The sequence below is a fragment of the Panthera pardus genome, unplaced genomic scaffold, assembly GCF_024362965.1.
Source record: "Panthera pardus isolate Hobbes unplaced genomic scaffold, ASM2436296v1 HiC_scaffold_12, whole genome shotgun sequence".
Classification (NCBI taxonomy): Eukaryota; Metazoa; Chordata; class Mammalia; order Carnivora; family Felidae; genus Panthera; species Panthera pardus.
The window spans coordinates 113,680,124-113,741,229 of NW_026526677.1; the positions used below are offsets into that span (position 1 = coordinate 113,680,124).

The window sequence follows — 61,106 nt, forward strand, 5'->3', positions numbered from 1 at the left end:
CATGTTTGGTCCCCACGTCTGTTTCCTTTAGGACCTCCCCCTACGTCATCCCCTGATGGCCCCGTGGTGCCCACAGAATCTGTGCCTCCAGAACCTGGGACACCAGCCACGTGCGATCCTGCTTTGTCCTTCGATGCCGTCAGCTCTCTGAGGGGAGAAATCCTGTTCTTTAAAGACAGGTCAGACCAGAAGATTCTATTTCCCTATCTATTCTTTTAATGTACAATGCTTCGAAAGGAAAGCAGAAACTTGACAGAAATATTTAAATAAGATATTTCCTCTACACTTTACAATCATTCAGATCTGGTTCTTATTGCATTTTATCATCTCCTTAAAGTAGCCTGGATCATTTTTTTTTACAGACGTACGAAGGATGATTCTGGGTCACTAGAATGTAAGCCAGGTGAAGGCACGGGGTTCTCTCTGTGTTGTTCACTCTTTGATCCTGGGGGCCTATAACGGGCCCAGGACATGCAGTGTGTAAGGCGAACAACTGAATGATTGGTGTATTGGTGTATTTAACTATCATAAACCAGGTAACTTCTACTTCTGGAAGTCGAGCCGTACCTTGACCTGTGCTAACAAATACTACTATTTAAATTGATTAATTTGAGAAAAAGTGATATATGTCTCTGGCACAATATTAACATAGCACCAAAAAACACAGAAGGAAAAGCAAAATCTCTCTCCCGTCTCTGACCTAGGTAGTCCCTATTCTCCCCGTAGGTTCAACCACTGCTAACAACTTCCTTCGGCTCTTTACAAAGCTATTCTATTCACATACAAACATAAATGGGTATGTTTTTTCTTACTTTTTAAAAAAATACTAATGAGGGCATAATATACATACCATTTTATGGACTTCTAGAGTGGTGTAGCTTATCGATTAAATAAAAATTACTTAAGAGACAGCCTGTGCAGGAAATAAATCTCCAGGGGAAAAGTGCCGTCTCTGTACCAAGCGGTAAAGACACATCTTCATCCCCAGAGATGGGACGTTTAGAGCCAAGAAGGCTGGGTAAACAACCCTTGCTACTTTTTACTATGTGCTCCCCCAGCCCAAAGTCCGTTGAGGATTCCTCACTAATTAAAGATCCCACAGTTCAGTTCTCCTTGCTCTGTCAATGCCTCACAGATTTATGGTTTCTTTGTCTCGAAACTATGACAATTCCCTACGTCACTCACTTCTCTGGGTCCCAATTTCATTATTGGGCCTCCACATGCACGTAATACAACTTCGGTTTTTTTTCTCTGGTTAATCTGCCTCACATAAATTTAATTCTACCCGAAGGTAGAGCAGAATTCTCCTTCCCTTCAATGGGCACTGAGCTAAGTAGTTATATTACCATGGATTTCATCACCTTGGATCATAGGAAAGAAGATGGCCTAGTACAGACTTCTGAGTTGTCATTGATGGAAAGAGAGAGAATATGTTCTTTTATATATACACTGAAAGGAGAAAAACAATTGTAATTAATTTTTATGTTTTCCAGATATTTTTGGCGTAGATCTCGCTGGAACCTTGAACCTGAATTTCATTTGATTTCTACATTTTGGCCCTCTCTCCCATCAGGCTTGGATGCTGCCTATGAAGTTAATAACAAGGATACCGTCTTTGTGTTTAAAGGCAAATAAGATATAAGAATTTTAAGTTGTTGGAAAAGTTCTCTTGCCAAAATTTCACTGACGTGAATTTTCTCCATTATGTTAAATTTTATATGATTTATTACTGCAAAGACCTAGTGCCAATACTTAGACAAGATGTGTATAAGAACATTCTAAGTTTTACTTTCCATTATTCAATGACACTGGGGCACCTGGCTGAGTGTCCAAATTCTTGATCTCAGGTCAAGTCTTTTTGTTAAAACAATTTCTTTTTAATTTTTTTAATGTTTATTTATTTTTGAGAGAGACAGACAGACAGAGTGTGAGTGGGGGAGGGTCAGAGAGAGAGAGGGAGACACAGAATCTGAAGTAGGCTCCAGGCTCCAAGCTGTCAGCACAGAGCCCGACGTGGGGCTCAAACTCACAAATTGTGAGATCATAACCTGAACCAAAGTCAGATGCTTAACTTTGGCTGAGCCACCCAGGCTCCCCCAAATTTTTTTTAATGTGTACTTATTTTTGAGAAAGAGAGACAGAGCACAAGCAGGGGAAGGGCAGAGAGAGGGAGACACAGAATTAGAAGCAGGCTGCAGGCTCTGAACTGTCAGCACAGAGCCCAACACAGGGCTTGAACCCACGAACAGTGAGATCATCACCTGAGCCAAAGTCTGATGCTTAACTGAGCCACCCAGGTGCCCCTCAGCTCAGGTCTCGATCTCAGGGTCATGAGTTCAAGCCCCACGTTGGGCTCTATGCACTGGGCATGAAGCCTGCTTAAAAAAAAAAAATTCAATGATACCTAAATAATAGAAGCTACCCCACGTTCATGAACAGGGAAATAGTAATAATGTAATGTAGGAAACATAGAGACAGTGTAGTAAAAATATCAATTTATCTATAAATACAAGATATTTTCCATTCAAATGCCAAAATAGTTTTCATGGAACTTGACAAATCGGTTCCCTAACTTGCGTGGGAAAGCAAAGGCCGAGAATAGCCAGGGTACAGCTGGAGGAGAATGAGCCAGGGAGGACAAGCCAGGGAGGACGAGCCAGGGAGGACGAGCCAGGGAGGACGAGCCGGGGACGATGGCCACATGCTGGAACTGGAGTAGAGAACACCGTGTCAGCGTGTTGACACTAACAGGCGGCCAGGACTCTCTGGCCCTTTCTCAGATTTTACACCTGCTGGTTCAGTCTCTTCCACTGTGAATATGCTCTTTGAGTTCTTTAACTTCTGGAGTCAGCGCTGCTAACGTATCTTCCTAGGAATGTGTCCATTCTGTCCATTTTCAAATCGACTGGGATAAAGCTTTCTGAGTATTATTTTGTTATTTCACTTATCGCTGAAGTTCTGTTGCCTTTCTCCTTCCTGCTCTTGGGTCTTTGTGCCTCTCTCTTCGCCCATCTCATCGGATAACAGGATACTTAACAATTTCATTCGGCATCTCAGAGGACTCTCAGCTGTGTCATCCCCTCTCTGCATTTTGATTTTCTGTCCACGTCACTATTGCCCACGTTTTTGCTGTTTTTGAATGTATTCTGTTACTGTTTTTTATAACTTCAGTTTGGTACTCCCAGCCCTTTCTTCTTTCCTGGTATAAACATTTATGCCTAAAAATATCCCTGTCTTCTCAACTTTTGTTCCATTCCTACCAGTTTTGATGTGTAGTAGTTTCATTGTGTTCATTTTTAAGTTTTTAGAAATTTTTTTCCATTTTTAATTTTTCCCCTTGCTTCAGAGTTATTTGGGAGTGTTTGTAAACATCAAACTCTGTGGGGATTTTTAAAAGTCAGGTATTTCTGACAATCTCACTTTTATGAGGAAAAAATGAAATCACCTGAAGTTGCATTGGCTACTGTAAATGTTCTCTAACTCTGAGGCGTTGCTTTCACCCGGTAATTTATGTGACACTTATTTATCCTTGCAATGTGCCAGGCAGGGTACTTCTTAGTGTAGTTCAAACCCGAAAGAGGCTCCTATTCTGGAGAGGGCAGCAGGGCTGAAATCGAACGCGTTAGGAATGATAAGAGCTGGGATTGAGAGGAGCTCGCAGGTGCCATGGGGGACAGCGCTGGCCCTGCATCCAGGGCTCAGCAAAGACCCTGGGACGGGATGATGGTCAGGATGAGTGCTGACGGAGAACTTTGTTGTGTGGAAAAGTACCGAGTGTGTAGAGTGGAAAGGCCTTCAAGGAGGAGGGACAGTCTACACAAAGGCAAGAGTGCATCTGGAGCTGCCCAGACAGGTGCAGGTCATTCGGGTGAGGCAAGACAGACACACGACAGACTGTGTTTTAGGTCAGTTACCCTGGCAATAACGTTAGGGAGGGATTCGGGGCATGGCAGGGGTTGTGATGAAGTAAAAGCAGAGAGACTGATGAGCATTCAGTGTCCCGATTCACTCACATTTGGGTGGCCTCCTAGGCTATTCATAAGAAGCACAGTCTGGACTAGTGACCATGTGGGACCCAAGAAAAGTATCCAATAAGTACCTGACTTTGTGATGTGCAGTTACAAGAGGGTTCCTAGGTAGAAACTCAGACCAAGGAGTCACCAGCAATTTTAAGAGATGACCAGGACGAGTCACTGTAATTACAAACTGCAATCAACTGTATTATTTATAGATAATAAATATAAGACCCAGAAAGGACAGAGACCAGAGTTAACTACTCATTCACTCATTCAGGGAATGTTTGCTAAATACTGTCACCTGGGCGTTGGGTTAGTGGTTGGAACTAAAACCAGAATTTCCTGTTTCCCACAACAATGTGCTAATAGCTTCTCTAAAACCACAAGGTTTCACTAAAATTTCTTGGCTTCCTTTTTTCAAAGGAAATCACTTCTGGGCCATCAGAGGAACTGAGGTACAAACAGGTTATCCAAAAGACATCCACACCCTGGGTTTTCCTCCAGCCTTGGGAAAAATAGATGCCGCTGTTTCTGATGAGGAAAAGAAGAAAACGTACTTCTTTGTAGAGGACAAATACTGGCGGTAAGACGCGGTTGGAATGACTCTGTAAGGAGCCTGGTTAGGGACGTTAGGTTCTTTCTTTACGGATATCCTCCCTCCAGTCCCACCCTCTAACTTGGTCTAACCTCCAACTTCCTGATTATGAAGAAGACGGCTTAGAGTTACCCCACTTCTCAGATATAATATAGGGCTCTCAGAATGGCTGGTCCCCGGGTCATATATCCAGACAGCAGAAGACATCACGAGAGGCCACCTGAGGTCCAGACAGCAAGCCACCATAGGAAGCCCAGGTGTATCAGGCTGTAGAGACATGATCTACAGGGCAAGTGTGATAAATAACCAGAGTTTGTTTTTAGCCAAATGATTAATTCACTTCTCATCTTATATGTATGCAGTCCTCATGCATTTGTGGCAGAAAGGCACTTGGGCTCTGTGTTGAGGCTCAGAAACTTGACCTCAGACATACAAATGGAGCCCCGATGGAATAGCATGATATCCTTGCCTCTGGAGTAAACGTTGGTTTGTGTGCTAAGCTTACGGTCTAGGAAAGTTGCACATTTTTGTAGTCCTGAAAATGCTTACCACTTCTTTACCCTACCTGAGAATTATCTGGGATTCCACACTGGAGCAGTAACATTATTTCCTACTGTTGTATGCAATGGGGCCTCTGCTTGATGTTGATATCATACTGTCGTATGTAATGGGGCCTCTGAACAATGTTGGGCTGTATTTCTTTCACTTGGTACAGATTTGATGAAAATAGCCAGTCCATGGAGCAAGGCTTCCCCAGACTAATAGCTGACGACTTTCCAGGAGTTGGGCCGAAGGTTGATGCTGTATTTCAGGAATTTGGTAAGAAGGCACCCACTTCATCGCCAGTGGGGACACTATGGGGCATTTTACGGAATCAAAATGATGTGGAGAGTCAATCTTCAAATCATTCAGTCTTATACCCTTTATTCTCTAAACTTTTGAAAATTTTAACTTTTAGCTTACATTTATTTTTCCTGGATACTTTCCAAGTCTCTGTTTCATACCTGCACATAAAATGAAAGGGTGCTTCCTCACACCGTAGTCAGTATTCATCAGGTCACTATTTGGTAAAAAAAACACAAGCAAGTATGAGCCAGGTTACTGATGGCAGACTGCCATTCTCCTCTCTCCCGTCCCATCCCAGGGGGCCTTGTGTGGCCTTGTGTTGAAGTCTGTAGTTGCCTACATTGAGTAATTCATTTGTAAATAAATAGTAGTCTTCCCTTATGCTCAAAATACACAAAATTCAATTCCTGGTCTTGGCTAGGTGGGATGGTGACATGTGTGCTTGTTCTGAAGGCATTTTGGAGGGAGATGCTGGGGCTCGACAGTCATGAGGCGTGTGATCTTATTGCTAAGGTATCTTGACCTTTGTGCATAGAGTAGGAAATGACCTCCAGTGCTTTGTGTTGTTGACCTGATTCTCCTGGGTCCAGTTACCTCCCAACCTGCACTTTAGGACCTAGAGGGGGAAGTGGGGTATTTAAAATACCATAGAATATTGTCAATATGGAGGCAGTACAATCCAATGTTTTAGAGCCCTGGCTTTGAAGTCAGAAGAGATGGAGTTCTCTCTCCGCCTTTCATTAGAGATGTTACCTTGCAGAAATTGCAAAACCTCCCTAGTTCTCATTTTTACCCCCATTCGTGACATCTCACACTTTTTTAGTTAAGAGAGAAGACATAAAGCGTGTAAGCACTCAGCACAGTGGCTGGCGCAGAGTAACAACTGAATAAATGCCGTTCGTTATTAGTTCCCTCTCATTCTGAGCTTTGCATGTTACAAAATTGATTTATTTGAAGAATGTCTCATCATTTTCCTCATCTATACTTACAGGATTTTTCCATTTCTTCAGAGGACCGTTACAGTTTGAGTTTGACCCGAATGCCAAGATGGTGACACGTGTATTGAAGAGTAACAACTGGTTATATTGTTAAGTGAGAAGTGAAAGAGATAGATTCATTTTAAATGAATCTAATAATTATTCACCTATTTTATTTTAAGTCAGAGGGATGAATTTTTCCTGTGTGTGCAGTGGCCAAAGAAGAGGAGCCTTGCAGGCACTTTCACGTGTCATGGAGCATTTATCTGGGCCACTTCACTTGCTGTTGAATTACATTGACTAGAAGTTGGATACATCCATGTGCACTAGTCAGAGAACGTATTTCCGTGGGTGTTTTATTTGCTACTTAATAAAGATTTTTATTTTTGACCTGTTCCTTCTTTGTAGAATAATTCATTTTTAATATAAGGACCACAGGGTGGACTGAGCACTTAACAGCTGTTCTGCTGGTAGGTGTAATGGAAACACACGCTCCAGGGATGTGGCATATGGTGGTCATGTACCCTCTCCCATTCTCTCCACCAACAGGATCTTTATTTTTACCTCCCAGATATCGTAAGCATTCCTTACACATCTAAGGAAGAAAGAGCTTAGCCCGTAGTTGTCCAGTAGGACTGGGTCTGAACAATGTTGGAAAATAGAATTCTAGAATATTGGAGCTTAAGAACCTAGCAAATCATCTACTGCATGTTATCACTCACAGGCATGGAAACAAAACTAGTTTGGAATCCAGCCACCATTTTTTTTCGACTTTTCTCTCCTCAGAGAGTCCCCCTTAAAATTTCTTGAGGGCTTGTTTAGTGGTCACAAACTCCTTTAAGTTTTGTTTGTCTGGGAAATTTTTTATCTCTCCTTCTATTTTGAATGACAGCCTTACTGGATAAGGAATCATTGGCTGCATATTTTTCTGATTCAGCACATTGAATATATCCTGCCACTCCTTTCTTACCTGCCATGTTTGTATGGATAGGTCTGCTGTGAACCTGATCTGTCTTCCCTTGTAGGTTAAGGACTTTTTTCCCTTGCTGCTTTCATGATTCTTTCCTTGACTGAGAATTTGGTGAATTTGACTATGATATGCCTTGTTGATGGTTGGTTTTTGTTGAATCTAATGGGAGTCCTCTGTGCTTCCTGGATTTTGATGTGTGTGTCTTTTCCCAGGTTAGGAAAGTTTTCTGTTATGATTTGCTCACATAACCCTTCTACGTCTTTTTCTCTCTCTTCATCTTCCGGGACCCCTATGATTCTGATGTTGTTCCTTTTTAATGAGTCACTGATTTCTCTAATTCTTAAATCATGCTCTTTTCCTTAGTCTCCCTCTTTTTTTCTGCTTCAGTATTCTCCATAAGTTTGTCCTCTATATCACTGATTCATAGTTCTGCCTCATCTGTCCTTGACACCATGGCATCCATTGGAGATTGCAGCTCAGTTATAGCATTTTCTATTTCATCCTGACTAGCTTTTACTTCTTTTATCTCCACAGAAAGGGATTCTAATTCATTTTCAATGCCAGCTAGTATTCTGATTATTGTGATTCTGATTTCTGGTTCAGACATCTTGCTTGTATCTGTGTTGATTAAGTCCCTGGCTGTCATTTCTTCCTGTTCTTTCTTTTGGGGTGAATTCCTTCATTTTGTCATTTTAAAGTAAGAAAAGGAATTAATAAGGTAAAAAAATTAAAATTAAAAAATTAAAAAAACACACACTCACACACACACACACACACACCAAACAAATGATGCTAGATCCTAGGTGTGTTTTGGTCTAGGTGTTGAAAGGACTTTGATAGATTGGAGAAAAAGAGGGGTAGGGAAGGAAAATGTTTGAAATTTTGAAAAAATGAATACAAGGAAATAGAATAAAATGAAATGATGGAAGTAAAATACAATTTGAAAAATTGACAAAAAAGTAAAAAATATAGTAGAAAAAAATTAAAGAAAATATTTTTAATAAAAATTGGAAATAGAAATAACCTTTTTCTCTTTCTGTATTCAAAAAAAAGAAAAGAAAAAAAGGAGAAAAAAGAAAATTGAATAGATGGAGTAGGGAAAAGACTGAAATACGATCGGAATTACATCTGTTTCCCCTAGAAGTCAGACTATGAAGTGCTTTATAGTCTGTAAACTAAGCAGGCAGGAGAGACTCATGTTCCTGAAGAGAGAGGTTGGCCCAGTCAGGCAGGACTTAGTGTAACGGCTCTGTTATCCACTAGATGGCGCTGCTTAGCTTACAGGGGTGGATTGTTATGATGCCTGTAGGTGCATATGCGCATGTGCTGGAGTGGTGAAAATGGCGTCACCCAGCTACCCAGTCTCTAGTATCGGAACTCTGTTCTCCACGACCAGCAATCGGGCACCCGTCCTGTCTCCGGCTTCCGTTCACTCCTCGCTTTTACACTGTCCGTGACCAAGCCTTCAGGCTGCCAGGCGGCACCTCCCTCCTGAGTTTTATCTCAGATGCAGCTGTGTTTCCCGCCCCCTCGCTTCTGAGGGACTGCGGCTTTGACCAGCTCAGATCCTCTGCCAGAGGGTCTCACTGAGCAGTGGCTGGAGCCAGGCACCCCCAGGAACATTTTCACGATCCTGTTGCAGCAGCGCCTCAGGGATTATGGAAAATCACAACACGCATCTGGCACCAGCCTTCGCCCTTCCCACCAGAGCACCGCCAGGTATCAGCTGTGGAGTTGCAGACTCTACGCTCCCCCTGTTTATAGTCTGAATGGAATTTAAACCCTCTCCTTTCTCCTTTCTCCCTTTTTAGTTCAGTCCCTGTGTCTGTTCCCACTTTTCCACTTTCTCTGTGGCTGCTTTTGAGGGGGGGCGGTGATTTTCCCAAACTCTCCCCCCAACCCCATCTCCGTCCTCTCTCCACAAGCAGAAACAGCTTCCAGCCCTCTGTGGCTTCTCTCTCCCCCAGTTCACCTCTCCGCACCGTGTACATGCAGAGTTCTGTGGTTCAGGTTGTGCAGATTGTTGTGTTAATCCTCAGATCAGTTTTCTGGGTGTGCAGGACAGTTTAGTGTTGGTCTGGCTGTATTTCATGGATGCGAGACACACAAAAACTTCCATGCTGTTCCTCTATCTTGGCTCCTCCAGCTCCAGCCACCATTTTTGAACCCAAGTGTTATTTCAGTGGTGCTCCCTGACTGTCCTGGAGACCAGATATCTCATTTCCTTCTCATTCTTTCATTAAAATATTCTCTCATTACCATTTTGTAGCTGGCAGCTCCTGAGCGATAATAGCTCCCATAGACCTGCCAATTGTATGGTTTTGCTGACGTGGGTTTATCATCACTCAGTTATATGCGTCACACCTTTCCAGGTACCCTACAGAGACTTGGTCATTCTTTTATTGATTCACCTACATGACAGGCACTTTCTTGAGTACAACATGTAGGACAGTGAGGAAAACATTTGACCCAACCTCTTTGAGTTCTGCCTGGTGGGAGTAAGAAATCAAAGAACATGAACACAAATTAATATATAATTATAAATAGTAAAAATATTATTAAAGAAATGACAGAATGATAAGGGAGAGTAATGTTAGGGGTGGGAGGGAGCTACCAGCTAAAGCCCAGTTGTTCCAAAATGTCCCTCTGGGACAAGAACGAAGAAAAAAATGCATAAATTCCGTTGGCCAGGCCAGTGGGTGGAAGGAGATCCAGCATTCTAGGAAGAGAAAATGCACAATAATGTCAAGGCTCAGAGGTGAAAGAATCTTGCCATGCTCCCGGAATTGAAAGAAGGTGGGCACCTGAGTAGTGTGTTGGAAAGTAGTGTGTTGGAAAGTTGGAAAGTGTGTTGGAAAGTGGAGTAAGAAGGTATCAGGCAGGTAGGAAGGATCCAGTCACGTCTGACGTATTAAAGAGCTGTATTGTATTTTAAGTGCATTATGGATTTGCTGAAGGAGTTTTTAAGCAAAAAACCGACACAAGCCAGTGTGTATGCTGAGTGAGTTCCCTAGCTGGAGAGAATTGGAAGGAAATCATTTTGCAAGTTGGACAACACATTAAAGGAGGTGATGGGGGACTGGGACATGTAATGGGCATGAGCTGCGTCTTAACATCATCTGATTCAGCAACAGGCTATCCCTGAGGGCAAAGGTGTTCACAGCAACCACTGGGTTCCCAGCATGAGTACCGGGAGTAGCAGTGACTCCAGGGTAGTTGAGGGGCACTGGGAGGGGAGCAGTTTTGTGAGAGATAGTTAAGAGTGAGGAAGAACCATCTCACTTTCCAAAGTTAGAAATTCCTGTGAGATAACCAAGTAAAGGCATCAATGGGCCATTTGATGAAGGAGTGTGGAGCCCAACACAGAGCAGATGATGCTGTGGGAGATTGGGGTGTCTGTGAAGTCATGGGAACAGGTGGGCATGCTCGGAGAGCTGCAGGGAGGAGAGGGTGGTAAGGGACCAAAGTCCATGGCATGAGTGTCACCCAGGCTAGACCACGCTATGCTGTGCTCACGAACAGCTCCCAACTTTCTGCGGGTTAAAGCTAAAAGCCCACCATGGTGTCCTGTTGGGATTTCTACTCCAAGTTGCCTCCTTCCAGACCCAGCAGATGGAATGGCCACCCCCTCGAGCTTTGTCTGTTGCTGTGCGGAGGGAAAGGTTGTTGCTGTGTCTCACTGACTCCCAACTCTGTGCGGATATAACAAACATCTTTCTGTCTGCATTTCATTGGCCAAAGGAAGTTCACTTTGCCTCATTGAATGCCATGGATCCACACATAACATCCTGTCATGCGCCTGAGGGGAGTCGGAAATACTTAGTAATTAACCACAAATCATCACCACAGGGGATTGTTTCGTTCAAAAAAATGTAACATTTACATTTTTTCTTCAAGTATTTCACATTAGACTCTGAACTGGAAGTATAATGGACCAAAGTCCAAAGGAAGAAAGCATATTTATTGAGTATAAAGTTTTTCTCCCTCCAGCTTCCCCAGTTGTCTTTCCCAGCACCGCTCCCGTCATCTGTGCATCTGTTCTTACTCCCGTCATCCGTGCATCTGTTCTGTGCCACTTACTCCATGCAGTGTGGCTGCGGTGTCCCGGGATGGTTTGAGTGTAGACGGATTGGCAGGTCTTAGGGCCATCTCCAGTTGTGGTGTAAGAGTTGTGTCCACTACTGTTTGGGCTCCATGCTCAGAATAACAGCTGTATCCTTCAGGCCAGATTCTCTCGTGGGGCCCAAAAGCCACTGGCCTTATCTTTCCTCCATCTGTTATCTCTGTCCATACCATCTGTGAACTGTGCCTCATGGGCCACGCTACGTCCACCACTGTGGGAAGGAGAGAGGACCCCACACCTGGGACTGGCTCAGACTTGCGAAGGTGGGGGTGCTCAGTCCCAAACTCATCGTGCCGCAGCCAGCGAGCAAGTGAGGGCACACTTGATGTAGAGATGACAACATTGACGTTTTCCACTGAGAATGATATGAAGTGAGAAAGTGGAAAGTGGGCACAATCTCGGGGAGGTTTTGGCAAAGAAAAATCTGCTGAAGCTGTTTTCTTTTATGCTTCCAGGCTAATGGATGCCTTTATTTGGTTGAGGGGTAAGGAAAAAGTGGACTTTCAATCTACAGGCCTCATATAAGGTGCTTTATTTGTGCAATCCATTCAGGCTTCATAAAAACAATAGTAAACAGTAATGTCTAACTATTGCAGGAATCAGGTTCTGGGGGATACACTTTCCCGTGATCCACAACTAGTCAACAGTCTCACCGAGATCCTACTCCAGACCTCTGTGGGTCAAATGTCTTGCTCTTCTTGAGGCTAGATCAGAGACCTCAAGTCAACCCACACTAGTTTAGCTTTGTCTCCATCATGTGCTAGTTAACATCTTTGCTTTTAAAGGCACACAAGTTCATCGAGATTGTGGTTCTCTGAGATAGCTGCACTAAATGCACAGGGTGTTCCTGATTGTGTAGACCTCAGCAGATCAAAACAGGGGAGGACAGTTAGCCCTGAGACAAAACAAGATTCTGACTCACCCTCAGAACTGGCAGACAAGTGTTGGGCTCATGGCCCTTTGTGCCATGTGTGGAACCCTTTAGATTCTTGGAGACAGGAGAGACTTGACTCCTATGGTTCTGCTGTTCCCTTAACACATGTGGCCTTCCCAGGCTTGTTCTTTCTTCTGCCTTCCCTGGTTCAGATAACAGCACAAACTTCTTTTTTTTTAACTTTATTTATTTATTTATTTATTTATTTAGAGAGCATGAGCAAGGGAGGGGCAAGGAGAAAGGGAGAGAGAGAGAATCCCAAGCAGGCTGTCCACTGTCAATGCAGAGCCCGACACGGGGACTGTTCTGGTGAGATCATGACCTGAGCTGAAATCAAGAGTGTCACACTTAACCCACTGAGACACCCAGGCGCCCCACCACCTTCTTCTTACATATTCATCTTGGAATCTTCTCTGGCTCACAGGCCACATTCCCTCAGTTGCCGTGCCGTCTGGATTCTGCATGTGCCATGTGTAGAGAGAGCAAAATAAAGGGTGTCAGCCGGAGAGTGGCAGATGGGATGGGAGGAGGCCACGTGGGAGATGTTGTTCAACCTTCGTAATTTTCTAACTGCATGCTGTGCTCACGCTGCCCTGATTCTCAACCCTCTCCCCATCTCTACTTGCACAACACCGACCATCCCTCATGGCCTGGACCGTCTTCCACCTTGTCCATGCTATCCTCCCACGCAATATTAACTTCTGACGGAGATTCGCGCAGTCTTGAAATCAGTTTAAGCATAACCACTCTCTTAGAGCGAGACACAGCTCCAGCAGGTGCCGATGAGGAGATTCAGTCCAGGGCAAAAAACACACATCCAAAAGGGGTATCAAACCGAGGCGGGTCATAACCTAGTCAAGCGCGTGAGCTTTCAAGTTGTGGTGGAGACACCGGCAGCAGGACGACCGCTGGGCAGCGCAGCTGTAGGCAAGCGGTACCAGGAAAGCCAGGTGGCAATCAATTAGGACCCCCGTCGGCCAGAGTCCAGCACTGATGTTCAGCTGGCAAGGATTCCCAGAGAGAGGCGCATCAGAGGTTACTGACTGACCTCTGGCCAGTTTTGGTCCAGGCGATTGGAAAAAGGATGCCCTCATCTGCAGGAAAGCTTTGAGGAGACCAAGGAATGTTGGGGTTGTGAACAGGCTGGAACTCGTCAAGACATGGCCATAGGATGGGGCAATGAGATGGCAGAGAAAGGAAGTGAATACAACCTGAGTAAGCTTGGGAGTAGATTCTCCCCCATCTCCAGATGAGAATGCAATCCAGCCAATGCCTTGGGATTTTATGAACCCCGCTATGCCACGACCACAGAAACTAAAATAATAAACTAAAATAAATAATGTTCTAATCCATCAAGTTTGTGGTAAGTTTAAAAGCAGCAATACATATCTAACATGGCACATGATTGTAGGTGGGGTTACAGGCACATAGCAATTATCCAGAGAACTCAGGCCAAAATCCAGTTCTGCTAAAGAAGGTCTGGAGGCAGAAATGTCTTACCCCCTTTTGGAGCTCACAATACCCTTGACATAGACAGACGTGACTGTGTCTAAGGGGAGCTTCAAGGCAAATTTTTGAAGTAGGGAAAATTGGTCAATGATGCCCTTGTTTGATTTGGGGTATCTTTCTCTTTCTCTTCCTGCATTTTTTACTTACCCTCTTATCAGGCATCAGGCAGCACTATCACACTGCATTTTCAGTCATTAAGGAAATTATGAATGATGACGAGTTTGATGCATTTGAGTTATAATGTCCCTGTCTTGCTATTGAGAATTATGAGGGTACATGTGTTAAATACACATGTAGAGAGAAATAGTAGAGTCAGAGTAAAACAGAGAGAGAGGGAGGGAGAGAGATTAGAGACAGTGAAACAGACAAGGGAAGACAGCAAGAGAGAGAAAAGAAAAGGTGACATGGTGGAGATCCAGGATGTGCGAACAGTATTTGAAATGCACAAAGGTGATCCGGTCATGAGCAGACCAAAGAAGAAGAAGTCTGAACTGGTGGAGAGAAGGAGAGGCACCGTGAGTGGAGAAGGAAAGGGTTGGGATGACATCGTGTAGAACCACGTGAGGAAGTTACACTGGGGCCAGGCCACCTACAAAGTAACCTGGGGGTTGGAGAGGGGAGAGCAGCCTGGGGAGCAGTGTCACCCCAGCCCTGAGGTGAGACAGAAAACCTGGCACGAGCTCTTTATGCCTCACGTACCAGGAACAGAGAGAGTGGAGCTGGTCCACCTACGAAGCCGGCCTTGATTGCTCTCCAAGTGGGTGCCACACCAGGGACACAGGGCACAGAGCACTGCAGACAAGGCTCTATGTTGTGGATGGAGAAGCGAGCGGTCTGGCTGATCTGGTACCAAGCACCCCAGCCATGATGGGGGAAGCCCATGGAGCTGTGGAATCACCTAGAAGGGGCTCCATCCCAATATCCAATACTGAAGGGTCACTGCAGGTCACCGAGAGGAAGAAACATCCACATGGAAAACCAAAGAGCAAGGATTTAGGAGCCAAGGGGAAGGGTGGTGGCCCAGGTAGGGAGCAAGGAGAGTCTGGGGAGGCGTTAGGACCTCACACTCTGAGGTCCTAACAATACCTGCAGTAAAGGACCAGTTTCTTAAACTTTCAACAAATTACACACCAATATTTTTGTTAAAATGCATTGAAAAGGAATTACTAGGAAAGTGAAATGTCAAAGATTTTAAGAGGGCTCAGTTTTTAAACTACTCGATTCAATAGACACAACTCACTGTCGAACCGCGAGAACTTCCAGACACTCGTTCTCCTTTCCTGTGTTTAACGACAGGAGGGTGACCAACAGTTCACGGGCACAAAGAACACTTGGAGCAGCCCTGACCTACGGTTTGCAAGTGAAGAGATGTATCACGGACAGGGGGACCTCGGACTCTCCTGCCGAAAGCACTTCCCGGGTGTAGCCGGTGTTCAGACTCTTGAAAACCAGGTCTGGAAACTACCCATGCACCTGACTGAATCGTCACAGTTGAATCTTCCAGACCCCCACTTGCTAACACCAGGGCAAATATTCTGAGAGAGAGAGAGTGGGGCCCTGGCAACTGGAATGGGGAGAGTTGGGGAACGAGCTGGAAGAAGTGATGGGGAACGAGCTGGAAGAAGTGATGGGGAACGAGCTGGAAGAAGTGATGGGGAACTCACTCTCCCTTTCTACCCCTTCTTCTAAGTGCTTATCACTGGGTGCCATGCAAGTCTTCTACTGACTGACTATAAACCCTCTTTTGTGCAATGTGACGGACTTGATTAAAAACATAAACAACATAAACTTGATTAAAAACAAAGCAAACAGAAGCTCAAACAAACCACAAAGGCTGTCCCCACGCCTCTCTCCCTTGTTCTCCACGGCTCAGCTCTGTTCTCCCACGTGTGTTACACACATCGCGCCCAGGGGCTCCTAAAATACTTCTCATGTTCCACTGTAACTTCTTGCCTCAAATTTATCCCATATCAGGCTGCAACCTTCTTGAATTATTTACTACTCTAACCTACTCAAGGGCACAAGGATTGACATGAAGCAGGTGGTCAATACCAGATTGTTGAGTGAATGCAGAAATGGGTCCAAAGGAAATAATGCTGCAGCTTACAGTAGAGACTGGGAGTTGTCAGGCCACAGATCTGAGGGGGAAGGGCATTCCAAGGGCAGGGAACAGTATGAGGAATGGCATAGAGGTGTGAGAGGACATGCCACGCTTGGGGACTCGGAAGATGTTTGGTTAGAGTCCAGAAAACAGTAGGCCCTTTTGATGCACATTGTGGAGATCAATGTTTGAAGCATTCAACTTGTCAACTTATAATTAAGAGCCTGAGATTTTATTCAATATATGAAACAATTGAGTTAAAAGTCTCCACAGAGTTCATGTCTGGCTTTACCTTTTGTTTTCTAGGATTCATTCATTTACCATTCATTTGTTCATTCAATAATCATTTAATCACAGCATCAAACCCATTTTTTTTTAAACAAGCAAAACTTAAGCTGAAAAAGAAGGTGCTCGGCTAGGACACACAGCCTATTCCATTTTTTCAATCCCCCAGGGCACCCACACTATTTTGGTAAGTGTGCGGGGGAAGGAATGGCCTGTCCTCTGAAAGACGTGATCAAGGGAGATCATCTGGTTATTTGTTGTTGTATACAAATAAACACACTCTAGCCTGGGTGGCTCAGTCAGTTGGGCAGCCGACTTCGGCTCAGGTCATGATCTCACAGCTCGAAGGCTCGTGGGTTTGAGCCCCGCGTCGGGCTCTGTGCTGACAGCTCAGAGCCTGGAGCCTGCTTCCAATTCTGTGTCTCCCTCTCTCTCTGCCCCTCCCCTGCTCATTCTCTCTCTCTCTTCTCTCCTCTCTCTCTCTCTCTCTCTCTCAAAAATAAATAAACATTAAAAATAATAATAAAAAAATAAACACACTCTAAACCTTAGGAGCTTAAAACGACGATCCCTCATGGTTGTGTGGGTTGACTTGCAGCTCCCTACTGCTTGCTCAGGCTCACACGTGGTTCTACTCAGATGATTACTCGAGCTGGGGTCATTGCACGCGTCTTCCATCGCTTGTCCGGTGCCTGCCTGGAAGGGCGGAAGTTACCAGATCCCGTGCCTGCAGCCTCTCCGGCTGGGCTGGGCTCCCTCAGGGCATGTGACCTCAGCAAAGTCACATCTTGTACAAGGACGCTCAGGGCTCCAAAAGCAAGTGTTCTCAGACAAAAACCAAAGGCTACCAATCTCTTACGGCACTGCACCATTTCTGTGTTATTCTGATGGCCAGAGCCACCACGGAATTCATCCGGATTCAAGATCAAGGACACAGACCCGATCTCTCAAAGGCTGGGGTGGAGGAGAGCTGGAATGCTAAAAACTGAAGGCCATTGTTTATCTGCCACACAGATACTTAAGGATTCGTGCAAACTCGATCCCTGAAAAGTCAATAGAGCACACAGCTGTCTGGGGGAGAGTCTTTCCTGGAGCCTGGACTTGATAAGAGATAGATCAGTTGATACCTGAACCTGATTTGTAAATGATTGTATCAGTAAGCTTTCCTGAAAAGATTCGAGGGGCGGCATTGCGCTGTCATTAGCTAAACCACAGGCTTGCTTATGTAAGATACGTGACTCAAGGCACAGTTTATCTCTCTTGGAAGCATGTTATTTTGGAAAGTATTCCTTATTCCTAGTATCGCATTACACTTGTGGTGATGATGGTGATGATGAAGGAACACGTGACCACACGGCTGTTTCTTGGGCGAGGCTCCCAAAGTCATAAAGGAGATGATTCAATGCAGAGTCTGTAATGTGGATACAGCTGAAAGTGTTTTGTCTTTGTTTTGTCTCGCTGCAGAAACAATTTGTTTCAGGGTCACACCTCCTTTAAGGGGCTGAAATCCACCTTGGCCGATCTCACCCATCCCTTGAATCACTTCCAGATCTCAGTTTTCCCTTCTGTCATGTAAGGAGGTTTAACTGGGTTATTTTTTAACAGATGTCTTTCCATTCTAAAAAAAAAAAACATCAGTACTCACTGAGCAATGTATCTCAGTGTGACAGGAACTGATACATACACATTACACACATTAGTGAGCGGGACTCTCCCGAAAACCTTTTAGGGAGATATTATTATTCTTGTCTCTGTTCTCCTGCAAAGGAAGCAGGCTTCACAGGAAAATCCGCCAGCCACGTTCTGCATGCCCAGTAGAGAAGACAGTCAGGGTTCACACTCCTCTCTGCCTCTCACCAAAATCTTAATCCTTCCAGTTTATTTTTATTTGAGTACAGTTGTGCACTACTGATGGGAATGAACACTGGCGCAGCCACCGTGGTAAACAGTATGAAGGCTCCTCAAAAAGTTACAACTACAAACACCCTATGATCCAGGAATTACACTACTGGCTATTTACCCCAAAAGTACAAAAGCAGTAAGTAGGGTTACACGCACCCTACTGTTTACAGCAGCACCGTCAACAACAGCCAAACTGTGGAAACAACCTGAGAGTCCATCGACTGATGAATGGATAAAGAAGATGCGGTGTATACGCAACGGAATATTACTTGGCCATCTTGCCGTCTGCAGCGACGTGGATGTAGCTAGAGAGGATGATGTTAAGTGAAATTAATCCTTTCCCTGTAAAGGGCTGCCTTCCATCCAACATCCCATGAACCCATGATCATGAAATTATTCAGATTTTCAGTGAAGCTACTTAAGGTCTCAATCACTTAAGGGTTGTATCAAACTTGTCCTGTGTTTTCACTACTTTAGTTTGTACTCTCTCTTTTGATGTCAGAGAGATGCTTTGTGAGCAACGCTTCACCTTTGTAATTCCTGATGATAGGGGAAATCTACCAGGGAAATAATAATTATCACAATTTCATCAGTACAACTGAGGGAGGATTCATTAATATAAGTTCGCTTTTAATAACCTGGAGGGAGAAGCATTATAATTTCCTTGTTTATAACTGAGCATCATAGACGTTAAGAAGATGGTCTGTGTGCTCAGTTTACAAGGGATGGAGCTGGGATTCAAACCCCAGCCCGCTGACTCTCAGCTGGGCTTCAGCAAACGTGCTGCTTGGAAGGTATCAAAGTGCCACCTCCACCCTTACCCGTGCGTGACTGTCTTCAGACCCCAGGTTGTCACTCTAGGGAGCAAACCACGAAAACCAGAAGGAACCCTGACTTAGAAATCCATTCATTCTGGTCCTAAATCTCAGGTATGTGTCACCCCAAGGAGGGTCATCTAAGTCCCAATTCCTTGTCACTTGTAGGTGTTTGGGGAGGGATTGTCCTCCCTCATCATTGTACAGATATCCTCTAGGATCTTGGTAAAAAGCAACGCAGCATGAGCTGAAGTAACAGGTGAATTGCTGAGAGCTCTCTGCAGGACTGCGGCGCCCATGTGAGGGAAACCATGTGCCCTGATTTGGGAGACATTTCAACTTTCGAATATTGTGCTTTATGGTCTGCCTTTGCTCCTGCGGGCTTGACATCACGTGCCTCGATTAGGAGTACACTAGATGGATTCCCTCAAAGCGTAGACACTATCTGCCAGCATCATGCGTTGAGCAAATTCTGGGCCAAACACTCAACTTTATGCTGATTTAATGTGCTCCAAAGAGACTTGAACTTTCAGTCATCTGTGTGGGAGAACAAAAGTAAAACCAGTCAGTTCTCACTAGTCATAGAATACAAAGCATACTTCTAGGTCTGTGTCAATAAAATTAAATAATATAACATCATGGTTTGGTTGGAGGCCCTGTGAATCAATATTTAATAATGATCTATCTATCTATCTATCTACTTATCTATCCATCCAACTATCTTTCTATCTGTCTTCTCTCAGTAACTCATTCAAAAGCCAAGATGTCTGCATCATTCGCTGAGATGTACTTAGAGCTTGGTTGCCTGTTTTGTGTTTGAAAGACCTGGGTCGCAGACCCTCCCCAGCCAGGTGGTGGCTTTGCAACCTCAGGCCTGTCCCCTTAATTATTGTGAGGAGCTAGCTTCCTCATCTATCAGGTGGAACTAACGATATCCACCCTAAGTGCTCTATAGAAGTGTGGCGAAGACGAAGTTAAGCTCACGTTGTAAAAGGCACGAAGCTCTGCGGACGTACGTGTGGTACTTTTCATCCAGTGCGCATTTGACCAAGAGTTGACTAATTGACGAAAAGCAATAGATCAAACTAGTTGGCCTCATAGTAAATTAGGACAGAGGCATGAGTAACCTAGACAAATAAAACAACAATGCATCATGTGAAAATTCCTCTGTCCAAATTGAGGCAAATTCAGCAAAACAGAACATAATCTGTTTCATAATCAGAACCTGATTCACAGAAAAGGGATCTGAAGGCAGGAAATCAACACACATTAGGGAAGTCATAGTCTGGATTGCAGCATGACTAAGAGCCCACAGAGATGCCCCGGGCATCCCCATACATCTCAAACCTCCACGCGGGGGCAGACAAGTGAGGTCCTGGCTCGTCCCCGCCGAGGCTCTTCTTCAGAAGAGCCGCACCTGCCAGAGAAGGTCGGCTCGTGTGAGGGCGGCGCCCTCATCAAGGGTGTGCCCTAACTCGGAACACCTTCCGGATTATTTCATAAGGCACACCCGCGAGGAGACGTTTCTGGCCGAACACGAACAAAGCATGGAGACAGCGCGGAAGCAAAGTGACCTTCCCTTGAAACACCCACTCAGCAGCCACTCGCACTCTCACTGGTGTCTCTTAAAAAATTATTCCTCCCAAGGAGAGTAAAACACACTGAATCTCATCATCCAGGGAAGTGTTTTTGCAGATAATTGAACCTGTGAACTTCAGCTCCTTCGTCCAGTCCACACTTGCGGGTCCTCTCCGAAGGGCCCACGGCGGGAGTGACTGCAAACTGTCCTTGCAAAGGAACCAATAAGAGAACTGTGTGGGGGGAAGTGTGTCTCTGTCGATGTCCTGTTCGATCATAATCACAAGATTGTGAAGACAAAAGGAAAGATGAAAGGTTACCCCGCTTGAAGTCACGATTTTTGAAAGTTGAGCCCACCCGTTGCAAATCAAGAGGATGCGGCTCTTCTGGGTAGATGTGCATCAGCTAGCCTTTGTTTTTCTGGGGCTGCAAGGACCCTACAAAAGGGGGAGCCCTAAGGCGAACACCCTGGAGCAGCAGGAGGTGGGGGGCGTCGGAGGTCTTCCGCAGAGAAGGACAACCTAGGTGAGCATGCCCAGGCTTCCCCTGCTGCTGCTGCTCTGGGGCGTGGGGGTTCACGTCTTCACAGCACCTGCTGAAACACGAGAGCGAGATGACACGATGGTCCAGGTGAATGCTGATTCCCACACGCCATCCTCACGTTTTCCAAGGTCAAGGTCTAGAAGCTCAAGCAAGTCTGGGATTCATTCTGGGGTAACTACTTTCTCTGAAACAGATTCCCTCATAACAAAATGAAACATCTCTTTACACATCTGTAGACATTTCTTTGGAAGAGGGAAACAGAGAGAGAGAGTCCTGACTACCTTAACACTGACTTCACAGTGTTATTATTTATTGGTAAGCCTCATAAAGGCTATGAAATCATCACAGATGCAGAAAGGTTTTTTCCCCCCTCTTTGCCCGAAATCTTCAAGACAAAAGAACTTCTCTATCCCCACAGTGAAATCCTGAAGATTTTCAGGAAGTAAATGAGAAGGGTTTCACGTTTCGTGTTTTGATATTTGCCTCCTTATCAGAAATACCTACAAAAGTACGACAACTTGAAGACTGGAACCAACAAATCTGGAAGGCAGAGAAAGCGGTTTAGTGGTTGAGAAGCTGAAGCAAATGCAGAAATTCTTTGGGCTGAAGGTGACTGGGCGGCCAGATGCTGAGACCCTGCACGTGATGCAGCAGGGCTGGTGTGGGGTGCCCGACGTGGCTCCCTATGTCCTCACTGAGGGGAACCCTCGATGGGAACACACACACCTGACCTACAGTTAATGAGAACGGGCACCAGAGCAAGGACTCTATTCCCCATCAGAGCCATGACAGAGGAGATCTGACATGTCTCTGTTTTATTTCACGTGAAGGATTGAAAATTACACACCAGACCTGGCAAGAGCAGAGGTGGACTGTGCCCTTGACAAAGGTTTTCAACTCTGGAGTAATGCCTCCGTCCTGACCTTCACCAAGTTCTCTGAGGGTCAGGCAGACATAATGCTATCCTTTGGGGAGGTAAGCCCTTCTTATCTCCCAAATCCATTCTGGACTTCACCTCCTGATGCTCGCAGGCCTTCTCCACTGGGCTAAGGATGTTCTGGAGGGGTGTTGATTTCATGGGCCAAAGAAAGGAAGCTTCAAAGATCAAGAATAGCTTTGGGGGGCACCTGGGTGGCTCAGTCGGTTGAGCGTCCAACCTCGGCTCAGGTCATGATCTCACTGTCCGTGAGTTCAAGCCCCGCATTGGGCTCTGTGCTGACAGCTTGGAGCCTGGAGCCTGTTTTGGATTCTGTGTCTCCCTCTCTCTCTGCCCCATCCCCACTCATACTCTGTCTCTCTCTGTCTCAAAAATAAATAATTGTTATTATTTTTTTTTAAGAATAGCTTTGGGCTCTTTGTCACCGCCCTCACCTTCCCCAGGGAAGCCAGACATAACGGGGATCCGCCCCTGCTGTCCTGTTCTTCACAGATCATGGTGATAAGTCCGACTTTGGCAGAATCAGAAGCCCGCTTGCTCATGTGTTCCCACCAGGAAGGGGCATGGGAGGAGGTGTTCATTTTGATGAGGAAAAAACATGGACCGATGACTTCAGAAGTGAGTCCACAAATTCTTCCTATTTCCCCCTTTTGTGGGTCAGTGTTTTTCTACAAGAATGCCTTTAGTCAAGTGGGCCAGCTTTGTGATCAGCCTTAAATACTTTAGTAAACATAAGCTTTTATTAAAACTATAATTGCTTAGAAAACCAATGGGAACTCTTTGATCTCATTTATTTTTTTAAAATGTTTTATTTACTTTTAAGACAGAGAGAGACAGAGCATGAGTGGGGATGGGGCAGAGAGAGAAGGAGACACAGAATCTGAAGCAGGCTCTAGGCCCTGAGCTGTGAGCACAGAGCCAACGCAGGGCTCGAACACAGGAACAGTGAGATCATGACCTGAGCCAAAGTTGGACGCTTAACCAGCTGAGCCACCCAGGCACCCCTGGTCTCATTTATTTAAAATAAGGGAATATTATTTCTGCAAGTAATATCATTTTACCCACAAAAGTACGTTACTCTAAAAATGTTGCTAGGATGTTTTAAATCACACTGTCACAGATATTATTACATACCCAAATGGTTATTTTTGGTAAAGTGATTTGGGAGGATTTTTCTTGGTGCTTTCCTACGTTATCTAAATTTTCAGAAGTAGACATAGAAGATAATATAAGATTTAGGAGCAGAAAACAATAATACATTTCAATAGAATCCTATTATTCCTCTAGAATATAACACTTTCTACCTTATTTTATGATAGTTATTAATCAGTGGGATTTTTCTTTGTCAGTTGAGTTTCTTCTGGGAATTATACTAGTCCAATCTCAGAAATTCAGACTTTCCTCAGCCCACCTAAAATTATTAAGACATTCTTCTTTCTTTGACGAAACGTACACACACACGTATACCCCACACAGACATACCACCAGCTACACACCAAATCTGCACAAAGAAAGTCAAAAATAAAGCTTCTGAGGTTTGGATGTTTATATTTCCCTCTTGGGTTCCTCAAAAGTGAATTCCAGTAATTGCAAACATGTTCTGTTGGTCTTTTTAGACTACAACTTGTATTATGTGGCGGCATATGAGTTGGGCCATTCCCTTGGACTACTCCATAGTGATGACATTGGCTCTTTGATGTTCCCCAGATACATCTACTATGGTGATGCCCTGCCGTCTCCAAAGGACATCGATGCCATCCAGGCCATCTATGGTGAGCACAAAGTAAAAATGCTGGACAAACAATTAGGGGTCTAGATGTGGGTTTCAAATAAACAGCTTTCAGCTGCGTCCTTTAACAAAGAGCCTTCGTTCTGTGGGGCAACTGGATGGCTCAGTCAGTTGAGCATCTGACTCTTGATTTTGGCTCAGGTCATGATCTCAGGGTGGTGAGATCAAGCCCTGGGTTGGGCTCTGTGACGAGTGTAGAGCCTGCTTGGGATTCTCTCTCTCTCTCCGCCCCTCCCCTGCTTGCTCTTTCGCTTGCTCGCCCTCTGTCTCTCTAAAATAATAAAAATAGAGGCTTCATTCTAAATGTTTTTGTGTTAACATAATATGCCAACTTGACTTACTTCAGAACTTCTATTTATTTTTTAGGACCTTCCAAAAATCCCATCCAGCCAAAAGAACCACCAATCCCACGAGCCTGTGATAGCAAGTTAACATTTGATGCTGTCACCAAAATTCGTGGAGAATCATTCTTCTTTAAAAACATGTAAAAAAGAAAGAAAAAAAGAGGGGCCCCTGGGTGGCTCAGTCAGTTAAGCATCGGACTTCAGCTCAGGTCATGATCTCACGGCTCATGGGTTTGAGCCCCATGTCGGGCTCTGTGCTGACAGCTCGGAGCCTGGAACCTGCTTCGGATTCTGTGTCTCCCTCTCTCTCTCTCAGCCCCTCTTCCACCCATGCTCGCTCTCTCTCTCTCTCTCTCTTTCTCTCTCAAAAATAAATAAACATTAAAAAATTTAAAAGAGAGAAAGAAAGAAAGAAAGAAAGAAAGAAAGAAAGAATTGAAGAAAGAAAGAAAAAAATCACCATTAATACTGATTTATGCTTTTAAGTTGTTCTGACATTTTTGTTGAATGGTCTCTGTTTCTTTAGCAATATATTTTAATTGGTCATTTTAATGGTAGTGCATTTGCATGAAGTGATTTATTCTTCAAAAATTTTTATCACAGATAAGGGGCACCTAGCTGGCTCAGCCAGAAGAGCATACGACTCTCGACCTCAGGGTTGTGAGTTTAAACCCCACGCTGGGTGTAGAAATTACTTAAACAAAAATAGAAAGAAGAAAAACAAATTTTTATCATAGGTAAGTCATTCAATCACCAGAAAATTCATAAAGTCAAAGGTATTATAAGGCTTCCACTCCACACTGGCCCACAGGCAAACTTGTGGGTTAGGCAGACAGACAGATCACAGGCTTGTCAGTAATGGAGCTGGAACTCGTCTTCCAACTCCTTTCACCAACCCCTGAGCTGTGAAACTCCTTTCACGTTTCTGCTGTCTGGGATGATAAACGTGTTAGTGAGTAGGAACAAATAGGTTCTTCCGAGCAACACTGCTCAAATCAGATGTCTACACCGCGCTGAGGGCAATGTAGTCTAGGGCCTGAAAAGGAAGGTCCAGGGGATGTCAAGAGCTGAGAGGGACTGATGGGGGCCAGTGCCAACACTGCAGGGGGCTTGGTGGTGGGTCCAGGGACTGCGAGCAGCAGCTGGGCCTGCTAGGAGGCTAACGAGGAAGGTTCTTTCCGGGACATGAGCCCTCTGGTCCTTCCCAAGGCTGGTGGCTCACTGTATGCTTCCATTTGGTGTCTATGGTCTTCAGAACACTCCCGTCAGCCCACGTAGGAGCCTGTGCTGAGCTGTCACCCTGGTCCCCAGGACGTGACACAAACGCGGCAAAACTCCCAACCGGAAAACCCTACAATGGAGAAGCTTGGTCGGAGCCTCTCACACCTTCTTTAGCCTCGTCGGTCGGCCTGTGTCATCTGCTGGCATGTAGGATCTCTGTGAGATGAGACATCCGCACGCAGAGGGCCCAGCATGTGGGGGGCAGACTCGTGTCCAGGGAGAAGAGCTGGTCATCAACCCAGGCTGCTGCGCTGACAATCTTTTCCTCTCTTCTGAATCAGGTTCTTCCTACGCACAGGTGTCTTCTACGAAACAGTGGATCCCGATGTCATTTCTGACTTAGGTAACGGAGTAGACGCTGCTTATGAAGTTGCTAGAAGAGATGAAGTTTTATTTTTTAAAGGTAAAGCTTCCGGGGTTTTTTTTGGTTGATGGGCTTATGAGTTACATGTTTCATCAGGTTTTTGTTGGTTGTTGAAAATTAAGGGGGCCATTTCCATAAGTCAAGAATCTTGAAACAGATCTAACGTGTGTGGAGAAAACAGGAGGGTTTATATACACACGAGGTCTCACGCTGCCTTCTTGTGAGGAGGTCGCGTGTTTGTGCTCATACTGCGGCATCATGACTGATGCGCTGATGTGCTGGAGATGCTAAGCGAGCACATACCAAGTCCTTTGCCAGGAGCTGAGAGGGGCCTCCCGGGGAGACGCCATGGCCGCAGGACCCCTGTGCATCTGGGGAAGCCAGCCGCCTGCACCCCGGACAAATGCCTGGCTCGGGGACACCACACTTGGGAATAAAACCCTGTATCCACCTCTCGTGAATGAGTGTCTGCGGGAAAGCCTGACTACTGTCCTCAGAGCCCTGGGCACAGTGTTTTCATGCTTGGTTTTTCTGTTGACAGGTGGTAAATACTGGGCCATCAAGGGGCACCGGGCACTGTATGGCTATCCCAGGGACATCTACAGCTCCTTCGGCTTCCCCCAAAGGGTGAAGAAAATCGATGCTGCCGTTCACGAGGAGGAGACTGGGATGACATACTTCTTTGTTGCCAGCGAGCATTGGCGGCAAAGACAGGCAGATCACTCAGCGGAAGGAGTTGCCTTTTTAAAAATCATTCTCAAACCCTGCAGAACCTCCATCCTCCCTTGGTGAATGGACGCAGCTAGACCAAGAGTCACTCGGAAGCCTCTCTGTTATCGTCACGCCATGTCTGTCCTTGCGAGGCAAGGGACCTGTAGGATGGAGTTGAAAAGGACGATAGAAAGCGGGAACAGAAAGGAACCTTCTTTCCCACGGTAGTTCTCCTTGATAGGGCAGACAATGGAGTCTGAGATAAAGTTTGAATCAGATTTTAGGGTTGATGCTGCTCTAGTCTGTTCCAGTCTCCCATAACCCTATTGAACTGGGACCCTTGCCAGTTGAAACCTATTATTTCCATGCTGGCAATGCACCCACTCACAACTGTCTACAGCGGTGGTTTTCTACAAAATGAAAATGAAGGCAGCCCCCACCTCTCAGATTTATTGTGAAGAGTTAAGGAAGCAGTATACTTAAACCACTCAGAACAGTGACTTGATACTTAATGCTGAGTATTACTTATTGTTATTAATCACACATTCTGAAATTTCTAATATTTTTTTTTTTTTACCGGGTATGATGAAAACACGCAGTCCATGGATGTGGGTTTTCCCAAAGAGATAACTCAAGACTTTCCCGGAATTGGCAAAAAAGTTGATGCTGTCTTCCAAGATGGAGGTAAAGATGTCTCCCTTTCGTGGCCATAGAAATGACAAATGTACTGTTCCTTAGATATGAAAGCAAATTGCCTGTGTGGAAATGGATATTTTTTTTCAAGAGTTCATGTGTAAAATCACCATCTATTTGTCTCATAGGATCGTTACCTTTCATTTTCTTCCTAAGATTTCTATTTCTTTCGTGGAAAAAGGCAGTACAAATTTGATCCTAAAACCAAGCAAATTTTGACTGTCCTGAAAACCAACAGCTGGTTCCACTGCAGAAGTAAATGATGATTGACTATCACAAAGGAGAAAAGAAAAAATACCCCTGATGAGCCCAGGGGAGGTGTTTCCCTGAGGACCCAGATATTTCAGTATTTTATTCTTGTCTCTCGGTGATACTGAGGCACAGGCATATGAGTACAATCTGATTTAACCTCAATCTGGAGATAGTCTGGGTTAACGAGATTGTACTCCTTCACGAACTTCCACACCGTAGCTTGACCTGAGTGCTGAGGGTCTCATGGCTGTAGCTCATCCCTAGGTTTACCTACAGAAAAGCTTTTTGTCAATATTCTATGATATTTTAAGTAATTATGCTCCTCAAGATAACACCTTCTCACATGTTGTGTCTGTAAGGCTAGGCAAGTTCACCATGAAGTTTGTGGGAGGACAGGATGTACAGAGTTTCAAGCACATTCCTTTCTCATGGCGGAGGCATCACCTGAGGGGAAGGGGCTGGTTATTGACCCACCTCTCTGGTTTTGATTATAAACTAAGCCTTAGGTCAAATAATGGAAGGGATTGGGACTGCCTGGCTGGCTCAGTCGGTAGAGCATGTGACTCTTGATCTCGGGGTGGTGAGTTCAAGCCCCACGTTGGGCATAGAACTTACTTAGAAATATATATATAAAGAAAAGAAAGAATAAAAATGAGCAGCTTTTTAATAAATAATCACAGTGGAAGGGATTTACTAACCTTTGGCTGGGGGTCCCGGAGGGAGCCCTGGATTCGGTAGGTTTATGTATATTCCCTCAGCCCTATTGAGGTGACTTCTCTCCAATTTCTCAGTGACAAAGTCCAGAGCCTGAAGCCAGCACATAGCCTCAAATTTACTGCAGAAACATGAGCGGGCTGCTTAGACTTCTCCGCTATCATCCTAGCTATCTTCATCAGGTTAGGAGCTGGTCCCCGAACAGTAGCCTGAGGGCTCTTGTCCTCCAGGGACTGTTCCGTGCAGAGCACTCTGGGTGGGTCACATTATGCAGATACACTTTGCAGAGGCTAGTGATTGCTGCTGAAAAACAATCGAGACCGTGCAAATCCTCTCTTCTGCTCTTACAACTGATTTCTCTTAGGTTTCCTGATGCTGCTCTGTGCTCAAGGTGCCTCGATTTTATAGTGAACTATTTGTATAATGTTTGTGGTTGAATATTTTCTTTTTCTGTTTACCAAGATAATAAATGCATGCTCAGTAATTCTGGGCAAGATGGCAAGCCGCCTGCGGGCTCCTTCCTGTGAATCAAAGGCGCAGAAGTAAGGGGAGGCCGGTGAATCCTAGAATAGACGCAAGCGGGGAGAAAGCCTGAGCGGCATGGGAAGAGGAAACAGCACCCCGATGGGTGAGGGACAGCTGCCTCCTTGCGGGCGCAGGATTGTGGAAGCGGGTTCTACTGCTGCCCCTTCTCTCACGCGTTGCTGTGGACCCCACATAGGCACGGCAGGCCTGGAAGGGGCAGGACGAGCGAGAGACGAGGGGTGAGGTCAGGGCAGTGACCCTATTTCACGCTCAGCGAAGGCTCAGGTCCCTACAAGGCCCTCCAAGCCTGCTCTCTCTGCACCTGGTTGTCTAGCGTTCTCCCTCTTGGTTGCTGCATTCCAGCTGCACTGGCTTCTTTGTTATTTGTGGAGCGTGTGACATGTATTCGGACCTCAGTGCCTTTTCACCACGATTCCCCCAAATACTTGCATAGTTGAGTCCTTCACGTCTCCTGCAACTCTGCTCAAATGTCCTTCTCAGGGGGCCATCGCTGGCTGCCTCTGTCACTAGTACAGTGTGCACCACCCCTCCACAGAGACGCGGAGTCCTGACTGTCCTACACCACTCTACAGTGGTCACCTTCTAGCATATTCTGTAATTCAGTCTCTCCTTACATCTGGTGTTTACTGCCTGTCTGCCCTCTACAAAGCAGGCTCGTGAGGACAGGGGCCATTGTTAGTTTCTGTTTGATGTTTGTCATTGTTATAATTCGGGAGCCAAGGAGGTACACGCAAAAAATTAACAAATTAATACAGAATTGAGGCGGCATGCCAGCGGAGCCGGGACGCCAGTAACAAGGTGTGGGGTCAGCTTGACCAGCTCCTGAAGGACCCGGCTCCCCGTCCCCCCAGCCCGGACACGGCAGCGGCTCCCAGAAATGCTCGGAGCCGGACACAGAATTTCTGAGCGGTTCCTGGTGGGGCGGGACCCACTGATGAGGATGAGAAAAATGAGAACAGTGGAGTGCGGACTGTCTTACCAAACATCTGCCCCAAGCTGCTTCCATTCTATCTTGGTCCAGCTCGCAGAGAACACGCCAGGACCCAGGCCTTAAAACCATCCACAGGGTCCAGGGAGACTGACAGTTTCGTGGAAATATGAGATCACAGGGGAAATGTGTGTTTCTAATACCTACATCTGACCAAGGACTTGGACCCAGTAGAGATAAAAAGTTCCTACAAAGCAATAATAAAATGACAACCCAAGTAAAAATACACAGAAGTCTTTTTTTTTTTAATTTACATCATTATTGCCTATAGTGCAATAATGATTTCAGGAATCGAATCCAGTGATTCATCACTTACATATGACACTGAGTGCTCATCCCGACAAGTGTCCTCCTTAATGCCCTTTGCCCATTTAGCCCATCCCCCACCCACAACCCCTCCAGCAACCCTCAGTTTGTTCTCTGTATTTAAGAGTCTCTTATGTTTTGTCCCCTCCTTGTTTTTATATTATTTTTGCTCCCTTCCCTTATGTTCATGTGTTTTGTATCTTAAATTCCTCATATGAATGAAGTCCTATGATATTCGTCTTTCTCTGACTAATCTCACTTAGCATAATCCCCTCTAGTTCCATCCACGTTGTTGCAAATGGCAAGATTTCATTCTTTTTGATTGCCGAGTAATACTCCATTGTATATATAGACCACATCTTCTTTATCCATTCATCAGTCGATGGACATTTGGGCTCTTTCCATACTTTAGCTATTGTCGATAGTGATGCTATAAACATTGGGGTGCATGTGCCCCTTCAGAACAGCACATGTTTATCCTTTGGATAAATACCTAGTGGTGCAATTGCTGGGTCATAGGGTAGTTCTATTTTTAGTTTTTTGAGGAACTTCCATACTGTTTTCCAGAGTGGCTGCACCAGTTTGCATTCCCACCAGCAGTGCAAAAAAGGTCCTCTTTCTCCGCATCCTCGCCAACATCTGTTGTTGCCTGAGTTGTTAATGTTAGCCACTCACATCTAATGTTAGGTGCGAGGTGGTTTCGATTTGTACTTCCCTGATGATGAGTGATGTTGAGCATCTTTTCATGTGTCTGTTTGCCGTCTGGATGTCTTCTTTGGAAAAGTGTCTATTCATGTCTTTTGCCCATTTCTTCATTGGATTATTTGTTTTTGGGTGTTGAGTTTGATAAGTTCTTTATAGATTTTGGATACTAACCCTTTATCTGATATGTCATTTACAAATACCTTCTCCCATTCCGTTGGTTGCCTTTTAGTTTTGCTGAGTGTTTCCTTCACCATGCAGAAGCTTTTTATCTTGATGAGGTCCCAATAGTTCATTTTTGCTTTTGTTTCCCTTGCCTCCAGAGACATGTCGTGTAAGAAGTTGCTGCAGCCAAGGTCAAAGAGGTTTTTGTCTGCTTTCTCCTCTAGGATTTTAATGGCTTCCTGTCTTACCTTTAGTTCTTTCATCCATTTTGAGTTTGTTTTTGAAAAATACACAGAAGTCTTAATCAAATCAAACTCTTCATAAAGGAAGACATATAAATGGCCAATAAACACATAAAAAAGTACTTAACATCATTAGTTATCAAGAAAATAAAATTCTTATAAGGCATTACTACAAAACCACTAAACTTATTGATATGAATGACTGAATACACTCAATGAGGAGCTAGAATATCTATACCTTTCCTACGATATGGAAGTCACTCACAAAGTTAAATATTTACCTACCTTATGACCTCTTCAATATATTTTCCCGGGATAAATGAAAACACAAACCTACAAGAAGCTTGCTTGGGAAGGCTCGTAGAAGCTTATGCATGTAGCCCAAATCTGGAAAGAGTATATTCACGTGGTACAATACCATAAAAAAGGAGTATAAATGATCTACGAGTATACACCACCACACAGATGAAGCTAAAAACTATTATTCCAGGCAAAGACTACATATGCTTGGTTCCATTTGGATGACCTTATTGATTAGGAAAAGTAATCTGTAGGGAAAGAAATAAGAACAGTGGTTGAGTCTAGGGAAGGATCCAGATCGGGTGAGAAAGGCCATAGAGATCTTTCTAGGGCGATGGAAATGTTCTAGTTCTTCATGGGGGGGTGGGTTACATGGGCAGGTACATTTGTAAAATTCACTGAATTATGCACTTAAGACTTGTATCCTTCACTGTATGTCAGTATCTCAAAAATATTTAAACCAAAAAGAAACTAACAGAAAAAAGAAGTCTTAATCATTAGATAACTACTAAAATAATTAGAAATAGTGATTTACAAATCTTCCCCCAAACACTGGCCCAGATAGTTCTATGGATTTTTTTGTGCAAAAATTCATTTCAAGGAACAGATGGCTCCAATATTACATGAACTCTTTCAGAGAAAACAGTGTGTATTCTACTATTACACACAGCAAATACGGACACACTTCACTCATTGTCCTATTAAATAAATGCAAATAAGACAAAACGGCCTACATCATTGATGCTTATTCCACATAGTCTTGGATACCTGGCTGACAATTAGGACAAGGAAAAAAAAAACAAGAAAAAAAATAACATGAGTTATAAGGATCAAAAGGGAAGAGTCCAAATTACCATTATTAGCAGGTCATTTGATCACTTCCACAGAAAAGCCAAAAGAGGGGCGCGTGGGTGGCTTGGTCGGTTAAGCGTCCGACTTTGGCTCAGGTCATGATCTCACGGTCCGTGAGTTCGAGCCCCGCGTCGGACTCTGTGCTGACAGCTCAGAGCCTGGAGCCTGTTTCAGATTCTGTGTCTCCTTCTCTCTCTGCCCCTCCTCTGTTCATGCTCTGTCTCTCTCTGTCTCAAAAATAAATAAACGTTAAAAAAAAATTAAAAGAAAAGAAAAGAAAAGCCCAAAAGATCAAAACTCCTCAGACAGGTCAGACCTTTCAGTGTTCCCAAATATAACATCAACGCATCAAAATCACTTATGCTCCTACACATTCACAATAAACAAGTAGATAAAATATAGAAAATAAAATACTGATAGCTACAGGAAAATCTATAAATCTAGGAAGTAATCTAGCAAAAACAGAGTAAGACCTCAATAAATAAAATTTTCAGACCCCTATTAAAGATAAAACAAGAAAAGCTAAAAAAGAGAGAGAGAGAGAGAGAAAGAAAAGAAAAAAAAAAGCTGATGACCTACTACTCCAAAGATGACCAATTTTCCCCAACTTAATCTGTAAGTGTAATGAAACTTCAATTAAATCCCAATGGGATTCTTTAGGAAACTTGAAAAACTGATTTTGAAGTGTTTACAAAGAAATAAAAGCAAAGACAGAGAGAGTCCCTCCCGCCAGACATGTTACAAAACCACTGCGTCGCCAGGCGCAGAATGGATACAGAAGCAGAGATAGAAGGAAGCTAACAGAACCAAATATGAGTCCAGAAACACATCCTTGGTGTGACAGAGGTAGCGTCACTAACTCGAAGGAAAACAACGGATTATTATACGATGCCCTGGAGAAGACTGCATGGAATCCAGGAAAAAACCCAGATGCGTTAGATCTCTCCTCAGGTGTTCATGATTTATACATTTCACCACGTGTTTCCGGTCCTCTCCTGCTGGACACAGGGAAGGGTTACACGTTCCAGCCCATTTGCAGTGTTTTGGGGTCAGATCACTAGTTCTGGACAGTGAATTGGCAGTGTCCACCAATGGCGGACGTGTGAGACGAACCTCTGTTGCTTCGAGAGACATTAAAGAATTCAGGGCTTCTAATCCTAGAATAATTTAGCCTATCCTCTCTGATATAAACCACGTACAAAATTAAACTTTGAATGGATTTAAAATCTCAACGTGAAAGACAAAACTCTAAAAATAATTGTAAAAAGGATAGGCAATTTTTGCCATCTTAACGTGGGGAAGAAGGTCTCCAACAACACCAAAAACGCTGAAGCTCTATGGGGTGGGGCTGATAGGTTCGACCACATCAAAATTTCGACCGTATACCCGGGTAGCCAAGAGCAGGTAAAGGCATATCCAACTGTGCAATCAGAAAAATAGGAAATGTAGACAGGTTGTAGATTTCTACCCATCGAAATGGCAGAAATTGGAAGTTCTGGTAATCTTAAGGGCTCGTACAAACATGGGGGGCGGGGGAAAGATGTTCATTCTAGCTGGTGGCACCACTCTGCCCGAACCCCAGTGATTCCACTGCTGGGTGTTCATTCCGCAGGAGAATTGTCAGAGGGTGACCGTTAGAGTAGGGTCGGTGACAACAGGGAGCTAGCCGCGGCCTGGGGACCTTTGCTGGGAGCTGACCAGGGGGATGGGACACATCCCCGCACGCGATCGAAATATCAGAATACCACGCAGCGGTGGGGGGGCCACACACCAAACAGCACCAGACCAGCAGGGACTGACTCGAAGGCCAAGTGTGAGAATGAAGAGCCAAGGCCAGTGCCATTTATAAAAATAGAGAGTTTACACACAAAACGGGGCCATATGCTTTTCAAGAGATACGTGCAAATTTACATGAACCTTTGGAAGGAAACTGGGAGGATATATATTAAATACATTAGGTATTTGGTTTTTGTTCGGTGGCAAATCCTTTTTTAAGTTTGTATTTAAATTCCAGTTAGTTAACACAGTGTAATACTGGTTTCGGGTGCACAGAACGCGACTCAACACTCTGCACGTCACCCGGTGCCCGTCACAGCAAGTGCCCCCTTAATCCCCATCACCTGTTCCCCCATCCCCCCCCACCTCCCCTCTGGTGACCATAAGTCTGTTCTCTATAGTTAAGAGTCTGGGTCTCAGCTGGCTCTCTGTTTCTTTTATTTCCTTCCATTTGCTTGCCTGTTTTGTTTCTTAAATTCTGCGTATGAGTGAAATCACGTGGTATCTGTCTTTCTCCAACTGACTGGCTTCACTTAGAATAATCCTCTCTAGCTCCATCCACATTGCTGCAAATGACATTTCATTCTTCTTTTTTTTCCTTTTTTTTTTTTTTTTTTTTTTTTTTAGGTAGGCTTTACTCCCAGCAGAGCCCGACATGGGGCCTGTCCCGGGGCTGGAACCCACAACCCTAAGATGAAGACCTGAGGTGAGATCAAGAGTCGGGTGCTCAACTGTCTGAGCCACCCAGATGCCCTAACTTCATTCTTCTTTATATCTGAGTAATATTCCGGGGGGGGGGGGGGGGGGGGGCGTGTTTTAGGTGTGGTGTGGGTAAAGAAGAAAACAGTGATAAAAATAATAAAAGGAGTAACATAGACTAGTGAGGATAGTACGGCCTGAGGGGGAGAAAAAAAACAGAAAATAAGAAAATGGAAAAAATGGAAAAGAGAGGGGAAGAGGAGAAAGAAAAATTGAAAGAAAACTTTAAAAACCCTAAACATTCCAAAAATAAATCATTTATAACGTTACCACCCAATGTTAAGCACCGTGAATATTTTGGCTCATAAACTTGTACTATTTTGATGCTTACGTTTTTCTTTATGAATATGAAAACACATTGTACCCAGGTTTCTATCGCCTGGATTTTCCTCCTAGCAAATGTCATGATATCAAGTAGCCTCTATATCATATTAAGTGAAAAAAGTCCTTACTGACCACCTACTATGTGGATGCTGCTTTATGCGCTTCGGCGGCATTGGCAACATAGTGAGAGCTGTCTTCATGGGGTTCACACTTCTGCTCAGGGAAGACAGACACAGAGTCAACGTAATTTAAAAAGAAAGCCTGTAGGAGGATGATACACGTTAAGGGGGAGCACGCAGGACGAGCGAAGGAAGAGTGTTGGGCACGGGGGTCTGCCGATCCCCGTAGCGTCGCAAGCAATAGGGTCAGCACTCACAGACCAGGTGTCCCTTGAGGGGAGACTCGGAGCACAGGAACGGGGCACTGATCGCCTGGGGGAGCTTGCTTGGCACAGGTCACCAGCCAGGGGGGACGCCCCAGGAGGGGACAGGCACCCCGGTGCACGTGAGAGCCGCGTGGCAGCGTGGCTCCGGCTGAGCGAGGAAGCCAGGCGTGGGAACTGAGGCAGCAGACGGGCCGAGCGGACAGGTCACCGTGGGCCGGTGTGAGGACTTTGACTTGGAACCCGGACGCCAGGAGCCAGGAGCACGCTGACCAAAGCAGTGCACGCTCACTGCTGCCGGAACACACGCCGCGAGGCACCAAGAATACAAGCAGGAAGCCTGGTGTCCGGGCACGAGATGACTGCGGTTCAGACCATGGTGGCAGCAGGGGACACACGTGACAGAAGGCACTTGTAGGTGTCCTGTTCTCCTCACAGACATCTCTTTTCTCGCAGGTTCTACTGGGCCCTGTCCTATTGGTGGTAGGTAGTTACTAAGCCTTCAACTGTTATTTGACGGACAAAATGTTTTCCTTTTACCATTTCCAAAGCAAATTGTGACTCACTGGGCCTCTGGGGACCTGCATATGAGGTCCACCTGTGAACCAGCATGCACTGCATTCGCTGAGCTGCTCTTGGTGAGAAAGCTGCGTGGCTTGGCAGCTGGGGGGACAGCCTGTGTGCCGGCCACCCCGTCCACCCGGAGACCTGGCCCGGCAGCTGGGGGGGACAGCCTGTGTGAAGCACGTTCAGGCACTGAGTGCTGGCCACTGCGTGACCACGTGTGGCCTCTCAGTGACCTTGTACAACTGCTACCCGCAGCGTGACATCAAGAAGATGCTCTTCAGTCCCCGAGGGACAAAACTGCTTCGGGACTCCGTGGCTGCTCCGTGAATTCCCTGCTCTGTGTTCTCACCCACAGCAAACTGCGTTTGAACGAGCTTTGGCTGAGTCCCTAGTGCCCAGTCGTCCAGCTACCCTGCCTTGTTCAGAGCCTGGCCCGTCCTCCCCAAATGAGATGGTGGCGGTCTGTGCTTACGTTCCCATTCAGGGGCTGCCCGAGTGGACTCTGGGCGCCCTCTCCTGGCCTCGCACGGGCGTGCCCAGCTCCAGCCACACCAGGGGGTACTGGCGTCCGGCATCCAGGTTTCCATGGCTTCCACGAGCCCAGCTCCGGGGTGTCTGGCATTTTACACTGGATACACCGGAGTCCTGGAAGCTTCTCCCGTAACTCATGGCAAGCTCCCGTATGTGCCACGAACACACAGAAAACTCCCTGTGTGGAGAGAACAACGCGATGACAGCCGTCACCTCTGGCGGAGGCTTAGGAGGATCACACTGATCTGTCGTGCTTAGGAGTGTTTGAAATTGCTTTTCACAGAAACGTGTGTAGTCCTGTATTACTAGAATATTTTCAACGATTTTTTGTGAGTCCTGTGAACTTCAGTTTATGACCTGCTTTCCATCCGCTGCCTCTAGGACGCACGGCTGTCCTGGGAGATCGTCTCTCACACGACTGACAGAAAACGGTCACTCTCGCTCCGGGTGCCGGGCGGTGAGCTGAGCGCCTCCCGTCACACCTGCACCTGCCTGGAGTCTTTACAGCGTTCCGGCCAGGGGGGCACCACTGAGGAGACCCAGGCTTCGGGATGGGACCCCGCGGCAATAAGTGGCTCATCAGGGATGTAAAACCGAGGCGCAGAGACTGAGGAACCTGTCCAAGGTCAGGTGAATGGAGGTGGGGGGTGGCGAAAGGTCAAACCCAGGCCTCCAGACCTTGGCCCCACCTGCAAAAGAGAGACTGGCTGCCTGTGAGGACACCAGGCTCTTCAGTTCGGGCTCCACCCCCTTGCCCTAGGCAATCACACTCGCAGAACTGGGGAGAAGGAAGAGCCAGAAGGTCCCCGTGGGGAAGGTCCCCATGGTGACCTCAGTACACCATTTAAACAATCCTGAGATGACAGGTCAACTCTGGTCCGTGACTTCACTGAGCTCCAACAGAAATAGCTTCGGAGGTGGCGTTATAAAACCAAACCTGGGCCCCCAACTCCATTTACCTGTTAGCTGGGTGACCTTGAATCACTCGCTTAACCTGTTTACATGAAAGTGACTTTGCAAAGGCTCTGAGGACAACCCCTGACCTATAACGGGTGTCCAGTAGACATTTACGTGGCACAGTCTTCCTATCCAAAGTCAAACTGAGGACCGGGGTGGATGCAGGTGGTCCTGGGATTTTAGGACATAATCTCCTCAAACCCCAGGCCAACCCACAGATCCCCAGGCGCAATCACCCCACACAGTTACTAACCGCCTCCCGCTGAAAATGTTCCCGTTGAAAATGATGGCCTGCGGGAGGCGGACAAGAGCCCCCAAACGCCCGAATTCCAGGATGCCTAATCCCTGAAATCTGTGAACACGTTTGCTTACGTGGCTGAGCAGACTTTACAGGTGTGAATAAGGTTGAGGACCTTGACGTGGGGGAACCGCCTGGGTTATCCAGGTGGCCTCAATCCAATCGCGCAAATCCTTAAAGTGGAGAAACCCTTGCTGGTCGGGGCAGGAGGTGAGGCAGGGAGAAGAGGTGGGGAGAAGCAGGCTGGCTGGCTTTGCAGCCGCAGCAAGGGGCCACGGCCAAGGTGTGCAGGCCGCCCTGGAAGATGGGAACATCTCCTCTGGAGCCTCCAGGAGGGACCGGAGCCCTGCTCACATTTGGGTTGTAGTCCGGAGAGGCCCCCAGCAGATCTGTGACCACAGAACGGTGAGATGATCCAACGTCTTGTTTCAAGGGCACCGAGCTCGTGGGTAACTTGTTAAAGCAGCCAGAGGAGGCTGGGGCACTGCCCGGGACACACCAGTCGTCAGGGGGTAGGCTGTGTTTTTCTGGTATTTTAGGCCGAAAAAATTAGTTGAGATTCATTGACCCAGACGAGAACAGAGTCTAGTGGGGACTTTGCAGGTGGGAGGCAGAGCTAGTCCAGAGGGGTTCCCCTCGACCCAGGCGGGGACGGGCTGGGGGGCGGGGGGCAGGGGGTGAGGAGCAGGGGTGCCCTGTGATGGTGTGAGGGTGTACGGAAGGGGGCGCACGGAGCAGGGGCGCCGTGTGATGGTGTGAGGGTGCACGGACGGGAGTGCACGGAAGGGGGCGCACGGAGCAGGGGCGTGGTGTGAGGGCGCACCGAGCAGGGGGCGCTCAGAGCAGGCCCTAGCCCCCAAGGAAGGCTGACCGCGAGGACAGGAGCTCGGGGGGGGGGGGGGGGGGGGGGGGGGGGGGGTTCCGCCCCAGGGGACACCCGCTGCTGGCAGACAAGGACAGGCCGTGTGGCAGGGTGCCTGCTGCTGCAGAAACGCGGGCACGTCCGTGGACACCGCGGGGCGGTTCCCAGGGTCCTGGGGTGACGGGCGTCACAGGTGACGTCATCTCGCGGGATAGCTGGCCGGGAGGCTGGACACCGGACGGGAGAAGCTTCAGGAAAGACTCCGCTCCGGAAAAAGGAAATCAGAAACCGCAGCCACAGGCCAGGCCGGCTGACGGGAGGAGAGAGACTTTGGGGAGATCCACTCAGAGGCTTCCTGCCTCCAGCAGAGCCGCCTAGAGAAGTGGCATCGTGCCCTGGTGGGGACAGGTACTGACCATCCGTGCGGTCTCACCCTCCCCGCGCTCCGCCTGGGAGGAAGCACAGGCTGGAAGACCGGGCAGGGGTGGGGGTGGGGGGCTCCCGCTGCCGCCTGCAGCCATCCTGCACGCGCATGGCCGCCACAGCTGCTCCTGTGCCCCACCTGTCACCCGCGGGACCACCCCCTCACTCATCGGGGCCCTGGATGTTAGCGGTGTGGACGCCCCAGGGCACGTGTGTGACGCGATGGTACCTCCGGCCTCCTCCACGTCCTTCCTCCCCATCCAGCCTGCCCCCCAGAGCTGTGTCTCCTCGTCCTGGAGGAAGACCCAGGTCACCATGCCCCTCACCCAAACTCCATCCCCCCCGGGTCTGCCCTGGAGGCTGTGGCCAAGGTTACCTGCACTGACTCGGCTCAGGAACCGACGGCGGCGTCTTCTCAGCGGCCTGTTGACGCTCAGTCCTGTCCCTCCACCGCTGGGTTCCAGCCACCACTGCAACTTGCTTGTCTTAATAAGCTGGACACACATTCACCAGGAACCCTGTTAACCCCCTGGTACAACCCAACCTTCCTCCTCTCTCCTCCCTAACCCACCGCAACCCATCCACCCCAGCCTCCATCCCAAAATCCAGCCCACGTTCAGAATTCGCCTCCTGGGCTTTGCTGAGCTCCCCAGTAGGATGTGACTGTTCATTCTTTTCAGCCCTGGAGGTGTGATGGTCCCCTCTCTTGTCATATGTTCTCAATCCTCTTTGCAGCAAAGATTTTTTCTTTTCTTTTTTAAGTTTTTTATTTATTTATTTTTTTTTGAGAGAGAGAGAGAGAGAGAGAGAGAGAGAAAGCACATGTGGGGGAGGGGGCAGAGAGAGCGAATCCCAAGCCAGCTCACTGTCAGCACAGAGCTTGACCCTGGGCTCCCGCTCCCTGAGAGCATGACCTGAGCCCAAGTCGAGAGTCGGACGCTCAACCGACCGAGCCACCCAGGCTCCCCACCGCAAAGGTCCTGAACTCCTTTTCTGAGTCACCCGGGATGCTCTCTAAATTGGCACATGCCTGGGAACCTCCCCAGAGACTCGGGCGCAGCAGCTGGAGCGGGGTGCACCTATCTGAGTTTAATCCACATCCTGAGGGTCAGCCAAGAGGGAGAACGGTTACCTCGTTTTGAGTTTTTCCTCCCTGGGAGCAAAGGGGAGAGATGCTTGGAAGGATCCACAGAAAGGCCCATTTGGTGGCATCTCTGAACCTCCTTGTCCTTAACTTTAAGATAAGGATGCCAACCCCTACTTCCTCGGGTGGTTATGAAGCTTACGGGAGGTGAGAGAGACTGAACACCCGAGACCGAGTCCAGACGCCCCACGCACACCTTTACCTCCGCCAACGGCAAAGACCGCTGGCTCGGCACGGGGGGTCATTCATGATGATTGGAGTGATTTCTATCCTAACCACTTGTGCTCTGCACAAGGAGTTACCACATGTCCTCTGGCTGCACCGGGCTCTGGACACGGACAGAAACTGCATGGAAGTTATTTCGTCACTCGGTGGCTTAACCGCGAACACTTCTCTTTCTGGAAAAGAGCTTTTCGACACTGCGACCTCGGTTCGCAAAATGGAAGCGTGGCCACCGCGTTCATCCCCCAAAGAGGACACCGCCCTGGAGGGTGTCCACAGGTGGTCACCTGCAGCGTCTCCTCTAATCGTCCTGAGGCCGTGCGAGGTGTCCAACGCGTGGAACTCACGACAACAGGAGAGCTGTGAGGAGTTGCACGAGTAGGAAGTGGCAAAGCTCAAAGTCGAGCCCACTGGGCACAATGTCAAGCGCAATGTTGTTTACGCTTCACCACAACCGACCCCAACAATCACCCTGCTAACCGGCTCACGTGTGTAGACCTCCATCCTGATCACAGAGTTAAAATGCGTGAGGCACAGGACACGTTCCTTGGCTGCTATGAAGCAGATTAGCCGTGTGCCACGCGGGGTATACTTCCAGGCTTGGTGACCTTGTTTCCTACCCCAGATCACGTTCCTGTTAGCAAACTCCCACTCCACCTCAAAATTCAGGCACACATCCACATGTCCGGCTTTCCCTGCCACCTATGCCCATCCCGGCTGCCTGGACCCTTTTTTTTTTTTTTTTTTTTTTAAACAGAAAACAGACTAAATCTTGCAGTTTCGGTTCTTTGGGGCTAAGATGCAAAAGCGAACTACAACAGTACAACTTGCGGTCGCTGCTGGGGGACAGCATATCGGATCATCAGACGAGGTTGCTGCCCAAGACGGAAATAGGGAGACCCACCATTGCCTTGGATCGTCTGTCCAGAACTTAATTTCCTCCATCTTCTTACTCAATCCCAAACGCCTCTTCTACAGAAGAAAGCCTTCATTTTCTAACAAATTGTTTGCTTTTTTTTTTTCAAGTAAGTTGACTTAAAAGGCAAATAGCCCCTAAATTCACACTAAAGTGTAAATGACTAACAGTCGACCTTTCCACGTAGTACATTTTCTGAGGGTAGAGGGCCTGAAAGCAGTGTGGGCTCCAGGCATCAGAAGGGGTGAGGCACGGATGGCAGGCAGACAGGCAGTAGTCACGTGTGAAGGAAGGACTCAAAACCTGGAGGCCCAGAAAACTTACGTCGTCTTTTCCACCTCTCGTCGCAGCTCCAGAAGCATAGGTGACAAACGACAGGAGCATCTGGTGTAGAAAATCATGATTCTACAAGTCCACACGTAACCATGTGTTCACGGCATCGGGCCCTGCCACCCTCTGTCCCCACACAAGGTCATTACGGTATTACTGACTGTATTCCTCACCTGTGCTTCCCATCTCCAACTTATCTCTTTGATAACCATGGGTTTGTATCTCTTCCCCCTTTACCCACCTCTTCTGTCTCCCCGTCCCCTTCCCTCGGGCCACCCCTCATCCTCCATATTTGAGTCTGTTTCTGTTTTTGTGGTTGTTTGTGCATTAGGGTTTTTTTTTTTTTTTTAAGGTTTAAGGTTTTATTTTTAGGTAATCTCCACACCCAACATGGGGGTCGAACTCACGACCCCACGATCCAGAGTCACATGCTGCATTGACTGAGCGAGCCAGGCACCCCTCATTTGGTTTTTTAGATTTCAAATATAAGTGAAATCATATGGTATTTGTCTTTCTCTGTCTGACTTATTTCACTTAGCATAATACACTCTCGGTCCATTCATGTTGCCACAATGACAAGATTTCATTCTTTTTTATGGCTGAGTAATATTCTATTATATATAATTATCCTATTATATATAATTTTTCACTATATATTATATATCTGTATTATATATATCCCATCTTCTTTATCCATTCATCTATCTATGGATACTTACGTTGCTTCCATATTTGACTGTTGTAGATAATGCTGCAGTAAACATAGGGGTGCATATATATATATTAGTGTCATCCTTTTCCTTGGGTAAATACCCAGAAGTGCATTACTAGAACATAAGGTCCTTCTATTTTTATTTTTTTGGAGAATTCTGTCTAGCATAACCTTTATACAAACACCACAAGTTTTGGATTCTTGCATAAATCACTGACCAGGATGTTCAGAAGAAAGTGCCTTTAGGAACCTTGTAAACAAGCCAATGCATCAAAATATCTCAACACAGGGTAGACCAGTGTTCAGGCAACCTTAGTGGGCAGAGGATTTGTCACTAGAGATCTAAACTGGGGGAAGCGGGGCACCTGGGTGGCTTAGTCGGTTAAGCGTCCGACTTCGGCTCAGGTCATGATCTTGCGGTCTGTGAGTTCAAGCCCCGCGTCAGGCTCTGTGCTGACAGCTCAGAGCCTGGAGCCTGTTTCAGATTCTGTGTCTCCCTCTCTTTCTGACCCTCCCCCGTTCATGCTGTCCCCCCCATCTCAAAAATAAACGTTAAAAAAATACTTTAAAAAAAAATAAACTGGGGGAAGCCACATCCTGATTAAGTTGTGCGCCTGGGACGGTTGACATGATCACGACCTTAGAACGGCTTGAAAAACCCGAGGAGGTTGCACACGCATTCAGGGCCTGGGCTTCTGCAACTGTGCACGTTTGCCTCGTGTTTGCCCTTCAAGGTCCAGTTCTAGCTCGACCTCGTCCATGAAGCCTTCCTTGATTCCACCTTCCCCCACCATTGCTTTGTCCTCCAGACTCCCATAGCATTTCATTCCAACCCCTCTGACCTTCTGTCCCATAATCGAGTACCCGTCACAGCACCTGGCATATGCTGGGTCACAGGAAACATTTGGGTGAATGCAGGAATCTACACCAGGAGCCTTAATCTGCTGCCCAGATATGTTCTAACCTGAGACGGATTTCTTTGGATTTTTCCAAAGCTCATGAAAAACTTCTAGAGGGACCCGAACTAAGTACTATATAGCATCCCAAACAAAGGCCTATTTCCATATCAACACATGTCCTATGTCATAAACATTGGTCATGTTGACAAACACATTTATACACCACACACCTGTCCTTGCAGGATATATGTAAATATATGTAAATGAACACACGCAAAGACTGTCTAGTGACATGATCTACATGTACATCAGAATAACTGTGACCAGGTGACATGATTTAAAACCTGCCCAGGGGCCCCTCAAAACCAGTGCAGCCCATTTGCAGCCACAGGGGCTGAAAATCCTCTCCCCACGTCTTTTCCCCGGGGGCACACGCACACACACCGTCTCGTCCTCCTCGGTGAACACAAGCCAGGGTCCCCCAGTTTGTCGCAGGCCTGGACCGGGTGCTCATCGTGGGGCAGCCGGGCTCCCAGGTGTGGCTGCTGGAGTGCCTGCCCGCTCGGAGTCTCAGGACCCATCGCTTGGATTGAGTCCGAGCCACTTCCCACCCCCCTCACTCAGCGCATGACGTACAAGTTCTCTTCTCCGGATCTGATCTCCTCTGCAAAATGCAGGACATGACAGCATCCCGAGGCCGTGCGAGGATGGCCGGACACAACAGATGTACAGCAGGTACGTGTGGGACGTCGTACGTACTCAACACACTTGTGTACGCTTATCATCATCGCTATTGCTTTCTTTGTCCTTCCCATGGAAAATCCAGCTTGCAGCCTGGGGTTTCTCTAATACACTGACGCCCAACCCCCATCTCCCAGAAGCTGCTCCAGGACCCCACACGGGCCCTGCTTGCTGACCACACGCCCAGCCACGCTCTCCTCACCTCCAGAGAGTCTCTGGGATCCCCGGCCCCAAGATAACTACCATGAATCCAACAACACCCCTGCATAAATTAACCCGGCCCCAGCATCTGCCACACCTAGGAAATGGAAACCCACAGGTAACTGCTGTTCTCGAACTTCAGGATCAAGCTTCCCTTCCTTCCCCTAGACCAGACAGCTTGGCAAGAGTAAATCTCTGACCAAAAAACCCCAAGAACAGAGAAGAGCAAGTTGCAATTGTTTTTCTGTTGCAGGACACCGCCAGCCCGCCGTGGAGTCCCACATCACGTTGTGGCCTTGCACAAGTCTCCGAGCATCATTAACCCGTGTTGCTTCATGTTGCTGATGGGGCAATTGTTCAAAACACAGCTTTTATAAGAGACCAGAAGAGGACCGTGAGGGACATCCGATCCGCTGAACTGGAGGGTACCCAGGAGGGGAGGACCCTGCCCCAAGGGCCAGAGCAAGGCCAGGATGGCGGTGCTTATGGGAAAGGCCATGTTCAGTCTGACGATGCTTCTGCCTCTGCTCTCATTCCTCCTGCACCTCTCCGGGGCCTTTCCGGTACGTTGGGAATCCCCGGAAGAGGAGACCACGCAAGTCGTTCAGGTAAGTTGACAATCCGGCAGGCGCGTGGTTGACGTGCTGCTTATTAGGAAATCGTGTGGGTTGTTTCTTCTTTCTAGTTAAATCAGCCGGAATGGAATTGTGCAGTTGCTTTGTTTGAGCTTAAACGTCTCGTGTCAGGGGTTTGGAGGGCCCCAGGCGGGGCTCTTCGAACCCAGGAAAAATATTGCTGTTGGGCTCCCTCCGGCTGGGGAGCCGTTGAGCAGGAACGGTTTTAATTGCAAGACTAAATGATTTTCTTTCTCGCAAACCTAAGATTCCCCCGTTCGCTTATATGCAGCCCAGTGACTCCATGTCCGGTGTTGTCTGTACGGACTTGTCTTCGCAGCCAAAAATCTCAGGGGGACTAGAGAGCATGAGGACAGGAAATCAGAAGGAACTAGAAAGCAAGGCGTAGTGCAGTGAGACTTTCTACTCCAGATTCTGAGGCTGTCTACGAACTATTCCGGGCACCATCAAAGCCAAACCCATAGCTTTTCCCCTCATCCCACAGTACAAGAGTCAGACCACATTTTGAAGAAGCACCAGGAACGCTGTCACCGATTTGTCACGTGCAGTTTTCTTAGCGTTGCAGTTGTAGAAAAGCATTCTTTCTTTTGCTTTTTCCCTTTGCTTTGTTCTTGAATATATCTTGCAGTGAGAATACTAAGCCCCAGGCTAATAGCTAGAGCTCACGGAGTGCTTACTCCACACAAGACACCCCGCTAAGCGTTTCTCCAACACTATCTCATGTCAACCTCACTGCAGCCCTACAAGGGGGGATTATTGTTCCCACTGTGGACACTCAAGTGAGTCTTGAATGACTTCTGTGATGCACCCCAAAACTCAGTTAATCTAAGGCAGAGCTAGTATTCGAACCCCAGCCTCTGTGAATCCCCCCTTCCCCATTTCTGTGCTCTGTCATGTGCCCCTGGCCCCTTCCAGAGGATCTGCGGTGGATAAGAGGCTAATGCCGATGATGGTGCCGTTGTCCCAAACCTATCCGGAGCTCTCGTGAAACTGTCTGTTCTCACTTGTGAAGCATCCAGAAGGTCTGGGACTTGAATGGGCGTCTCGGCAATTTCCCTCCACGCACGCACTTGCCTTTCTTAGCGACAGGGACTAAACCTTCTCTAGAGGAGCAAAAAGATACGTAAGAGAGACTGCATTGATGCAACTGATACCTTAAAACATCAACAAATGCGGGGGCACCTGAGCGGCTCGGTCAGTAAACGTCCAATTTCAGCTCAGGTCACGATCTCGCGGTTCGTTAGGTGGAGCCCCACATCCCACTCTGCGCTCACAGTGTCAGCAGCGTCTCGTTGGGATTCTCTCCCCCTCTCTCTACACCCCTCCCTCCTTTTGTCAAAATAAATGAACTTAAAACACTTCAAGAAATCAGGAAGGCCTAGCCAGTCTCCTGACTGCATACGAGCATCTTGCATGCGGCCTTGGACCTCAACCCTTACAGAATACCTGTTTTTATGGTTTTTATTTTTTTTTTTTAACGTTTATTTATTTTTGAGACAGAGAGAGACAGAGCATGAACGGGGGAGGATCAGAGAGAGAGGGAGACACAGAATCGGAAACAGGCTCCAGGCTCTGAGCTGTCAGCACAGAGCCTGACGGGGGGCTGGAACTCACAGACCGCGAGATCGTGACCTGAGCCGAAGTCGGCCGCTCAACCGACTGAGCCACCCAGGCGCCCCATACCTGTTTTTATGTATAAACATTCCCGGGAGCTCCGAATGGAGGGGCCGTGCTGACCAAGGGACAGCGTTCTCTCAACGCCGGGCTGCGACTCTGTGTTTGCTCCCGTGACTACCAGCTTGTTAGACGGTTGGGAGTGACTTAGGAAGGACGCCGGGAAGCCCGGAGCACTGACGGTGGTGACTGAGCGAGTCCCCTCACATGTGTGTCTCGGCCCAGAGTTACCTGGAGAGGTTCTACCAGCTGCCGCGGGGCGAATACCGGTCCGGACGGAGCAACGGCACTAGTGTGGTTGTGGACAAGCTCAGAGAGATGCAGCGATTCTTTGGCTTGAACGAGACGGGGAAGCCAGATGAGGAAACGCTGGAGATGATGCAGAAGCCGCGCTGCGGGGTGCCTGACAACGGGGACTTCATGGTGACCCCGGGAAACCCCAGGTGGAAACATACGAACCTGACCTACAGGTGAGTTTCCCGAGCTTCGGGACGCGTTAGGGGTGTTCGCGAGCGTGTGTGACACGCCAGGCGCTGCCCCAGGACACGGGACCCACGGGACCCCGTGTCCCCACCCCGGGGAGACCAGAGTCTAGTGAGTGAGGCCAGGGGGGAAAGAGCAAAGGCCCCACAGGCTCTCCTCACCCCAAAGCCTGGAGTTTTCGTGCTCCTCCTCCAAGTCTAAGGGACGATGGCCACATCAGACTGTCCCTCTGTGAACCCCCTTCAGGCCCCGACAAAGGCTTAGTCATTACTCCCCGCGTATCCCGATGAGAACGATCTCCGTCAAATACCACGATCTGCCGAGTCCCGAGTGAAAGGCCCTACATGTATTGAATCCCCCAACAGCCCTCTGAGAGGGGAGCTGTGTTACGATCCTCCTCTTAGGAACAAAGACACCGAGTTTGAAGATACGGAGGGACTTGTCCGCAGCCCCGAGCCCTCATTAGACCCTGTCCAGGGGCAGCGCATCATGTCACTGACCCCCAGGTGGATGAGCTCAGTGTGGTGACACCCCTTGTGCTCATTTTGAAGGATCCTGAAGTACACCACGCAGTTGTCCCAGGAAAAGGTGGAAACTGCCATTAGCACAGCCTTTCAAATATGGGCTAACGCATCATCCTTGACCTTCACCAAGATCTCGCAGGGAAAAGCGGACATCAATATCGCTTTTTACGAAGGAGGTAGGCCCTCCGCCCTCGAGCTCAGTTTTACTTTCACGAGCTAACCTGAGACTCGGCAGGGACCTGATACGGGTTGTTCTATTTCAGATCATGGTGACAATTCTCCATTTGATGGACCCAATGGAATCCTCGCTCATGCCTTCCAGCCAGGCCCAGGTATTGGGGGAGACGCTCACTTCGATGAACAAGAAACATGGACCACAAATTTTGAAAGTAAGTTAACCAAGGGCATGTCCACATGCAGCTTCTGAGTGAACTTTGTCATGTTAGCAGCACCACGTAGATACATACACACATCCAAGGGGTTTTAACATTTCAAACCCACACAAATGGACCTTTTTAAAATTTCCCTACCTCATATTAGGTCAGTTTAGGTTTTTGAAAAGCCTAAGGCTAAGTACTGACCTTGTTTCCTAGGATAGAAATCAAAAGGCTACAGACGACGGGTAAATCCAGCCAGTCCTGTTTGTATAAAGTTTTATTGAAACAAGGCCCCCTTGTTTATGTACCATCTATGGCTGTTTCCATGGCACAACAGCAGAGTTGAGTACCTCCTACAGAAGTACTCACAGAAATCACAAAGCCTAAAATATTTACTATCTAAACCTTTACAGAAAAAGTTTGCTGACTACTGCTTTAGGGTGTATCTTTTTTTTCATATTCTGAAATTTAATGATGTTTGGAAAAGGCCCCTATTTTTGGAAATCCAGAAACAGTTGGGTTCATTTAGAAACCTATCCCACTTGGAAATGAGCCGCCATCTTTCTTGTCAAGTTATGTCATCTTTGTGGAGCTCTTTTTCAGTGGTGTGTTCCTGGGGACAAACCAAACCTTTCGGGAGAAGACTCATGATAAGAGTCAGATCACCTGAAGGGAAGGATTGAGAATAAGGACAGGTGTATCTGGACCATGTGGTACTTCACAAGGCCACAAGTAACAGTACGCCACAGAACACATTCTAGAAAGTAGGAAAGGAACCTTTTATCCTTGCTTGGGACCTGTTCTTCCCACCATTTTCTCAAAGAACCAAGTTTCTCCCACCAAGTTCTCAAAGAACTTATTCTACCCAAGTCCCTGTGCTAGGAGCTGCCTATACCCTAAGACAGATAACACTCTCTGCTACTTAGAATTCCTAGAGCCCTCCTTACCGGTCCACATGGTCATTCCCTCTTAGCTGAACTAAATGACACAGGTTCCCACCTGGGCTCTTTACCTCAAGTCTCTGCTCCCTCTAATTTTTCCTAGCACGGCAGCAAAATTTATATTTGGAAAGCCTATCTTGGATTACATTACTCTCCTACTTAACCTTGCAGTGTTTACATTTTCTGCAACAAATAATATCCAAATACCTTTCCTTGGCATTGAAGCTCTCAGTAGTTTTACACCCTCATCTTTCATGGCTGTCTTCCTGTGTCGCATGCTGCAGCCACCTTGTGCATTCACCGTTCCCACATGACAGTACCTGCTTTCCAACCTCCCTACATTTGCTCACATTGTGCCCCAAGCCCCCCCTTTCAAAGTCTCTTTCTGTGCTATGTCACATGCCACCCCTCTGTTGTCTTGCAGCTGGAAATGAGGACATTCTCCTCAGAATCCCAACAGTCTTCGTGTCTCTTTCTCTAGCTGCTCTCCTCACTGTTTGGTGCTATCCAAGTTGTTGGCATTCATCTCTCCTTCTAGACTGTGCATCATGACAAATCCCCCACATCTGTTTGCCATTCAAGGCCCAACACTCAGAGATGTTTTTGGAGATGCATTCATGATTGCAAAAATACAAGGACGTGATGGTCAAGACAAAAATGTCTCGGAGCATGGGTAGAATTAGTGTAGGCTAATTGTCAATAGGAAGTTGAACGTTGTAGTTGGAGAATGGGGCTTGCCCTTGTACCTGGATTTGACCACAGCTCTACCACTTATTATTGCAAGACCCGTAAGGAGATACCTGAAATCTGTGGGATTCAGTTCCTTTACTATAAAAACATTTCTAACAATACTTCATACAAATGTTGTGAGGACTAAATAGTATTATACTTCCTAGCATATGGAAAGTACTCTACAACCCTAGTTACTAATGTATAAGAGATAGGTGTGTAACAAAATGCTCAGCCTGTCTGTGAGATGGCCAGACTGAGAGATTCACATCACGAGTCAAATCCTCATGTGTCTGCTGGGCAAGTGAGGAGGTCTTGGACTTGGCCAAGGAACTTGGGTGCTAATTGCCAGGAGCGTGAACCTTGGAATTTTGGGTTCCCAACTGGCAAAGGCACTGTGCTCCTGGAAGTTAGAGATGGGGGAAGGAGCAGTGTTTGTCTGTTTCTGGAGGGGAATCCTTGAAGCTGCTTCGAGAATTCAGAATCTGGGAAGAGCTGGTGCCCGCTGAGACTCTACTGAAGCTGAGGGCTTGGGAGGCTGGAGAGGGCTGCTGAGCATCAAGAGACCATGGTGGCCCTGCCACCATGGTCTCCCAGCCTCAGGTCCACACTCATGGAGTACCAGAATCAGAATAAAGGCAGCTTTTCTTGGCCCTAAGGTTTGATGCAAAGCTCACTTAATCTGAACGTGTAACTCCTACCTTGACTGATTCCAATCTCCATTTCTTCAGAAGCCTGCAGGGAAAATGCAAAAGAAGGCTTGGGCAGTGCTCTTTCTCCAGGAGCTTTTGGCTTGGAAGCTGCATTCCTTGAGATCAGAATTTCCTCCACCCTTGGATCCACTTGGAGCCATTCACCACATGTGCTTGCATTGCAGATTATAATTTGTTTCTTGTTGCTGCCCATGAATTTGGCCATTCCTTGGGGCTCTCTCACTCCACTGACCCGGTTGCCTTGATGTATCCCATCTATGCTGCCCGTGAACCCAGCACCTACACCCTCCCTCAAGATGACATCAACGGCATTCAGGCCATCTATGGTAAGGTTATCGGAAGAACACTGTGGTACACGGCGAGGTGTGGCACATCAAGGATGTTCTTCCCGGTCTTGTCTGTGGTGGTGGAAGTTGGAGGGCTCCTGGGGTCTGTCGGGAAGAAGGTACTGGTCAAATTTGGCGGATGTGCGCCATAGACTAACGCCAGGAAGGGACACCACTGAATTAGAAGTGCGTGTGGCAACAACAGATATGGGTCTTCAAAACTTTGTGCTTCGTGGAAAAAAAAAAACAGAATGATGCATATCACACAGTGTTTATATTACACAGTATATGATTCCACATACATTAAAGTGCATATAGGCAAAGAAGGCATTTCAAGAAACATGCCAGCAAGCAGATACATATTGCCCATAATAAAAGTGTTGTCTGTGGAGAACAGAATGGGAATAGCAGTGGAGGATGCAGAGAAAGAAACATCTTTTAAGGACATGGCTGATGCTCTCAGGGAGGGACACAGACAAGCCCAGATCTTACACGTCTCCTCCTGCTGCCTTCCTGGTCTCTAGAGGCTGTAAGAACGAGAAACCCATGAGAAGGTAGGAGGGTCTGTAAACCAGTGTGGAGCGGAGTTGGGGACAGCAGCACAGAACCAGGCACACCAGGAACCCCAGCTCGGGAACCTTCTCATGATGATAGAATTTTCCAGAAGGACGAGACCTGCTCTATCCTCCCCAACTCCTTTCCCCAAAAAACACCTCCTTCCTTTTCCCATCAGTGTTTTAAATTCTCTCAGCTACTAGCATAGCCCTTCATTCTACAATGAAAAAACACATGAAAACACAAATACCCATAGGAAAAAAATACTGCTAAAATATGACTTAGGTTTATGCTACAGGTTCAAGGACCAATACCAGTTCCCTTCCTGAAGGTGGGTTTGGCGGGGAAGCAAGAAATGGATCCTGGGTGACAAAAATGTGGAAAGAACCAAGAAGGGGGAAAGGATGGGATTCGGATTTTAAAGTGGAGGGCGGGGAGGGGGAGACATAGAATTCAAATTGTCTTACTTCACAACTTGACCTGGACCTTTCTCTCTAAAAATCACCATGGTTGTTTAAAATAATGATAATAACTTTAAGAGGGCCGAATGTACATTCCCTTCATTGCCTTGTGAGATAGTCTGGTAGGGTTTCTCTTCATGCGGAAACCCTTCCCCTTCTGAGAAGCAATGGGGTACTCCAACAGTCACACTGGATTGGGCTTTAAAAAGCTGCTTCTCCTTCTCCTCCTCCTCCTCCTCCTCCTCCTCCTCCTCCTCCTTCTCCTCCTTCTCCTCCTTCTCCTCCTTCTCCTCCTTCTCCTCCTTCTCCTCCTCCTCCTCCTTCTCCTCCTTCTCCTCCTCCTCCTTCTTCTCCTCCTCCTCCTCCTCCTCCTCCTCCTCCTCCTCCTGTTTCTTCTTCTTCTTCTTCTTCTTCTTCTTCTTCTTCTTCTTCTTCTTCTTCTCTTCTTCTCCTTCTCCTCCCCCTCCTCCTCCCCCTCCTCCTCCCCCTCCTCCTCCCTCTTCTTCTTCTTCTTCTTCTTCTTCTTCTTCTTCTTCTTCTTCTTCTTCTTCTTCTTCTTCTTCCCCTCCTCCTCCTCCTGCTGCTGCTGCTTCTTCTTCTTCTTCTCCTTCCCCTCCTCCTCCTCCTCCTGCTGCTGCTGCTTCTTCTTCTTCTCCTCCTCCTGCTGCTGCTGCTTCTGCTTCTGCTTCTTCTTCTTCTCCTTCTCCTTCTGCTTCTTCTCCTTCTCCTCCTCCTCCTCCTCCTCCTTCTTCTTCTTTTTCTTCTTCTTCTTTTTCTTCTTCTTCTCCTTCTCCTTCTCCTCCTTCTCCTCCTTCTCCTCCTCCTCCTCCTCCTCCTCCTCCTCCTGTTTCTTCTTCTTCTTCTTCTTCTTCTTCTTCTTCTTCTTCTTCTTCTTCTTCTTCTTCTCTTCTTCTCCTTCTCCTCCTCCTTCTTCTTCTTCTTCTTCTTCTTCTTCTTCTTCTTCTTCTTCTTCTTCTTCTTCTTCTTCTTCTTCCCCTGCTGCTTCTTCTTCTTCTCCTTCCCCTCCTCCTCCTCCTGCTGCTGCTTCTTCTTCTTCTCCTCCTCCTGCTGCTTCTGCTTCTTCTTCTTCTCCTTCTCCTTCTCCTTCTGCTCCTTCTCCTTCTTCTCCTTCTCCTTCTTCTCCTTCTCCTCCTCCTCCTCCTCCTCCTCCTTCTTCTTCTTCTTTTTCTTCTTCTTCTTTTTCTTCTTCTTCTCCTTCTCCTTCTCCTCCTTCTCCTCCTTCTCCTTCTCCTCCTGCTGCTTCTGCTTCTTCTTCTTTTTCTTCTTCTTCTTTTTCTTTTTCTTCTTCTTTTTCTTCTTCTTCTTCTTCTCCTTCTCCTCCTCCTCCATCTCCTCCTCCATCTCCTCCTCCATCTCCTCCTCCATCTCCTCCTCCTCCTCCTCCTCCTCCTCCTCCTCCTCCTCCTCCTCCTCCTCCTCCTTTTTTAAGGACCTTCAAGCAACCCTGTCCAACCAACCGGACCAAGCACACCCACAGCCTGTGACCCCAGACTGACATTTGATGCCATTGCCACACTCCGTGGAGAAATCTTATTCTTTAAAGACAGGTATGCCATTAAACTGCTTCTTCCTTTGACTTACTTTCCTGGCATAACTTAGAACTGGCTTCTAATCAAGTCCCACTTTGCACATTACTCAGCTTTTCCTTTGAATTCTGTGCACATGCCCCTTATTGGAAAGGACTGTGTTTTCTGGATCACTCGAAACATCCAGGAAAATTTTTAAAAAAAGAAACCCTCCAACAGGCATAAACATTCATGTGTTGGTGGTAGTATCACAGACATGGGCTCCACACATGGGTTTACTAGACACAAAACCTCACCCAGTCCCACCCACCCAAATTCAGGCCAGTAAGTGGGAGCTATCCCTTCATAAGCTGAGGGCAAATCATCTCCCTGGTTGAATTTTTCAATTTTCCATTGGCTGCTTTGTGATTGCATAACCACAGGCTGGGCCTACTTGTACCACTTTTGCTGGAATACTCTAGATATTCTCAGTCATTTCTGTAGGGACAACGAGACTAATACAATGAGACTTGCCAGGGTGTGAGGAGGGGACAGGACAAAATGTAATCAGATAAAGTCATGCCTGTGACCTCCCCTAAACACTGAAGCGCCCCCCCCCCCCACATGAATGACATCCTGTAAAGCCCCGACCCTGTGCTGGTCACCGTGCTGGGAACCGTCCCACCCTCTCGGGGACCGGGTAGGGGCTGCACTGGTGCAGGACCCAGAGAAGCTGCCTACTCGGGCCACCGCATGCGGTCCTGTCCTTTGTGCTCTGCCAGGTTCTTCTGGAGAAGGCACCCCCAGATGCCAGAGGTGGAGCTCAACTTCATCTCTCTGTTCTGGCCGGCCCTGCCAGACGGCATCCAGGCCGCGTACGAGGACTTGGACAAGGACCTAGTTTTCCTATTTAAAGGTAACTGCCTAGGGTTTCATCTTATTTAGGTTGTCCCTGCAGGGAAGGGAAGGCTTCTCTGCAGCTCCCCCCCACCCCCACCCCCACCCCAGCTGAGAGGAGGTGAGCCGATGACAGCAGGTTATGCTGGCCAGACTTGTGTCAGGAGACCCGGGTTGGGTCCAGTTCCTGCCGATAACCACTGTGTGCACTTGAGCAGCTGTTCCCTCCTCAGGCCTCAGTTTCCCCATCTACAAACTGAGGAAACCTTACTAGACCCCCTGAGTGCTCTGTCAGCCCCATCCCCAGTATAATGTTCTCAGAGTCCCCAAGGCTCTAATACAGTCTCTGCATAGGAGTGTCGGGACGTAGGAAAGACCCAGCTGTGAGGCCCTGAATGTCAGGCTGAGATGCTGGAAATTTTGTAGGTGCTGGGGAACCACTGAGGCTATTACAGCCCAATGAACTTGACCACCTTTGTCCGTTAAAGACTATTGTTCCCTTGCTGTTTCTATGATGATTTTACACCAAGAGGTGGTATCGATTTTAGAGGAATCGAAGAACCCTATCTAACATAAAACCTGAATCATTGGCAGGCAGCCAGTACTGGGCTCTGAGTGGCTATGACATTGAGCCAGGTTATCCCAAGGACATCTCAAACTACGGCTTCCCAAGCAGTGTCCGCGCAATTGATGCCGCTGTTTACTACAGGGGAGAGATCTTCTTCTTTGTAAACAACCAGTTATGGAGGTAAGGTAAACTATTTTTTTGGTTAGAGGTTGAAATCTGTATTTACCTTGTCTACAACCACTAACAACCAGCGATCTGAGGATTTAAAAAAAAACCCAGGTGATCTTTCATAGGCATTTTATTTTCATAAAATCATCAGTGTTGCCATGGCCTTTGAAAATGTCATTTTTATAAAGTCAAAAAGCTTCACAATGGTATTGAGGATTCTATGTCAGGGAACAGAGCAAACCTTAATATGGTTCCAGGAAGGGATGCAAAGAAAAAGGCTAATTCTGTTATGAGTTAATTCTAACACACTCAAGAAAATGCTGTGGCCTGAAAAATGTGCTGTCCACATTGGACTTATCACCTCACTACTGGGGGGAAGGGAGGAGGAGGGAAGGGAGGAAGGCTGGTTATGCACCAATTAAGTAAATCCACAGGGAATACAAGCTTTTCTTGTTGAAAATCAGGTCGTGATCTCACAGTTTCTGAGTTCGAGCCCCACGTCGGGTGCTGTGCTCACAGCTCAGAGCCTGGAGCCTGCTTCAGATTCTGTGTCTCCCTCTCTCTAGCCCTTCCCCCAGTCACACTCTGTCTGTCTCTCTCTCTTGAAAATAAACAAACATTAAAAAAATAAAAATAAGTAAAAAAGAAAATAACATTGTGCTAGCAATCAAAACCCTGTTTTAGAATTAATGCGACCCACCTATTTTCTAAATAGGAATGTGCCCTTAGGTAGAAAAAAGTTAACCATTCTTAGGCCCAGGAAATAAGACATAACAAAGACTGAATGAGAAAACATGGGTGAAGGCACTTTGTAAAGTATCTGTACTTTAAATAAAACTGTTATCATTACATACTATATTGATACATGGGACATTTTTGTTTCATCAGATACGATAACCAAAGAGAATCCATGCAAACGGGTTATCCCAAAAACATAGCAAGCATCTTTCCAGGAATAGAAAGTAGAGTGGATGCAGTTTTCCAGCAGAATCGTAAGTAGAAAAAAAACCCTGATAATAAATTTGTTTACAGTCGTAAAATAGCACGTTTACGTTTCAATGTTGTATCGGAACAATTTTAATTGAAAATGTCTAAGACCTTCTACAAGCTAATTCAACCCTTGCTCTTTTTTTGCTTTTTGGGCAGACGTCTTCCTCTTCTTCGTCGGACCCGCATATTATGCGTTTGATCTTAGCGCTCACAGGATTACTAGGGTTCAAAGAAGCAATAGATGGCTTAACTGCAGATAATGCTGAAGCAAAGTCACACGTGTCTGCATCAGTTTCCTGCGAATGGAAGGAAAGTCTAGTTTGCAAATTCATTTTACTGTGTCCTATTTATACTTTTCTCACCCATAAGTAATGTCTGCTGTCACTGTCCTCACTGGGCCTGTCTTCCATGAAAATGCATTTGGAGTAGTCCAGCGTCTACAGGGCTGATTTAGTTCTCACCTATTCCAGCTCAGGAGAAGAGATGAAGCCTTCCTGGTCACCTCATTGCTCACTATGTTGTTACTTATCTGACTTCTAGAATGCTCGTGTATACCTGAGGCTCCTTAAACATGTCTTAATTATATCTGCTATGTACCGTTCAGCACTGGGTTCCAGTGAGACATAGAGCTCATGAACAACGTAAACAGAACCTCTTGCCTTTACTGAAAACGTGGTGCTATTTTCCAGTCTTGGAAAAAAATCCTGTTGACCCATGTGGTGGGTTGAATTGTGTCCCTCCAAGAAAGAGATATTGAAGTCCTAGTCCTAGGTGCCTATGAATGTACCCTGTTTGAAACTAGAGTCTTTGGAGATGCAGTTAGTTAAAATGAAGTTATCCTGGAGCAGGGGGGTCCCGGAAGAAGAGGGTCCCCGCACACACTGAGGGGGACGGTCACGTGAAGGTAATACAGGGCCTGGAATGATGCATCTACATGCCAACAACGGCCAGCACCCATCACAGGCCAGCAAGAGGCAAGGAAGGATCCTTCTCAGAGCCTTCAGAGAAAAGAATTTTATCCTCCTAACACCTCAATTTTAGACTCGTAGCTTCCAGAACTGTGATAGAATAAACTGTTTTTTAAGCAACCAAGTTTGTGATGCTTCCTTCTGGCAGCCCTAGTCCGTCCAGCAGCCAGGACAGAACATCTGCACTTGAGAAAATGAGTCAACACAAAATGACAAAGTTGATTATTGTCACCTTCCCCCGGAAAGGAGCAAGAAGGGCAGTACCACTTCCTCCTCCGCCTCCTCCCTGCTCTGTCCTTTTAGATTCCAAGCAAAAGGGCTAGTAGTTGGATTTCTTCTTCCCCATTTCTTTTTTTTCCAGGGATACTCTGGGGGGCACCTGCTACCAGTAAGTGGGATTTACCGCACCAACACAACAGTGCTGGGCACAAAATACTGTGAAGCTCACTAAATTAAACTGAGCTTGGATGCATACATTTGATAATGGTTCTTTCCCACCAAGAACTGTAGGACTTCAGGGACCATACTGGCCAACCAAGACATCAAGATCATTATAACACCATATCGGCAGTTGTTAGAACGTAATGCAGATTATCACACGTTAAATGAGTGCATTGTAAACTATATTTATTACCAGCACATTCTATTTTCTTATTCTGCTAGTTTTTAAATCCCGCAGATAATTAGTAGAATTTGGTATCTTATTCTGGTTCAAAAATTATTAAATGCATTTAAAATAAATATATTAAATGACTGACTTGTGATCCATAATTTCTTAAGATGCTACCACATGGTTCATATAAAGTATAAAAAGGAATAGCAGATTTTATATTTGCAGGCACTTACTGTCTTACCAGAATTATTACATTGACATTAATCTTTCAGATACCCTTTTCATTTACAAAATATTTTGTAAAGATCCGATTTTCTTTACAAATTCCCTCAAATATGTCAGCACATTTTTCTCAACTTACTTTCCGAGATGAGAAAACAAACTAGGATGTACTGTCATTCCATTCGTTCATTCATTCAACAGTAAGTAATCGCAGACATGCCCCAGGTACTGTGCTAGGGGAAGTGAGAGAGAGAAGAGTAATTCATTGCGTCAATATAACAAGTGCAAAAGAACTTGTAAGAACAGAGTATTTCATTTTTTTTTAATTTTTTTAAAAGTGTATTTATTAGGGGCGCCTGGGTGGCTCGGTCGGTTGGGCATCCGACTTTGGCTCAGGTCATGATCTCACAGTCCGTGAGTTCGAGCCCCGCGTCAGGCTCTGTGCTGACAGCTCAGAGCCTGGAGCCTGCTTCGGAGTCTGTGTCTCCCTCTCTCTCTGCCCCTCCCCTCCTCATGCTCTGTCTCTCTCTGTCTCAAAAATAAATAAAAACATTAAAAAAAAATTTTAAAGTGTATTTATTAGAGAGCGAGAGCTGGGGAGGGGCAGAGACGAGGGAGAGAGAATCCCAAGCAGGCTCTGTGTTGTCAATGCAGAGCCCGACGCAGGGCTCGACCTCCCAAACTGTGAGATCATGACCTGAGACAAAATGGAGACTCGAGCGCTTAATCAACCGAGTCACCCAGAACAGAGTATTTCATTTTTAACATTAGAGTCCATTTCAGACTATCATATTTCCTAAGACTTCTTACGTCTGTTTTTTCAGGCATGGAGGTAGGAGCTTCCTCTCAGAACACCTGCTTGTTGCGCTAACTAGTTATGAGAGGTTCTTGGCCCACCTATACATTTTTGAGAGCAGAACTGAGTTCCTTGTTATTTCTTTAACCATATTTCACAGAGTCCTAGGAAGTGAACAGCTATAGGAAGTGAAACAAAGAATTCCAAAATTGCTTCTCATTTTATAGTTCTCTTCTGGACAATATGTGGTATTTTCTGGCTGTTAAACTGAAGTTAACCTAAGAGCTGCCAGAATCTGAGCTTAGAACTTAATGCGGTTATTTTTTTATCTCCTTTAAATTTCTTTGAAACCAAAGCCCAAGTCCAGATGTTGCTGCAATTAATTCACTGGGGACGTGGTCCCAGGAAGCAAGAGTGGGGAGGCAGGCAGCCTGAGGTGGACGAGAAAAGCCAGTACAAATACGTGTGATCAAGTTTCCTACGATGGGCATTCTGGGCTCGATTCCAGCTGGACCCCCCGAGAAGCCAACCCAATCCCTTTTAACTGTTCACATCTCGAAGGGCTGGGAGGCTGGCGCACTCCTCCTTCACTTCCCTCCCGCACAGGCGGCTCCTGGATGTCATGTGCCCTAGGAACTAAGCAGAAAGGGTCCCAGAGACATCTCCTACATCTGTTGGTGGGAGCTTAAAACGATGGGAAATTGGAGAAGTCTTCTCTGGAGAGATGTAACAGCCCAAGAAGGAAGCTTTATAGATTGTGACACTGTAGAAATCTCCAGGTGGCACATGTTGCTAACAGCCTACGTGACCTTTCTCCGCCTCCTAAGACCCCACTTGGATTGGAGGCAGCAACGCATTCAGCTAAAAGACCAGATGCCATGGTCTTTATAGCCACATGGGGCCAGTGTTTCACGTCTTGCCAAAACGCATAAGCAGATTATTGCATGGGCTTCTCGAAAGAGACGGGGACCCTCCTTTCTCTGCCGTCCTCCTTCCTGCTCCCTGTAATGCGGACGCAATGGTCGGAGCCTACGCAGCTGCCTGGACCACGGAGCGCTGCACGGAGAGAGAAGTGTCCTGATGTGGATGCTGCCTGCGTCCTCGGGGTGGGGACTTGTCAGACAGGTCCTGCCCTTCCCAACCCGGACTGCTGCTACGTGAACGAGAAATAACTTTTATTTTATGAGTCATCTGTCACCTTGAGTTCTCGTATGTTCAACCAAATCTTAGCCCAACTAATGCATCACACGAAGTGTCTGGCGCCCCCACCTCCCCGCAGGGAGGGTCATCGGTTCGTAAGTCCTGGCCGTGCTCCCAGAGCCTCCCGGCCGCTCTCTGCTCTCTCGTTCTTGAATAGATGGCACAGCACAAAGGATCCAAACACGGGAGAACATTTTCCAGTGTTAAACACAGACAGCCAGAAAGAAACGTTGAAGAAACAGAGGCAATTCTGGGAGTAAAAGAAGATGTCAGAATAAACTTAAAAATACTATAAGTTCTCAAAAGATAAGCCATATTTTACATCCAAACACCACTTAAAAATGTGAGAAAAAGAAAGAGTAAGTAAAATATTCAGAGAACATTGGAAACTAAAAATACAGCTGAAATAAGAAACATAATTGTTGGGCTGGGAAATAATGTTGACAGAAAACGGTAGTAGATATATTAGGAGCAAAGAGATTCAATCCAAGAGGTCCGATAGATATATGGATTCCAGAACGAGGAAGGAAAATCGGGTTGGAAGAAATTATCAAATAACATAGGAAAGTGCCCTTGAGGTTTTCATAATGACAGAACTGCTTACGCCCAGCAATGTTAACACAAAAAAGAAAAGAGAAAAAAAGAAAAGAAAAAAGGAAAACCACATCAAAAGACATCATTATGAAATTTTAGGATATCTGCATAAAGAGAATATTTCCAACATTTTTCAGAAGCAAAAATATCAAGAATCAGAACAAAAGACTCCCCAGCAACAATAGCACATTCTAGAAAACAAGGAAAGACTACCTTCCACGTTCTACAGAAAATTTATTTCAGCCTGAAATTCTACAGACACACCCTCGATCAAGTGTCAGGATGGAATGAGGGACATTCTGAGGCATGAAAAGATTCCAAACATTCATTTTCCTTGCACTCTTTCTTAGACCAACCACCCCCATCTCGCTTGGCTGTCTACACATATATTTGCTCCCATTGGCCAGATTTCCTGCGCTTCATTTCTGCTGTGCTACCTGCTTCCTATGGCCTCCCTCCACACATCCTCTCTGGGGTTCAAATCCTACCCATTCTTCAAGATGCAGCGGAAGCCCCACCTGCCTGTTGCAGCCAGGACCTCCATTAACAGCGACCCACTCCCCCTACCCTTCTCAAGCTCTGGAATCTTCCCTGTACATTTTGCCACTTGCCTGTGTCTGGCATTCACATCTGTGTATGTCTGAATTCTCCAACGAGATTGGAACAGTATCTTCTTCATGCTTCCATTTATGGTGACGGGCAAATACAGGTGCCCAACGAAC

The 61,106-nt window shown here is 46.7% G+C and overlaps 3 protein-coding genes and 1 non-coding gene across 4 annotated transcripts in view; all 4 read left to right on the forward strand.

Annotated features, from left to right (window-relative positions):
• LOC109257539 (stromelysin-1-like) overlaps positions 1-6,791 on the forward strand; it is a 10,257-nt gene extending 3,466 nt beyond the window's left edge. Inside the window, exons 6-10 of the mRNA XM_019433699.2 lie at positions 32-179; positions 1,494-1,627; positions 4,440-4,599; positions 5,327-5,430; positions 6,449-6,791. Of these exons, the coding sequence (XP_019289244.2) occupies positions 32-179; positions 1,494-1,627; positions 4,440-4,599; positions 5,327-5,430; positions 6,449-6,549 (647 nt within the window). The 3' untranslated portion in view covers positions 6,550-6,791. The remainder of the gene's footprint in view (positions 1-31; positions 180-1,493; positions 1,628-4,439; positions 4,600-5,326; positions 5,431-6,448) is intronic.
• A 14,391-nt stretch (positions 6,792-21,182) lies between these two features.
• On the forward strand, positions 21,183-36,515 carry LOC109257509 (interstitial collagenase-like). The gene is given in 12 exon segments (XM_019433653.2): positions 21,183-21,281; positions 21,689-21,756; positions 21,758-21,929; positions 22,023-22,173; positions 22,624-22,749; positions 23,748-23,903; positions 24,287-24,404; positions 25,827-25,948; positions 26,451-26,612; positions 27,200-27,304; positions 27,470-27,568; positions 36,418-36,515. Coding segments are annotated over 12 exon segments (1,476 nt in total).
• Positions 28,098-28,170, forward strand: TRNAK-CUU (transfer RNA lysine (anticodon CUU)). Its single transcript has one exon. It is a non-coding gene; the product is annotated as a tRNA-Lys (tRNA).
• An 8,292-nt stretch (positions 36,516-44,807) lies between the features above and the next one.
• On the forward strand, positions 44,808-57,713 carry MMP8 (matrix metallopeptidase 8). The gene is made up of 10 exons (XM_019433692.2): positions 44,808-45,032; positions 46,959-47,203; positions 47,768-47,916; positions 48,004-48,129; positions 50,665-50,826; positions 53,293-53,410; positions 54,151-54,284; positions 54,860-55,013; positions 55,890-55,993; positions 56,148-57,713. The coding sequence occupies exons 1-10, from the start codon at positions 44,898-44,900 to the stop codon at positions 56,249-56,251; spliced, it is 1,431 nt and encodes a 476-aa protein (XP_019289237.2). The 5' UTR covers positions 44,808-44,897; the 3' UTR covers positions 56,252-57,713.
• Positions 57,714-61,106: the final 3,393 nt, after the last annotated feature.

Coding starts and splice junctions, on each gene's coding strand:
- MMP8 (XM_019433692.2), top strand. CDS start 44,898: ATGGCGGTGCTTATGGGAAAGGCCATGTTCAGTCTGACGATGCTTCTG. Junction 50,827..53,292: donor CGGCATTCAGGCCATCTATG/GTAAGGTTATCG, acceptor TCCTTTTTTAAG/GACCTTCAAGCAACCCTGTC. Junction 54,285..54,859: donor CCTAGTTTTCCTATTTAAAG/GTAACTGCCTAG, acceptor AATCATTGGCAG/GCAGCCAGTACTGGGCTCTG.